General features: G+C 32.2%; 3 protein-coding genes, 2 long non-coding RNA genes and 1 pseudogene across 9 annotated transcripts; all 6 read right to left on the bottom strand.

Annotated features, from left to right (window-relative positions):
* Window positions 1–7,933: 7,933 nt before the first annotated feature.
* Window positions 7,934–12,477, bottom strand: LOC114181744 (MA3 domain-containing protein). 4 transcript variants are annotated; one of them, XR_014994389.1, is made up of 6 exons: window positions 12,207–12,477; window positions 11,514–11,599; window positions 10,942–11,350; window positions 10,503–10,597; window positions 8,303–10,359; window positions 7,935–8,199 (listed from the first exon to the last, which is right to left on the bottom strand). XR_014994389.1 is itself a non-coding variant. In XM_028068288.2 (5 exons), exons 3-5 carry the CDS (start codon window positions 11,180–11,182, stop codon window positions 8,527–8,529), a joined length of 2,169 nt encoding a protein of 722 aa, XP_027924089.1. In that variant the 5' UTR covers window positions 11,183–11,350; window positions 11,514–11,599; window positions 12,207–12,477; the 3' UTR covers window positions 7,934–8,526. The 4 variants fall into 4 exon arrangements, 3 of the variants coding, with proteins under 3 accessions (XP_027924089.1, XP_085528454.1, XP_085528455.1); XM_028068288.2 differs by having other exon boundaries at window positions 7,934–10,359; XM_085672328.1 differs by having other exon boundaries at window positions 7,934–10,359; window positions 11,563–11,599.
* A 3,557-nt stretch (window positions 12,478–16,034) lies between these two features.
* LOC114181248 (co-chaperone protein p23-1-like) lies at window positions 16,035–19,373 on the bottom strand. Its single transcript, XM_028067651.2, has 6 exons — window positions 19,206–19,373; window positions 17,291–17,477; window positions 17,040–17,202; window positions 16,919–16,956; window positions 16,758–16,815; window positions 16,035–16,383 (listed from the first exon to the last, which is right to left on the bottom strand). The coding sequence occupies exons 1-6, from the start codon at window positions 19,208–19,210 to the stop codon at window positions 16,268–16,270; spliced, it is 567 nt and encodes a 188-aa protein (XP_027923452.1). The 5' UTR covers window positions 19,211–19,373; the 3' UTR covers window positions 16,035–16,267.
* Window positions 19,374–25,576: 6,203 nt separating this feature from the next.
* On the bottom strand, window positions 25,577–29,394 carry LOC114182417 (uncharacterized). The gene is made up of 3 exons (XR_003604083.2): window positions 27,138–29,394; window positions 26,832–27,055; window positions 25,577–26,621 (listed from the first exon to the last, which is right to left on the bottom strand). It is a non-coding gene; the product is annotated as an uncharacterized LOC114182417 (long non-coding RNA).
* A 3,468-nt stretch (window positions 29,395–32,862) lies between these two features.
* LOC146887124 (uncharacterized) lies at window positions 32,863–35,825 on the bottom strand. Its single transcript, XR_014994456.1, has 2 exons — window positions 35,497–35,825; window positions 32,863–33,009 (listed from the first exon to the last, which is right to left on the bottom strand). It is a non-coding gene; the product is annotated as an uncharacterized LOC146887124 (long non-coding RNA).
* Window positions 35,826–38,856: 3,031 nt separating this feature from the next.
* LOC114182092 (Protein kinase superfamily protein) lies at window positions 38,857–62,063 on the bottom strand. 2 transcript variants are annotated; one of them, XM_028068849.2, is made up of 21 exons: window positions 61,513–62,056; window positions 60,978–61,022; window positions 60,165–60,203; window positions 59,227–59,397; window positions 58,945–59,097; window positions 58,635–58,670; window positions 56,475–56,518; window positions 55,529–55,619; window positions 55,089–55,130; window positions 54,866–54,974; window positions 54,581–54,695; window positions 54,445–54,494; window positions 54,249–54,327; window positions 50,097–50,147; window positions 49,878–50,019; window positions 49,657–49,701; window positions 48,961–49,062; window positions 48,830–48,871; window positions 44,150–44,320; window positions 39,655–39,774; window positions 38,857–39,226 (listed from the first exon to the last, which is right to left on the bottom strand). In XM_028068849.2, the coding sequence occupies exons 1-21, from the start codon at window positions 61,861–61,863 to the stop codon at window positions 39,122–39,124; spliced, it is 2,103 nt and encodes a 700-aa protein (XP_027924650.1). In that variant the 5' UTR covers window positions 61,864–62,056; the 3' UTR covers window positions 38,857–39,121. The 2 variants fall into 2 exon arrangements, with proteins under 2 accessions (XP_027924650.1, XP_085528296.1); XM_085672170.1 differs by lacking the exons at window positions 38,857–39,226; window positions 39,655–39,774 and adding an exon at window positions 45,282–45,371 and having other exon boundaries at window positions 44,226–44,322; window positions 61,513–62,063.
* A 5,082-nt stretch (window positions 62,064–67,145) lies between these two features.
* LOC114165272 (uncharacterized) overlaps window positions 67,146–72,089 on the bottom strand; it is a 5,353-nt pseudogene continuing 409 nt past the window's right edge.

Genomic DNA, 72,089 nt, shown 5'->3' with positions numbered 1-72,089 from the left:
AAAAAGATTTACCTCCAATTTCTGTGTTCCGTGCTCAATTCCTAGTATGTGGTTTATGTTATATTTCCTATGTAACAGACTAAATGCAGTGAATTGGAGAAAGAATTCGGTCAAAATAGAGAAAACATTATCAATTCTATATTTCGTCAAGCCCAAACATTTGGTAATGTCAAAGTAAATGTCTCAAGTGCATCCACTTCCCTCTATCTAAACACTGTATTATTATTATTATTTTATTGTTGTGATCTCGTATATTTCTTATAATTGAAACCATACACTCTTTCATAACTAATATATTTCACTATTAAGAGTTAGTAAATAAAAATATTGGAACTGGTTTTTAGTTGATTATAATGTAAAATCATAACGACTAGAGAACCAGAAATGAAAGGGATAGTGACAATAAAAAAAAAGGAAGGAAGTGAGATCGAGTGAAGTGAAGTATCAACCAAATCGAGTGAAGAAGACGGTAAGATTGAGTGAAGAAATGGTTTTTTTTTTTTTTTTATTTCAGGGTCGATTTTAATTCAAATTTGTAAAAAAGCTTCGTTCAATTTTTTTTTTTTTTAAAATACGGTCAAATTGTCAGGATGGAGGAGGACATTAAAGATGAATTCGTCCTCCACTCAACTGATTTCCATTTTTAAAAAAAAATTAAAATCATGCTGTCTAAGGCTGATTTTTATTATTGTGAAAAGTGATCGTCCTTCACTTTTCAGTTTGTCTTTTTAAATTTTTTTTATTAAAGTTGTACACATCTGTCTTTACAGTTACAGTGGGAACACTAGAATAAAAATATTCAGGAGTAAGATACCCATTGTCCCTGCTAGGATAGTAGCCTCCCTCATGCTGCAACTGTGCTCATACACTTTCACAAGTCCAAAATCCCCAAGCTTTACATTGAAATCGACATCAAGCATTATGTTGCAGCTCTTCACATCCTTGTGAATGATTTGCCTCTCACACTCTTCATGAAGATAGGTCACAGCAACTGCAACTCTCTGAGAACGATATTCTCCATTTGCCTTCACGAAAAAACAATGGAAGAATTGAAGTTCCTCTGCAGAACCTTATTGAGACTCGCAGAACCTTATTGGGATTTGCAGAAGTTGTCTTGTCTTAGGACGATTTTACTTTTCACATAAATAAAAATCAGTTTCCCACAACACGACTTTAATTTAAAAAAAAAAAAACAAAGGAAATCGGTTTGATGGACGACGACTTCATTTTTAATATCGTTTTCCATCATGACGACTTGACTTTATTTTAAAAAACAAAATCAACGAATCTATTTTTACAAATTTAAATTTAAATCGACTCCAAAATATAAAAAAACCGTGAAGAAACTAAATAATTTACGAAAAACTAAATAAAAAATATTACCTAAATTTTTTTCTTAATTATTAGAATGTTATTATCTGCAAAATTATATTTATAAGAAAATTTTGAATAAGTAATTCTAAACTTTTAATAATGTTGCTGGATTCGTAAGAAAAAAAATATACCACCCATATGTTAAATTGGTAAATAATTATAATATCTTTTTTACGGATAATTTTTATAAGAAAATTTATATATATTTCATACGGAAAAAATTTCTCTCATAAAATCTATAAATATTTCCTGCTAATAATATTTCATATGAAAAATTATATGAATTTCTTGCCATAAAAATTTCTAAGAAAAAAATGCATCATAAAACATGCAGGATATGAATATATTTCTAATTGTGTCCATTCTCACTTCTGTAAGGCCCCTTTTATTTTTGTCATCTTAATCATTAGGGCTGCCCTGCAGCAGTGGGCCTAAATGGCTGGCCCATGATATAAGAACCCCTCGTGTTGCCCTAATTTCCCATTTCATTCACTTTCAGAAAAGAACCAGTCGTCATCCCCTTGCTCTCACGTGACGCTCTGCTAGGGTTAGGGTTCTGCCGTCTCCGAGCTAGTTCGAGGTTGTTTCCTACTCCATGTAAGTGTTGTGGCAGGCCCATACTTGTTTCTTTTGCTCATTCCGTTCTTTTCCCAGTTAGGGTTCCTAGTGACCATATTGTGCTACTGTTCAGCCACCTTTTCAGCTCTTACGTTCGCTCTTTTAGTCGCTGTGCTCGTGTGTTCGGTATAAAGGGCGCGTCGGGTCTTTTGCTAGCCCATTCCCAGGTAAGGGAAGCTAGAACCCTCTTGTTGGCTTGGTCTGAGTTGCTGTTTTAGGTGGTTAATGACTTCTTTGTGGTTGCCTGTTAATATGGATGCATGATGCGATGGGATTATTGTTTATGGTATGTATTCATATCTGTTGCAGGGAAAACAGTGGCGGGCTCTGTTAAACTCGCCCAAGCGAGCTAGTCTCGCCTAAGCGAGATTAACAGAGGCTCGCCTAAGCATTTTCTCCACGAATGGTCGCCCAGGCGACCTGCTGTGGCTTTTGAGCGAGCAGGCAACTCGCCCAGGCGAGAGGGATCTCGCTTAAGCGAGATCCCGCGTTGCCCACACACTTGTTTTTGTGCTCTCGCCTAGGCGAGGGGGAGGCTCGCCTGAGCGAGCACGTCTCGCCTGAGCGAGACCCCTCAGCCTGAGCGAGGTGCTGGGCGAGACTGTGCTGTGTTGGAATGTCTATTGGTCCCTGAATGATCTGTTTTGGTTGAGTATGATTGTATGAGGAGTGATATGTATATATAATGGAACATGAAGTATATTTTTGACATGATTCATGAATTTGTGGATGAGGAGTTGGTATGAGACTTAGCATGCGAAATGAACGTGTGGTTTGAAATCTAAGGAACATGGTATTGACATGAGTTTTGCATGAGATTGTATTGAGAGGGTTGGTATAAAAAAAAAAAGAAAAAAGGGGCATGATAACGATATGAATTGGAAGACCTTGGTACGTGAATGGTTCATGATGAGATGAAATGTGTTGAGCCTGGAACATGAAAGGCGTTGACTTAAAGGTCGGTCTCATTAACATATAAATGCGTGGTGAATATCATTTTGGTTGTGCGGTAGTGTCCTGTATGTGTCAGTGCATAAGTCCTTGGGGTCTCTAGGTGAGACTTTCGGGGTTGCGCTTCAGTGGTCGGGACGTAATCCCATAGCCCCTGTTAGTGGGTGTCCATGGTGGTGTCCCATCTGTATAACTAAGTAAGGATTCAAGGTAAGGACTGCATCCTGACACTCTAAGGGGCCAGTTAGTCTCACTTAGAGCGGACTGACTCCTGTGGTGAGAGTAGCAGGAGGCCTGAAACTCATTAAGGGCTAACCTTGTGGTGAGGGAGATTTGATTCATCGTAACACTTGTAACATATGGCTCAGGATCGAGCAGCTCAGGGTCGAGCAGAGGTATCCACCACAAGTGCAAGCATCCGCTGAATCCGACTAAGTTATACGTATCCGGATGAGTCGAGTCGAGTCATAGTGTATTGATTGAAGAGTCTTAACATGCTTGGTTGTTATATGGGTATGAGATGATGAAATATAATTGACGGTGTGATGAATATGTTGTTTGGCTCTAGCTTACCCTGTTTGTTGTATGGTTGCCTTGTATGTGGTTCTTCTTTCTTGCGATGATCATCGACTTGGTTGATGGGAGCAGATGGGCGAGTTTCTCGTGGTCAGCAAGGGAATGGCGATTCAGCAGCTTAGCCATCTGGACTGGAGACATTTTATTCATGTTTTGCTTTAGGGCTACGGCCTCTGTATTACCTTATGAATTCTTACTCTACACTCTTTGTTAGATTGGTATCTGTTTTATGTCGGCACCGTGGTGCCAGGTTGTATGGGTTGCGTTAAGGGCCCCAAGTTTACGTTGCTATACTCTATACCGTGACGTTTTCTTTAATTTCGTTTAATAATTAAATGGGACGTTACAACTTCTACCCAATTACTACACATATTCCAAATCTTATTCCAAATCTTCTGTGATATATTACAAGTAAAAAATTAATGTGTATCGATTTCTTCATCCAATCCACAAAATACAAAAGATACACAACTTAATTCTACTTCTTTCCTTCTTATATTTGTCATAGTTGACCCCTTATTCATGACTAGATTAAAAATGTATTAGTTAAATAAAACATGTTATATTTTTTTATCTTCTCGATAACTAACAATATATTTAGACTAACGAATTTAATAAAGAGAGTCAAACTATGGTGTTTTAATATAGCTAAGAAAGTGAAAATGTTGGGTACTTATGGTAGATGTCAAATTTTAACATATGAAAATTAAGGCATTAAGCTAAGCCATTAATGTGAGATTAACAAGTTATAAAAGTGAAGTTAAAGGGCTGTAAGTTTAATATTTTATTTTAAATTTAATATGTTAGACAAAGAAACTTGATCTTTTATGAAATATTATATGTATGTGACAGATAGAGTAAAAGTGTTGTATACATTTTTATGATTGCAAGGGGTTTCTTGTACAACACGACTCTACATTTGGTTTCCCATTAAATTTAATGTAAAAATATAAACTAATAAACTTTCGATAACTTTTTACAAGTTTGGTTCCACCATGGTGATTTCATTATAAATCCATAATTAATTATTATGAAAACCAAAACAATATTAAACACTTTTTTGTGTTGACAAAACTTTTTATTCCAAACCTTTTTATTGCTTTTATATCAAAAATATTTAAACATAACGTAAATAAATTTGATCCAAAATCAAAATTTATTTAAAATGAGGTTCATCGACACGGTTCAGAAGTACATTTAGAGTAATATTAACATTTTCTTAGGAAAAAGGTTCTTTGATATCATTTGACAACCATTTAACAACTCTTACAAAGGTAAAATAGTCTTAACAAGAATTAACTTTATATTTCTAGAAAAAAGAGAGATTGAATAGTAACGAGGAATAATATCAAATAGTAATAAGAAAAAATGTGATGTCAAAATACCAGTGTTTTTTTTTTATATTCCTTTATTTAAGAAATATTAGGTCACATCTAGACTCAATCTATTTTTTCTTTATCAATTATAGATCTTTTGAGAGATGATTAATTGTGATAGACAATACAAATAAGATAAAAGTCTTATCTTTAGAGAATAGAAATCGGTGTAATCTCTAACCGAAAACCTTTAGATGTAATGAGTTTATTTCTCACTTTTATTTAATATAAGACTTAGACCAGTACATTCTTGCACTCAAATTTAAAAAAAATATTTGTTTTGCAGTAGTTCTAATTATTATTCCAATATACATGTGTCATCCTGAGATTTCTCCCCAATCTACTTCCTGCTAAAACCTCACATGTTTGTTTTCTTTTACTATTTCTACCATGTTCCAAACATTAAAAGTGCATATGTTTGTTAGATAAGCTCCGATGAATCAAGGGAAATAATTGAAAGAAATATGTGAAATGTGGTTGGTTGAAGACATATAGTACATGTAATAAAAAGTATGCAGAGAAAATTAAATAGTGAAAGCATGATATAAGAATGAAAGGGTCAAAGTCAAGAAGCTGAAAATCATTGAAGGCAGCTTCGTGTTCCTCTTATTGCCTATTTTCAATGAAAAAATGTGTTAAGGTTGTTAAAAGTGTGAACTGCAGCTTAGCGGATTTTTTTCCCAGTAACCATTACATTGCATAAGAGATTTAAAGCCCAGTAGCAATACCAAAAAAGGAAAAGTCCCCTGTACTCTCCTTCCAACAGTATACCAACAATATAGCTTGTCTTATGTGTTAATAATGGCAGTTGAGTGTAATGGGAAGCCCATAAGTCTAAAGGTATGCGTATACTCTCACTAAGCTTTCAAATGTACTCTAGTTTAATCCCTTTATTTAAGAAAAAAGTTAATTAACTTTTTCCTTTTATGATTATGCAGATTGCTTCTTATTGGTTGTATGTTTGTCCAGGTCTTCTATATATATATATATATATATATATATATATATATATATTTTATGTATATCAAAGTTAAAATATTGTGGCTTTTGGTTCCGATGGTTTTCTATATAGGTTTTGGATATGATGGTTTATTATGGCTTTTAAATTATTGTAATATATTAAGTTTTCGGTAATGCTGAAAGTGTGAGTTGTTGGGTTTGGTAGTGTAGAATTAATTTTAGTTTCTGGTGTTGGCAATGAAAATGCAGCTTCGACATTATAAGTAAAATTGTGTTGTGATGATTTTATATATATTTTACTGGGTGTAAATTATAAGGTATATAGAAGTTAAATTTATATATAGTTTGATAATTATGACTTGTTTTTGTATATTTTTGGTTTTTGTAACAAAAGTGCAGATTTTAGTTTTGTGGTTTTGATGTTAGGAATTTTGATTTTGTTAAGAATTGGAGAACCCCTTATTCTCATCTATGACTAGAAAGAAGGTCTTATGAATTGCTTTTGCAGTGTAGGATTGGGATTGAAGCGTGACATTATTGAATATAGCTATTGCGTGGGAATGTTGGAATCCAACACTTTAGAGGATGCCATGAAGTGATCCAAAGCAACTCTTACAATTGTTTAGTTTTAATTAGGCTTATTGCTCACCACTGTTTTTTTTTCTTTTCTTTTTCTTGTTATTTTCTTGAATTATTAGTGTTAGATGTTATTTTTACACACAACTATATGTTTGAAATCATTTTAGTGTCACAAATTTTGGCATCCATATTTATAATAACATTAAATCTCATGAGTTGATTGTTATTTAACATAATTAAATTTGTAGTATTTATAGTATAGTTTAAAAAATTATTTACAAGTTGATCAAAATATTATATATAAGTAGGTACAATTATGTAATAAAAGTGGTAATTATTTTATTTTTCTTATTCATTTAGTCACAAAATTATAATATTCCTAAATGTTTATAATTTTTGTTACTAATTTAGCTATTAAAAATTATTTTAATTAAAATAAAAAAATATCTATTAGCAACCAAAAACTAATGATTGTTGTATTATCACATCTGCGACCAAATTAGTGATTGATTTTTTTTAATTTAATAATTTTTTTCACGTTAGCCACTAGAAAAGAGAGTTGCAAAATTTTTATTTTGCGACTGAATTAGCCACCGAAATTTTAGTAGCTAAATTGGTCTCATGGAAGAAGGTGACCAAACCTTTTAGCGACTGAAATTTTAGTTGCTATTTAGCGACCGATTTGTAATTCGGTTGCTATTTGATTTGCCACCAAAGTTTTCGCAACTATATATTTTTGGTTGCTATTTTGGTCGCTAACGGTTTAGCGACCAATTTTATACCTTTTAGCGACCGAAATTGGTGGTCGCTAAAATGCATTTTTTTTATAATGAGTATCGGTGAATGCTGAAATGAAATACGATTGTTTTTCCTTGTTTGTTATTATAATCATTGATTAGTTATATATATAGCTTATAAGGTCATGGTAAATTAAGAGAAAGATAAACTAAAAGAATATAAAACTATAATAGAATGATATACTAAAATAATAGTATGTGGTGTATTGTTAATATTAAGGTAATAATATATTAACTATTATACCCTCACACTTAAGTTGGAGGTTTCCGGATCTCGATTCTGCAGTAAAAATCTCGAAACACATCAAATGGAAGTAAGCCTCCTGAATTTAATATTTTAAAATTTATATATTACCATGTAATGAATTAATCGGATTCATATATAATTTTTAATAATGATTATTAAAATAGATTATGATTTTATATAACTTCTTAGTATTAGTAAAACAAAACAATTGTGATCTTTATCCCTTTTCTTTTCCACAAAACCGAGAAAGAACCTTGGCAAATCCGTTGAAGACGTAGAATACGATGTACTTGAATGTGTCCCACCCTCTTAAAAATCATTATTGAGATTAAAGAAAAATAAAAATGGTCACCGCTACTGTACCCTGAAAATCAGTATACAATATCGTCATGCTAAGCATTACAAATGGCATGCATGAAGCATAAGCATAAAAATGAGAAAAATAAGGACATTGTTATGGATTCCATTACAGGTTCCCTTCCACAACAGAACAGAAAGAGAATTGAGAAAGAGCCATTTATGATTTCCACAATCTCAGGTTTAAAATATATAGTTTTCAGTTCACATAATTGACTTTCTAAATTAGTTTCTCTATATGCAGCTTTCTGCTTCAACATGTCTTTCTTCTTTCCCTTGTTGCAGTATGTCTCTAAATCTTCTATGATCCATTGTGGAATGGATTCATCTAAGTTGGTCTTAATAGAAAAATATACCAAAGAACCTGCCAAGGAGGCTGGTCATTAAATAACACTTAAAAAAAAAATTGATTACACAAAAATACTACTGTATTGAATTATTATAAACTATATTTGGCAATTCAATACCAGTTTGGATTTATATGTGTGCCTAATTTATTTAGAACTGAAAACTGTAGTGGGGTGAAACTTCAGCTCCTGTGAGAAGAAAACAAACAGAAACAGCATGTGTGGAGAAATTTTCAAATTCTAGTTGTGCATGCACAGTGTGCATCTGATATCTGCATGTGTATACATCTGATTCAAGTGCAGATTTAAAGAAAGTGATAAAGAAAAACTAATACTGATGATGATTAGTGAGTGCCATTCTCTGTTGCATGTTCCTGTTTGGTGAAACAAAATGAATTGTCCAACCATCCATTAGTCTTTGCTCTTTCAACATAGTATGCAAACTGGTTTTTAGCATCAGGAACATCTAAGGCCAAATCATCAAGAGATTCTGCAACCCTTCCAAAACCCTTGGCCATTTGATTCATGGTTATGAGTCCTGATTCAAAACACTCCTTGAGCAAACCCCACAACCTCTCATTCTTCTTTTCAATGGTTGTCACCAAAGCTTTCTTAACAACCTCATGGTGGAAGAATGGCATTCCTAGCTCTTTCATGCAGCGACATGCCTCCTTTATTTCCCCTCCAGACTCATACTCTTCCAACAGCTTCCCAATCATGTCTTTGACATCCTCAAAAGCCCATCCAGGCCTGCTACTTCCCCCACCACCCCAACACCTCAAGATTCTCTCCCCTGCAAGTCTAGCCTTTAGCAATGACTTTGTCATTTGAAGAACTCTGCTCCCAATTGAACCTGGCCCCAAACATTGTGCTCCAATCTCTTCAAGGTGTTGTGGAGCTAGCACTTCATCCACCACTGCTCTGGCTAGAAACATAGCAAGATCCTCAACAACAACAGGGTTGTCCAGAGCAGTGTCATCTGCTGACTCTATCAACATCACAAAACCACTCACAACATCATCAGCTGGGAAACACAGAGATGACAGCAACACAGAAGCCATTTCCTTCTCTCTATTTTTCCTATCCATTGCCAGAGTTATCAGTTTTTTAACGAAGATTGCATTGAGTGCAGCACAGTTCTTGCTGTTTTCTTGCTCAAGACAGCTATTTACCTCCAATATATCACCTGATAAGAAGTACTCTTGAATGATGGACTGAGTCTTTACCTTGAAACTTTTGGCAGCACTATCTTGTATTGCGTTCCTTTCTGGCTCTACTGAGAGTGATTTCAAAGATGACACACATAACCAACCCTCTGATGCTGCTTTGGAAATAAGCTTCTGCAGTATTCCTCGTGCGTTTGGTATGTCAAGTGATAAGTCATCAACTGTGTCAATTAACCGACTGAAGCCTTTGGACATTTGGCTTGTGTTGATGAAACCTTCTTCAGCTGCTTCCTTCAAGAGATCTAATAGTGGGGATTCTGCTTGACGTCTCTCCATTGCCATTATAAGGGCCCGTTTCACTATTTCGTGATGGAAGAAAGGAACTTTCAGATCTTTGATGCATCTGAAGGCTTCTTTCTTGTCACCACTTACAACATACTCCTTCAAAAAGTTGTTTATCTTAGCTTTAACATCATCCACTGTGGTGTTCTTACTACCTCTCCAGCATCTCTCTATGATTTCTGCATGAAGAGGTGCTGCTAGATAGCTTTTCTCAGTTTTTTTCAACACATCAACCCCTTTTGAATCTTTCGCTAAGTAGGCCATCTGTTTCTTCAAAAATGCAGGAGGAAGTATGTCATCAACCACGGCCCTAGCTATGAAAAGTGCTAGAACTTCAACTGCGTCTGGTATATCTACAATCAAGTCATCTGTTGATTCAACTAATTTGCTGAAGCCCTTGTAAACTTGTGAAGGATCAAATACGTCAGCATAAAGTGCAGAGAGCAGAATAGCAGCCATTTCTTTTTCTTTGTCATGCCTGTCCATGGACATAGAGACAAGTTTCTTGACAAAATAGTAGCCATACTCTGGTTTCCCCAATTCTTTAACTTCATTCATTGTTGCAACAACATCATCAGTGGCAAAATATTCCTCCACTATTACTGTAGCCTTTTTCTTGTAGCTATCAAGCTCTGTGTTCGGCTTCTTTTCATTTGAATGGTCATATTCCTACAAAACCATATATACTTTCATGGTTGTTGGTGTCACAAAGACAAACATTTTCAGAAAAACAAATAAACACAAGACCATAAATTTAATCCATTTAATACTAGTTATATAATACAAGTTACTGATAAGATTTTATCTCCAACCTCAGTGCTGTCATAGTTTGGATCATTAGGATCAATAACGCTTGAGTCATCTGTATCAAGCAATCCACCCCAGGTACCTTTTCCCCCAGAACCACCTGTGCAATCAGAGTAGCATAAGAAGGTTGCTTCTTTGAGTTTAAGGAATGCAAATCTGTTATCATATAAGGTTTTATTCGCCAAAAAACTCCAAAGCTAGATCATTCTAGTCTGGCCTCAGGAACCAAAAGGCAGATCAGATAATAACAATATGATTATTCCAATGTTCCATGAATAGTGTTCCAAGTATTTAGAAAAATAAGAAGTCCAATTATTACGAGAGTCTGAAGAATAAACAAGCCTATGAACATCACTAATCACATACATTTTATGGTAGCTACTTGGTGAAGAAGTCATCAGGCATTAAAAAGAGGAAAAACTTGAATATGCGTAAAGACTTCACCTTTCTTTGGACGTCCATCTTTTTGAGAATGTGATTGTTTATGAGTTCTTGGACTTAGAGTGCTGCACTTGCCTTGAACCTTTGGGGACCTCGGAGATTTTGGAGACCTAGCAGAGTCAGGGGACCTTGAAGATTTTGGAGCAAGTTGCAATGGAGAAACAGACAAAGGATCCGCACTTTCTGCTGCAGATCGATGAAGCTCACGATGCTCATTTGATACATAACCCTCAGAGAAATCCATTACACTTGAATCAAAACTTCCACTCTAAAATCACAGAAGTCATATATACTCAGAGCACATTGCCAACTTCTGAATAAATCAACCACTCCTGTCAATAATAAGTCACAAGTGCCTCCAATCTCTAATTTGCAACACAGTCTTTCTTCACTTCTTTACATACTTGTGCCACTGCACATGATCAACAACTTACATGCATAAATTAAATGCATATATACCTCAACTTTGATAATGCTCAAAGGATATTGCAGCAACTCAAATAACACAATGCAGCAGAATGGAAATATTATAGATAAACCAAATGATAACCTTCCTTGGACAAAATGCTGAATACCTAAACACATTGCAAGTGGAATGTAAACAACGGATTAAGAAGCATCAACCTCTGAAATAATCGTTGTCACTTCAAACTGGTATTGTCTGCAATCAGTAATTCTCAAAATCAGGTGTGTGAGTACAGAACTTACAAATTGATTTGGGAATTTCTTCTGTCACTTTGTTTAATGGTGTTGAAGGTTAGGAATATCTTAAGAGTCAGGCCAGAGAGGCTTTTCATGCATTCAGACAAAGTTCAGATTTATTACAAGCTTTGACACATCAATCGTTACAAAAAAAAAAAAAATAGTTCTCTACAATGCCAAGATAATATTTTATCACAGTAGATGTACATAGTTATAAAATTTCCAGAGAATTATGCCGGGTGTGTCTTACAATTTCTTTAATATGTGCCATTTGATTTGTTAGAGAAAGAAGAGTTTTCTAAGAAAGCACTTTTGTCCCATCTATGTCGAAATACAAGAGACCTTTTAACATCTAAGCACAGGAATCAGATTAGACATTTTTCATATTAGATTCACGAACATCCTCATTCATCAAACATAGACCCCCTCCAAATGAATTGTATTTAGACATCAATCCTAACTAAGTTGTCACTTCATATTTCAGCGATCATAAGAACATTTCAAAACAATCAATATTCAAAACGCTATTTTCAATCAAATTTTGGAGAAAAATTGTACGAGATTACCTTTTGTCATTGCTTGGAAAACAGCATTATCCATGGATTGCCGGAAACGGCTTTGAGATTGTGCAGCATTCGGATCAAAAGTATGTGTACGTTTATTATCTAGTTTTAACTTTGGAGTTGCAGTTAGTGACAGGTTTTTCTCTTTCCTTTTTGGTTTTTGGGTAGTAATGCAAAGAGAATAGACAGTGTTCAAAGGTGGTTGCAAAATTTTAGGTTTCCGTGTGGTCGGAAATCAACACGTTGTAACGTTCTGAACGCTACGGTTTCATAAACTTTGCCTATAGAAACGGGAGATGAAACCGCAAAGGAGACCAAGTAACAGAATATTATGTATAAAACAGAAATTATTATTAGATTAATTAATGAAATCTGTATTCGTTCTTTTTTTTTCAATGTCAAAAAAATGTTATTACATAATCTTTTTATTAGAAATAGTTAATGGAGTTTAAAAAATATTGACAAAATATAAATGAAAAAAAAAATAATAAAATGAAATATCTATAATCTATAACTATTAATAAGGGGATTCAATGTGTGCACATTTTACTATCCATTTTACTCTTATCAATATAAACTACTTATTAATCATTTTTATAACTATTTTTTTTTATAATTATTTTTTAAGAATATAATTTTTATAAATTTAATAAAATTTTCTATTTTAATAATAATTAGAAGAGTTAATTTTTATTTATTATCATAAAATAAAGGTGAAGACGCATGCGTTTCTATCGGTAATAATAAAAAAAATAACAAATAATGGTATAAATTAAAACAATAATCATAAAAATGTTATAAAATTGAATTAAGAGAATATTTAGATAAAATATATTAATAAAGAGTTAAATTGAAGAATAATTATAAACAGTAAAAAAGGTGAATTACCTTTGTAATTAGTTATAGATTGTAATTCACACAATTGGTAAAATAGGCAAGGAGTAATTCATGTTCAAATGAATGGTGGATCATTTTATTCAAGGATTGAATTTTAATACTCTTCCTACTTGTTAGCGGATAAATACATACGGTGATTTTAATATTGAAGGATCATTTATTGACTTAAATGTATTCGAATTTAAACATTTTCTTTTTCAAATTTGAAAGGAATTATTTTCGTCTCTTCTAATTTAAAATAATCCACTCTTCCTTCTTTTAAATCTTATTATTTTTTTATAAGAATTAGAGTCGGAGATAATCACTAGCAAATTTAACATACTAGGATAAAACTATGTTCGTCTCATGAACAAAAATTATATTTAAAGGTTTTATTTACAGGATAAAGGAAATAAAAATAGGTTTAATTAGTTGGATGCTATCCATTTTGTAGTAATGTGTCAATTTTTAGTCTCTATTTTTAAAACTGTTTCAATTGCGTCTCAACTTTTAGAAAGTGTGTCAATTAGGTCTCTATCAAACAAAATAATTCTAACGACGTTAACGGTCTCACATGTTAATTTGTGATTTTTTTAACTTTTTTATTATTTTTTTGAAAAAAAAAATTTTACCACATGTCAAGTTTCAGGTGTGACACATGACACTATTAGTACAACATAACAACATAACAAGACAATGTCAAATGTTAGTGTCACTGCTAGGTGTCACGTGTCATTGTCTTGATTTCAATTTAGTCCTTACATATGTTTTTTTCTTTCAATTTAGTTACTACATATATTTTTATTCAATTTAGTTCAATTTTTTATTCAAAATAAAGTAATATTATATCTCTTAAATTTGAGACCAAATTTATTACTTATATAAATATTATACTGATATATAAATTGTATGATTAAATTTTTCTTTAATTAAATAATAAATCAAATTTTATCCATTAATATATGATATATTAAAAAGGTAATTAATGTTTAGCTTTTGAAAAATATAATTAAATTTAATTAATTAAAGAAAAAATTAATCACAAAATTTAATTTGTATAACTACAAATATGTATGATATTAATAATTTTAAATTAATGTATTAAATAATAATTAGTAATTCAACAATTAAAATTAAATGGTGAATTAAATTTTATCAATTATTATGTTATATGTTAAAAAGACAATTAATGTTTGGCTTTTGAAAAACGTAATTAAACTTAACTAATTCAAGAAAAAATAAATCACAAAATTTAATTTGTATACTATAAATATATATGATATTAATAATTTTAAATTAATGTATTAATCAATAATTAGTAATTTAACAATTAATATTAAATGGTGAAATAAATTTTATCAACTAATATATTATATGTTAAGAAGGTAGTTAATGTTTAGCTTTTAGACATAAGTGAGTATCAAGACAATTCTCTTGATAGTGACATTGCTGGCCACATGTCAGTGCCATGTGTTATACAATGACTTGCACATGACAAAAAAAATATTTTTTTAAAAGAAATAAAAAATAAAAAAATCACAAATTGACACGTGACATGTTATTAAATTGTCTTTAAAAGGACCTAATTCACACACTTTTAAAAAGTTTGGACGAATCGAAACATTTTTAAAAGTGAAAACCAAATTAACACATACCCATGAAAATGATATCATCCGACTAATTAAATTATAAAAATAATTAATTTATAGAAGGCTTTTTTTGAAATTTGTAACAATGTGGTATGTGATTTTGGAAAAACTGACTCGTCTCCTAACCTTAGGTTCACATCTCTGATTTACTAGAGGCATTTTATATATTTCCTAAATTATCACAAATTTGTTTTTATATAAGTATTAACATGATCCTAAATGACTTATACTTCCAATGGTTAATTAATGAATGAAACTTTGTTCACAGAGACCAACCCTCGTTCAATTAACAACTAAACACTGTATAAGTCATACTAGTTAAGAAGCATAATAATATTTTGAACTATTTTTAATCCATCTTTCTAATTTTCTTTTGATTATCTATTTTGATCATTTTAATGATGTGATAATTTAAGATTGATTGGAATAATAGATTAAAAAGGAGTAAAAAAACGGATCAAATTATTATTATCCAATTACAAATATGTCGATACAAAACTAGAGAATACTTTAACATTTATTGTGGTGCATAAAAATGCTAGAAAAGGCAGGGAGAAGCCTCCGTATTTCCTTTCACACAAAAAAAAAAAAAATTCTCTTTTCTTTGATTACAAAGTAAATGAAGAGAAAATTTTAAAATTTTAAAAATTAAAAAGTTTATTTTTAGTTCCGAACCTTAAATACAAAATTAGAATAAATATAATCTTTTAAATCCAATTATTTCAATGTTCAAAATTGATATTTAAATTAAAATATTATAAATTGTAACTTAAAAGCTAACATAAAATATTATCCAACACATAAAATATAAGTTAAACCTTATTAGGTTGAAAGATTTATATCAAATTATTTCAAAAATTTGGAAATCAAAAGATAGAAACAAAAACAAATCTCAATTTCACATCTAATGTTTGACCCAAAATTAAATTATTCAGAGAATAAGAGAAAAAGGTTTTTGATCTAAATATCAATTTCTCCATATTATTTCCCTCTACTGTATCTATTCATTTTATGCAGTAATCTTTTGGAAAAACTGCTTGTGGAAGAAACTATAGCCATCCTGCTTGTTTTTCTTTTCACAAATACTTACGAACAAGCATTTTCAAACAGGGCCTTCAACTAGAACGAATTGAAAACATCTACAACAGTTGAATGAGCATCCCATGTTTTGAAACATCGATCAAAACTCGTAAATTTGCCCCCTTTTTTTTTTTTTTGCTAAAACGAAGGCTACATCTACGTTTGTTATTTGATCAGAAGAAGTTAGTTTCACTGAAAAGTAATGAGCTCATTGTCCACTGCACTCTAAGCGAAACATATACATAACATTTTCCATTCTCAAACAATATTATGTATGGTAACGCATATATGTCTAGCTTGTTAAAAACTCCTGGGTCAAAACGCTGAAAATAAGTTAACATGCCAGAACAGAACCATTAGTTAACCCTGCCAAGGTTTTCAGTAAGCAACCTTTCACGAATGCTTGCCTTGTCCTTTACATAGGAGAAGCCATGTTAGGGTTCACGAGTGTCAAATTGTTTAAGCTTTAGAATCAGGTGCATCCTTTGGATGGGCGCTTACAACATCCTTTGTGTCTGGTACCTTACTGGTAGATGCTTCTGCTGCATCCTCCTCTTCTGTGTCACTCTCATCATCTGTACAAAATGACCAAGAGAATAGTTAGCTTCAGCTAAAGCAAAATGATGGAAACTGTGTTACTTGGGTTTGGTTGCAGCTAGTTAGCTTCATCTATCACTTCATTTTTTTTTTTAATCCGCAATGTTAGTTTTTAGTATCTGTCAGGAGTTGAACCCACACAACCTTTCTCACCCTCCCTTTCAAACCCACCAAACCAGCCTCATATCTCCAAATTGTTAGTGAGGGGAATAGAACCCACAACTTTTCTCAACCCTTCCAATCTTACCATTAAGTCAACCTTATAGCTCCAATGTATCATCACTTCATGAAAAAGGAAAGAAAAAGCATGCTGTATCTCATAAATATCATGGACAAAACTATATATGTTTACCATCATCATCGCCTGCAGCATCAAAATCCAAGCCTTCACCCCCTCCCATGTTCAGCTTCTGCAGTGAAAATGAATTTAAGGTCACGACTCAGAGTCCATCTACCAAAAAGTATATGTATAAAACTATATTTTTATTTTTGAGTTTCGGATACAGTACTAACAGAAAAATCAATGTCTCCGAAGTCCATGTCAGATGCAGCTGAAAAGGAAAAACGGAAAATGAGACAAAACTAATGTAAAATGAAAGCTTAAAAATTCAGAGAAATTTTGAAAATAACTAACGTTGATTTTCTGGCTCCTCATCTTCATCTACCCATTTATCCCAATCAACTTTCAGGAATACTGGAGATTTCCCTCCCTGCTTCAACAATCTCTCCCACCACTTGTTCTCAGCCTTTTTTACCAAGTAGCAAATGTTTCTTGAACCCACACTAGCTTTGCTATTCTGAGAAGACATAGTAAAACATACCAGTTACAATGTAAATGGAAAAGGTTTTATTAACAAAAAAACAATCAGCTAGGGATGCTCTTACATTTACATCAATCGCATCAAACAGCTCAATGTCAACTTCATAAGGAATCTTCTCTGAACCAGCAGTTGCAGAAAAGTGAAATTTTCCTTCTGGCTCCAGTTTGAGCTTAACATCCTGGGCATCAGGCAACTCAACTGTTAAGTAGAGTACATCGGACCTCTGAGCCCATTTGACAGAAGGATGGCGGCTGTATGATAACCACAAATATCAGGAAGAAATTTAGAGTAACACCTTGGAGGAACATATAATTGTAGACTTGCCAAAAACTGTTTGGCCATGTGAGAAAAGATTAATAGAAGTGTTTTGGGATGGAAAATAGATTGATTGTGACCGTGTATAAATAAACGCTAATTTAAGTAGACAATGCAAAATAAGTTTTATTTCCATAATTGCAGACTAAAAATAGCTTCGGATCATTTGGATGAACACCTTGAGGAACACTTGAGCAAGAATGGAGTTTTGACAATTCACTAGTCATCAATAATCATGAAAACATCTAACACTTATTAAAATCTTTGTAAAGGCTTGGTCATTAATTTTAATTTCTAGCCTTCGAAGTAAACCCCAAATAACTTATTTGAGTTTAAAATTTTCTTTAAAGAACTCATCTAGACAGGATCAGCATGCTCCATAAGTGCTTGCTGAAATGGACAAGTCCAAGTAAATTGAAAATAAGTCCACGAATTGAAGCCTAAATGTAGTAATGAAAAACATACAAAAACATTAAGAAAAAGTGAGAAACCACAGTTTGGTTTTTGAAGATCAATAGCATTGACAGAACCATTTGGTTTACGACACCTAATGGAATGAGATTGCTAGACACCAAATTCAGAGATTTTCTTTTCTAATTCTTCATCAAAATGCAAATAACTAATCTAAAAGTATATAATTTTTCAGCAATGAAGTAGCAGGAAACTTAAAGATAACCCATCAAATCACTGCCCAACTACAAAAATAAAAAATAAAAGAAAAGTGAACAAGACATAGAAATTAAATGCTGACAGCTGGCCTACTTACATGCAATTTCTTGACTTCAATCAATCAAACTATAAAATCTTGGATAGAACAGATTTGATCCTAGATAAGATTCTAAAGCTAAAATGATTAATTTGCTGTCAAAAACGTTTAACCAGGCATCAATTTTTCTTTTTCTTCTTTCAATGCTCCTGAATGGAACAATAATTCATGCATTTACAATGAATGGAAAAAAATTGTTTTCTTGATCTAAAACAACACCAGACAGTTAAAATGGTACATCAATCTCATGAGAGATAACAATTCACATACATGGTTTGATGTCACAAAAAATCATTAAGCCACAGGTAAGTTCAAGAACAAAAGGTACACCTGAGACCAAATCTAATCTTGTCACCGGTGAAAAATGAACAGGGTACCACAATTAAGACATTTCCAAATTGAACAATAAAAACATGAAATCTTCAAACTAACTGTTTCCTCCATTTCTCGCTCCGCTAACAGCAAAAAAGAATCCCAACTTACAGTGATTTTCATCATATTACAATGAAACAAGCAAAATAAATAAAATACAGAGAAGCGGGCGTAATCTAAACCCTACCCGACCTGGAAATAAAATGAAAGTCGTCACTTCGTAGCAAACAATACGAACATCAACAGATATATAATGGTATTATCGGTTCAAAGAGAATTTAAAATGCCAAAAACCCTAATTAATTATTTTCTAAAAAAATAAACAGACCAAAAACAAAGAAGAACAGAACATGAAAAAGTAAATACAATTAAAAGAAATCCAAAACAACAAAGAACTAAGAAATTTACCCAAGTTAACAAATATTACTAATTAGCCGAAACAAAGAGAAAACACAGCATGCATGTGTTCTAAAATTTTGTGTTCAACCACAGAAGAAAATGAAAATGCATATTCTGAAAATCGCACCTCATCTTAGAATAGTTTTTCTCTCTGGAAAACTCTCGAGAGTAATCGGTTTGTTTTGTTTTCTCTGGTTAGGGAAGCGTTCCGACACCTACAGTAAGTGAAAGATTTGATTTTGTTTTGTCCCCTATTTAGATTTTCAGCGTGCACTCCTCCTAATTTCTAAAATAGTATTTTGCCCCTTGCACTTCTATGTATTCTTGTTTGTTTAAATTTAGTCTAATTTTTTTTATTAATTATTAAATTGGATTAGTTTTTATTAATTTACTTCACCGATAATATTATTGGATCGAGTTATTTTAACTCGACTATTATTCTAATAAATTTCATTTGTAATTGAATTAAATTCTATTAAATCTTAATTAACTCATGTTTATATAGATTGAGTAATAAAATTTAGTATATCCTTAAAAGTATTATTTAAGACACTTACACTTCTATTATAGAAAACTTTTATTATTTTTAATTTATTATGACTTAATTATTATTTAAATTAATTTTTATAAAAATTATAAATTTGTTTAAAATTTTAACTTTATTCAACAAAATCAAACTCAGTTAATAATAAATTATAATGAGTTAAATCTAACATAAAAAAACAAAAATCCAACGACACCCAGCTCAATTTAATATTTCTTTTAACGAATTTGATAATAAGGTTATTTAATACCTAAACATTATCACTAAAATCACCTTTAAAAGTTTATATGGTGTGACAAATTGACAAATTTAGTTTAATAAATTGATGCAAATAACACCTAACAAATATTTTTTATGAAATTCAAGTAAAACTTCTAAAACTTAAGAAAATAAGTTAAAAAAAATTAATTGAGTTAATTTTGTGCTCCCAACTACTCGGATTTGATGATGAATGTGTTGAATAATTCATATTGTGGTTAATATTGTGTTAAATTGTAATTTTTGGGTTTAGACTCTAGCATGTGATACTTAATCTTCATATTTCATGAACTAAACTTGTTTTTAATTGTTTTCAAAACATTTAAATCTATTGAAATGGATTCTAATTAACATGTTGAAATGTTAGTAGCTATGTTACAAACTTAAACATTTGAATTGATTAAGAATTTAAAATTGTAGAACTTCTATTAAGAATTAAATTCGCTGTATTTAACCAATTTTAATGTGAATCAATCAGTTAAAATAATATATATATATATATATATATATATATATATATATATATATATTAAGTTATTTCATTCAATTTAATTAAAAAATAAACCAGGTGAAATTTTTTTAACAACTCATTTTAAAACATATTTTAACCACTTGTTTAACAAAATTTGCTTCTATCTTGTCTTTAAATAGAAAGCTTGAAATAATATTTAGAAGAGTAAATTTTAAACATTTTTTTTAAACATTGAAATCCTATTTCATTAATTGAAAATCTTTCTTAGAGTTATCCTAATATTTTATAAACAAGATCAAATTCAAGTATTGCATTATTTTTGTTGTGAATCACCTAACACTGCTTTTAAAGGAAGATGATATTTGCAACTCATTGTCCATGTGATTTTGTTCTAATTTTGTATTTATATTTTGTAATTTATCTCTTGATTAAAATTGTCAAGATGATTTTTTGTTATTAAACTTCTTAATTTGGAATTGTTACAAGATTTCTTGTTTAAAATATTATATATTTTTTAAAATTTATTATTTCACAAAATTTTATTATTTATTTCAATTTAAAATTCATAAAATAATTTTAGTATATTATATTTAATGTACATTATAACCATATTAAATATATTTTTTCACGATAAAATATTAAAATTATTTGATTTTATCTTTTAAATGATAATTTTTTATTGAATTAAATATGTTTGCACGTAAATTTAGAATTTCTTCTTAATATTTATTGTTCTCAAACTTTAAAAATAATCAACATGATTATTTAACACAATGAAGTTAAATATCTTTTTAGTATTAAACGGTTTCCTAATTGAAACGTAAATAATTCAAACACTAAACGAGATGTCGTCTGACACATAAAAAAACTTAATTCAATTTATTAGGAAAATTATATTTATTGTTTTTAAAATTTGAGACTAAATTATCAAAAGTTAAAATAAATTTAAATTTTAAATCAAAATTTAGAAATTAAAAACATATTTAAATTTTTTCATTGTAAGCTTTAAATTTATATAATTAAATTTTTAAATGCAAATTTAAAGTACGGATACATTAATCTTTTTTTTTCCTTTAACCTTTTCCATTCTTTTTTCTTTCACTTTTACTTTTCTTCTCTCACCTCTCTTTCCCTCACCCTTCACAATCACACACTGAACCACCCTTTCCCTTGGCTCACGCTTCACAATCTTTGCAAAAGGTGAAGAATTCGTAAGTAGTGGTATTTCAAACCACCATTTGATTTAATCCTTTATATTCTTCTTTCGTTTTACCATATATTCTTTATATCTTCACATCACTTTATTTTAAAATGGAACAAATGAAACTGAATTGAGTGATGATGCTTTGACGTAATTTATGATGTCATAGGTAACAATTTTAAATTACGTGACACTGCTAATTCATATTCAAATCGCATATAGTTGTCGGTAGATGAAGAAATGAGGAGTCACAACTCATTACACTTATCATGTCAATTAGATATAATATTAATTTATACTATTTAAGTAAGTACAAACGTACTAATTAATTATCAACTAAATAGTGTTATATTATTTAAAATTATTACATATTTAGGTTAAATCTCACTAAAAAAATGTGTTTTAATAATTATTTAATTTCGTCGTTAAACGGTTAAAAATCGGTCACAAATCATTTAGTGATCGAAATAGAAACTAAATAATAGTATTGGCAAAAATTCTAGTTGCTAATCAATTAATAACTGAATTGAAATTTAGTCGCGAAATAACCACCGATAGCTAAAAGGATTAGTCGTATTTTACTCTTGGAGACCAATTTAGTCACCAAAAATTTCGTAACTAATTCGGTGGCTATCATAAAAAATTAGCGACCCCTTTTTTTGGTTGCTAACAAGAAAAAAAACATAATTTAAAAATACTTTGGTTGCTAATTCGATCACAAATGTAATAAAATAGTGACCATTAATTTTTTGGTCACTAATAATGAATGGTTTTATTTTTAATTAAATTACCTCTTGGTCGCTAAATCAGTGGCAAAAATTAGAAACATTTAGCTACAAATATGTTTCGATAGCTAAATCAATGGCAAAAAAGATCAGCAACAATATCTTTTGTGACTACATTTATATAGATAATTTTACCTGCTTATACAAAATATTTAGACATTTAATTATGCTAAACAAGAATCAAGTCAAATATATAATGTATTAAAGACTAATATAAAAATTAAAAATATATCTATTACATGATCCAATATAAATGCAAAATGGATATAGCTCTAAGCAAATATGAAGTCATTATACAATTAAAATTATTACCTCTATTGCAAGTTCACAACTCCTAAATGTTGTCTCTAGTTCTATAAAGTGATAGGATACAAGTTAGAGAATCCAAAATATATTAATTAATATTATATATCAATTAAACTTTAGAATATGATACAAACTAGCCCATAACTACAAGGGTACTACTGCCTTCAACAATACACTCCACACTAGACACAAGTTTATATCAAATGAATCCAAAGAAAAGAATCTACTTATCAAATGAAATCCCACAATTTATTGACATGCCAAGATCAATGTCATCCTCTAATCTTACTGCCTTATTGATATTAAAACTCTTTTCCACAATGAAATACATCCAATCATGATAAAATCTTTCACATCAAAAGATATTGAATAGAAACTCCAGATAAAGAATGATAATCTACTCACACTCAATCATGATATTAATCAATGTCTGAGAGGAAAAAGCATGAACCAACCAATTATTACATTTATGTGACCACTTTGCTTTGAATAAACAGATAAACTCTTCTATTTAAACAAATACACATTCCTTGATTTCCAAAACCCGATTTTAAACATTTGAACCCATTTTCCCCGTTAGAACAATTTTCCTTGTCAATATTTTATAAACTGCTAAATTACCAATCAATTTCCCTTGTCAATATTTTAAACCCATAATATGAATACGTGGTGGAATTGTGAGCCTAAAACAAAATAAAAGAAAATAAGATCATAATACTCACACTTAATCACAAACCTCAATCTCATTTAATTCCAAATAGAGTAATTAATTCCCAAAATCATAAAATACGTGTATAGGTTATACAATTTTCAATAAAAGCAAGTCAAATGCACTAATTCACGATGAAGCAACGAAAATATAACCTAACAAACCAAAACCCTAAGTTACTTACCATACAAGATTCGAGTAGTAACATAAGACAACACAGTAATTTGAATCTGATGTTTAAATTTAAATGTGTAGTAGGACAAACCATAACCAAGTAGATGGGAAAGATGAAGAACAATAAACAACCTATAATGGTAGAATGAGAGATATGAGCAATAAACTTACCAAAGATAAGCCCAACGGCGGTGAAAAGGTGAAACCGATGAGAAAGAGGAAGACAAAGTGTGATAAAGATCGAAGTGAGGAGGAATCCAACAATGAGGAAGAAGATGAAGAATACAATGTGGTGTGGTGAGGAGGAAGACGACGATGTAGCATGGTATGATGAGGAAGAAGTTGGTCGTGAGAAAGAAGACGAGGAGGAGTTAGTATCTAGAGATTGAGGTGTGAGGTCAAGACTTTCGAAGGAGAGTATTATTATTTTTTTCATTCTACCCATAATGTAATAAGGGATGGAAGTATTTTTTGATTCTAAATTATTTAGTCCAAAAAAGAGAGGAAATCAAATTTTTTTTGGATAATTAAAACATTATAAATTTCATGGAAATAAATAGTTATTTGTTAAAAATTTGAAATACTATAATAATATATTATTTTTAAATTTTGAAATATATTAAAATTTAAATATAATAATGTTAGATGTTAAATTGTTAATAATTTTGATTTAGAATATACATCTAATTAAATATGGTTACTACAAATATAGTTATAATTATATTATAAGGTTATAAAAACTAACAAATTTATGATAGTTGATATAATATTTATTTCTAACAAGAAATCAAAATATTAGTTTCTAATTTTATTCTTTCTACTAACCAAAATTGTGTCATTAGAATAAATTAATAGTAACTAAGAAAATAGTTTCTAATTATGTCTTATTTAAATAGTAAAAAAAATTAATTTCCCAAAATGAAAACGTAAATAATTGGTTAAATCATTCCAGAGGTCCCCATATTTGTAGCGAATTCTCAAGTAGGTCCCCCAATTTTTATTTGACTCAATTGGGTCCCCAATTTTGAAAAACAACAACAATTAAGCCATAACCGTTAAAGTTGCATAAACAACATTTCAGATGATGAAGTGGACAAGTAAAACAGATACGTGTCAGTGGTATTAAAAATTAGTTGTAGCCTACGTGTCAAATGTGAAATAAATTCATTGAAACCCTAAATGGATTCATCTTCTCCTCAACATCTTCTCCACTGAACTCATCTTCTTCCTTGGAGTTATCTTCTTTGAACTGGTGCATTTCTTTCTTCATCCTCAAATGTCGCTTTGCCATTCTTGTTCCTCTTGCACTTGTAATGGTTGGGGGAAGAAGAACCCTAGTTTATCTTCACGTGGTGCTGGAGGATCGAGGAGTTTGGGTTCACAACCCCTTTGCTACTGTGGAGAGAAATCAATTTTAAGAACTGCGAAAATAGCAAAGAACAAGGGGAAACAATTTTGGGGTTGTTCAAAATATAAGGTGAGAGAGGTTGAAGGTATGTTTTTTGTGTTTTTAAATGGTATATAGGATATTTGTTTTTGTAATTTTGTCGCAGATTGGAAATGAAGATGGTGGATGCAATTACTTTAAATGGTGTATTGAAGATGCCATTGAAGAGATTGGTAACAATGAGAATTGCGAAGGAAGGGGTGAAATTTTGGTGAAGACTGAAGAAAGTGATGGTGATAGGAAAACGATTACTAACTTGGAGAAATCAGTTGTCATATTTGAGAAATGGATGAAGGTGTTGATTGGGATGGTTATCTTTGTTTGTGTGGTTAATGTAATTGTGCTATTAATGTTGATAAAGAATGCATGATTAGTTGTTGCAGTGTCCCTTAGTTGTTATAATTGGGTCCCTTAGTGGTTATAATTAGGTCCCTAATTTAGAATGCTAATTTCCATGTACTATATTTATATTTAAGTATCAATGAATTTGGAAGTTATTTCCATTTACTGTTTTAAGTGTACCTCATATGCTAATTTTAAATTTGATTCTACATACAATTAATGAAAAGCATGAGACTTGTAACTCATAATAGATTCCATATCAAGAGATCCTGAATTCACGCAAAGTACATCAAAAAAGTGGTTCAACCACCAAGTAGTAATATTAAAATACATAACAAAAGTGGTGGTCCAACCACTCATTAGCAATATTAAAGGATGTCTTCATGCAACTAAAGAAATTAAAAAAGTTCCAAAGTGACCTTAAAGGTTCACAGCTGTTACAAAACAAGATCACAAAAAAAAAAAACACATGCAGCTTCATGACATTCGACCCCTTCTAGCATTTAGTTTCACTCTGGCATTTAATGCACCTCGTGATGGCTGGTGGGATGGTTGAGTTGGAGTTGGCTGTTGGGATGGTTGAGATGGAGGTGGCTAGTGGGATGGTTATGGTGGAGGTGGTTGGTGGGTTGGTTGAGGTGGCTGGTGGGATGGTTGAGTTGGAGTTGGTTGCTGGGATGGTTGAGGTGGAGGTGGTTGTTGGGATGGTTTAGTTTGAGTTGGCTACTGGGATAGTTGGGGTGGATGTGGGTGCTGAGATGGTTGAGTTTGCTGTTTAGATGCATCAATGGGTGTTGTTTGTTGGGATCCTTCAGTTGGACGTTGCTGTTGGGCTTCCCTTAATTGAGCCATATGAATTTCAATTGCTTTCGGACAAGCCCTTCTATTGTGCCCAATTTGCTTACAAATACAACAAGTTTTATGTAAACCACCTTTTCTCAGTCTTGTTTCATCTCTTCTGATCTCCCATTGCTCTAATCTTCTTTTTTCTTCGGTTTGCCTGGTAAAATTCTCTTCGAGGGGGGTAAGACATCAGGGTATGGAGTTGTCTCCCATAAACTCTGACCATTGATGGGAAATATTATGGAAGTGTATATCTCTTCATAAATGGACTTCTTAAAGACTGTTGGGATGAAGTCTTCTCCATTGAGGTTTAGAAACTTCATTGCAGATAGTGAATGGCAGCAGGGAATACCACTTATACTCCATTTCCTGCATGTGCACGATTGTTCGTCTATATTGACAACAATCTTCTCCCCTAATTACGAGATGTGCCTAACTTCAAATAATTTCTCTGCTGACCAACTGCAATGACACATAGAACACCAATAATTAAACAACTTTCATTTTTTCAAGTTAAACAAAATTCAATCCTTACATAGGAATCCAATACTTTGTTAATTCTGACTCCTTTTTAAATCTGCTCATAATTCTAGGACAAATAGATATACAATCCCATTTGGTTGGATATAAAATCAATGACCATTGAAAACAATGCAATGAAAATTGTATTACCTGGGTGGGATTGCAATCAGATGCTTAAATGCATCTTCATTCACATCTTTTATATTCCTCATCTCCCTTTCCCATGCTTGTGGGTGTGTGGCTGCAGCTGCTCTCCACATAAGACGTCTCAGACTTTTGGCTGGAAATTTCTTTCTGAAATTGGCATACAAGTGCCTTACATAGAAATGTTGATCAACTCCAGGCAGAAGTTCTTGTATGGATGGTAGCAGCCCCTGACAATATCATAAATAAAACAATAGGTTAAAATTTTTCATATCAAATAAATGTGGGAAAAAAGCTTGAAGTTGAATGTACCTTTTGCTGATCATATATAAATGTATAGGATGTACACACTACAGGTCCACCAAGGTCCTCAATAAGCAGCTCTAAAAATCAGGACCAGGAATCCTTATTCTCAACCTCCACTACTACATATGCAATAGGCAGCATTTGGTCATTAGCATCTCGACCAATGGCTGTTAACAACTCTCCTCCGTATTTCCCTTTCAAGAAAACCCCATCCAATCCAATTATAGGTCTGCATGAAATGAAATTGTCTTTGCATGCTTTCAAACATGCGTAAAACCTCTTGAATATTGGCTCCCCTTCATTCTCCTCAACATTAACTTTCACTGTTGATCCTGGATTTCTTGCTAGAAGTTCATGCGTGTAATCATATATCCTTTTGTATTGTTCTTTAAAGGACCCTTCAACATTTTGTGCTGCAATCGCTTTGGCCCTATAAGCCATACACCTTGAGATATTAACATTCCATTTTCTACTATTTTTTTCACGAATTTCAATTCCTTTTACTCTTGGATTTCCCTAACTGTTTTTTCCAGTTTCTTACTCATCTTCTGCCCTTCTATTTAAACCAAATCGCGATTCAGATATGGAAAACCTCTAGAGCAATTCGATTCCAGCACCTTCTGCCCCTTCTATTCTCTTCGGTTCGCTTCGCTTCTCTTCGTGCAAGAACCCTAGGTCGATGCTTTCCCCCAAATCTATTTCAAAATACTAAGTCCTCTAGTATTCTCGACCTTTTCTATTATTCATTTTTCAAATATAATTTTTAAAACTTAATTATTAATTAATTCTGATTGAGCCACGTCAGTAAAAAACAACACCTCAGCATGTCCAATCACTGTTCATTTAATAGTCATTGACGACCGTTAACGGTTATGGCTGAATTGTTGTTGTTTTTCAAAATTAGGGACCCAATTGAGTCAAATGAAAATTGGGGGACCTACTTGAGAATTCGCTACAAATATGGGGACCTCTGGAATGATTTATCCTAAACAATGTTTTAGCTACAAAAACTATTTAGTGACTAATTATCATATTAAATATATTTTATAAAATAATACTTATTTTGGTCGCTAAATTTGTGCTAAAATATTACGTATTAAATAATCTTTTAGCGACCAAAAAATTTTGGTGGCTAATTACTATATTAAATATATTTTAGAAAATAAAATTTATTTTAGTTGCTAAATCGACTGCTAAAATATTACATATTAAATAATATTTTAGTGACTGAAAATATTCGGTGACTAATTACTATATTAAATATATTTTACAAAATAAAACATATTTTGGTCTCTAAATTGGTGACTAAAATATTACATATTAAATAATGTTTATGACTGGAAATATTCGGTGACTGATTACCACATTAAATATATTTTACACAATAAAATTTATTTTGGTCGCTAAATCGGTGGCTAAAACATAATATTTAGAGACTAAACATTTTCAGTCGCTATAGCAATAAATATTACTGTATATTCATTAAGTCACTAAATCGGTGGTTAATTTGTGACTAAATTATTCGGTGGCTAATATCGGTAGCTAAATTGCATTTTTCTAGTAGTGCCTACTTGGAATAATTTCAGGAATAAAAAATTAAAAATAACTCCGAAACAATGTACGATTTGAGAGAAACAATACAGACACTGGGGATATGATTGGACCTACAACCACAAGACTCCATCTCATTCTTATCAGACATATGAATTCATATTCCACATTTGATTATCAGTTATGGACATCAAAACATTGGTACAATTATAAATATTCCTTTCACAAGGATATTAACCATTTATCAGCCAAAAAAAAGAGATATATGCTCTCTACATAACCTTGACAATGTCAAGCAAATATAGGATAGTCCCAAGTTTGACCCATAAAATATCCTAGCCTAGGGTGATATTCTGAATTATCTAGATATTCACCTACTCTGTAAAACTTTCTTAGACCCTAACATAGTCTCTGCCTTTCATCTCGTAGAGTACCAAACTGCGACTTTCCAAATACAAACGCTCTAATAGCATTTTAATCTCAACTCATTGAAACCAGACTTAAGATTTTTTTTCTTAACTAACATATTCTTGGACATTTTCAAGGATAATAAAATGTGATGATTATCAAATTATATCATTTTCTTACCAATAATACGTACATAATCCAAACAAACATAAAGAGTATACAATAATAATAAAACATATAGATAACTTTTTTTGTCCAAATTCACAAAAATAAAATAATATTTTCTTTTAAAATAATGATGTTTTAAAATAATACAATATAAAATAAAATAAGAATCGAAGTAAGAAAATTAAATAAATAATTATATCTGAATTAGAATATTGTAAAGAAATATAATAACAAAAATATAAATGAATATAAAGGATCTTTGCATAATTGAAAATATATGAAATGAAATGAATACACTTGACTAGTATGTAATTGGAGATAAATTAAATAAAATAATAAATAAAATTAGTGTATAATTAGAGAAAAATTAAATAAAATAAATAAACATGATCAATTCGTAAATGGAGATAAATTAAATAAGATAAATTTAAAAGAAATATAATTAAGACCGATGTATAACTACTGGAGATCAAATAAAATAAAATAAAATAAATAAACATGTACGTAATTGAAGGTAAATTTTAAATAAATATGGTCGGCACATAACTAAAAATAAATTACATAATACAAATATAAATAGATAGTGTAATAATTGAAAATTAGTTAAATAGAAGTAAATAAAATAATATATAATTCAAAATAAGTAAGAATTTAATATAACACACCTGAGCTTATTAAGATTAATAAAGAAAGAGTTTAACCTCAACTCCAATACCTTTTGGGTTGAAGGAACACACTGCAATATTTCTTGAAGACTAAAATCTCTTTGAATCATTTGCTCCAAACTCTCTCTCTTTCTCTATTTCTCTTTCCTTCTCTCTTTCTCACTTAACTCACATTTCCCTCACTCCTTCCTTTCATTCATGTATTTATAAGCTATGGGTAGGGATGACAATGAATCAGATCGGACACGCATAGTACATACCCGCAACTCGACCCGTAACAAAAAAACCACTCACTACCCACATGGGTAATAAGTACCCACGCAGGTACCCATTTATAAAATACTCGCGAGTCTTTTAAAACTTGCAAGTACCTGTAGATACCCACAAATATTTAAAAAAATATATTTTATAAATTTTTAAAATTAAATTTAAATAAAATTGCAAAAAATGTAATATTAAATATAATTTTAATATAATAAAATATAATTTTAATTAAATTTAACTCAATAAAACATATTTTTATTTTTATTTTTGTGTGTGTAACGAGTACCTACGGGTACAGATAGTATGATATCCCGCACCCGATCTGTTTATAAACAGGTATTAAAATACTTGTTCCCCACAGGTAACAAATACATATAGGTACCAACTATTCGTCACGGATTTTATCCTCGGATACCAGCACAAGTATTTTGGTCATCCCTAGGCATGTGTCATAATCCACGAAGTCCAAGTCAAAGTGATTATGACTTACATTTAATAAAAAGATAAGTCTTATCTCTTTGTCATCTTAGCTCTTTCTTTTCTTTTTTTTTCAAGTAACTTATTTTTCTTCTTTCTTTTGCATCTTCCTTTCTCATTCATACATATTTAAAAGTGGGTACCAAACTGACACATCTAAATGAAAGTGGGTATCATCCGACTAATTAATCCTACATATTACGAGGCCACACTTTTCCAAAGTAATTTATGTACATTAAATGTAAAATATTCCTTCTTATCTCCTTTTTCTTTCTCTCTTTCCTTCTCTCTTTCTCTTGTAACTAACATTTTCTTCACTCCTCCCTTTCATTCATGTATTAATAAGCCATGAACATATGTGATAATCCACCAAGTCCAAGTCAAAGTCATTGTGACTCATATTTAATAAAGAGATAAGTCTTTTCTCTTCTTCATCTTATCTCTTTTTTTTTTTTTTCACGTAACTTACTTTCTCTTCATTCTTTTGCACATTCCTATCAACTTCATACATCCATATGCATTTAATTCAAAATATTTCTTCTTATCTCTTTACTTAAGTAACTTAATTTTTCTATTGGTTTCTTTTATACTTCATTAATTTATAGGCCAAATTACAATGCATTTTGAATTCTAAGTCATAATTACTTTTGTTAATGAAGAGATAGTTAATGTAGCTTATCTTTTTCTTTTTCTTTTCTTGTTTTTAATATTCATATACATCTAGATAAAATTACTGAAACATTAATAAAAACGTAAGATTTTATAACTCTTATCTTTAAAGTAATTAAAGTGAATCATACAATTTATTTTAACACGTGACATTTTCAAATATCATTAATATCAATTTAAGGAAAGGAACAAAATTAATTCTATCCAAAATAAATTAAAACTCAATTGATTAAAATAAAATTATGAAGATAAAAGTGAATAATAAACATAATTATAAAATTCAAATTACTAATTTTTCTATTGGAAATATGGGCATGCATACGTTATGTTAAAAGTGATATGATAAATAATATTAGTTTATTTAAAAATAAAAGAAAAAATGTGCTAAAATTTTCTATATATAGCATTGCTTTATTTAAAAGTTATGGGGATAGAAAAAATAAATAATAATAAGATAGATGAAATAAAACACTACTAAAAAAACTTATATTTCCTGCCAATTTTGTTTTGAATTTTTTTTGTAGGAAATACTTATAAATTTTGTTATGAAAAAAAGATTTGTAGGAAATTGCTACCAATTTTTTTACAAAATATTTTGTATAAAACACTTTTTACAACAAATTTTGTAAGAAATACTTGCGAATTTTATAATTTTGTAAGAAATAATTACCCACGAAAGAATTATCTGTCAATTAAAATTTTTAGAAAAAATAGCAGGAAAAAGTCTTTTCTTGCAATTTTTTTAATAAATTTGCAAGAAAATTCTCATGTAATATGAGAATTTGTAGTAGTGAAATAAACAGAAATACATGGAGAGAATTATTTATAGTTTTAAGTATTATTAAAACTACTTTAATTCACTTTAAAGTATCAGCAGCTGTGAAATGATACCTTCCGTCTGCAATGAATCTGCACCCTAATTTCCACACTGAACCACTTCAGGACAAAGTTAACTACTTTCGTCACCTTTGATGAAACAAAGTTATATAAGGAGCCAATTTAGACTGCTTTACCAACCTTTGATTAAAAAAAAAAAAACAAAAGAAAAGTGTGAATGTTTACTTTAGCAGAGAGGAAGAAAAAAAGTGAAAGGAAAGAAAATAGTGTTAGTACGTAAAAATAACTCCCTTGAAAATAAGTTTCCTAGTTTCTTAGCATTTCTATTGCTGAAATTTAAATGATGGCACAACAAGCAATACCATCCTTGTCTTCCTCCGCACATAAATGGGTTGATGATGTATTATTCCTCACTTTTAGGTGATTAGAAAATAAGTTTAAATGGATCTTATTTTTCTAAAACCATTTTATTTATTTGAGTAGTCTTTAGGTGGAAGGATCAAATTGTTGATGTGGGTTTGAGTTTCAAATCAACATAAAGGAAAAATTTATCAAGGACTTACGTTCAAGTTAATGAGAGATATTTGAGTGAGTATACGAGTAAAAGTGATTATGAGATGATAGTACTCCCTGTGATAACATTTATTTATAGACATGTAGGCTTGTTAATACACGGAGTATAATAACAAATATGATAAATGAATTTTGTTAATTATAAGTAAGTTTTGTTTATATCACATAAGCATTATCATATATCTCATAAAATATATATAAAAGATAACTAAAATATCACATAGATCTCACACTTGATTCCTTTGCTTCTTGAGTCCTTTTAGCGTCTGCCAAATAATAATAATATTGTAAATATGGGTCGAGTAGGAACATAAGCCCCTCAAACTTGAAAGTTAATAACTTTTGTAGGTGAACCAAGTTATTAAATAAATGAGTTTATATGTTGTTTTTAGTTCACTATATCGTCGCACTTTTGGACGCTTAACTTATACTCAAATTTTCCCAAGTTGCTCATGCTTTTGAACTTATATAGTCACATTTTTAGGATGCTTAATTTATACTCAGATTTTTCTGATTAAGTCCATGATCGAACACTTATCAGGTACTTGGAGTGTTTTCCAAATAAGTTCATGGTCAACCACTTGTAAGGTACTTGGGGTATTTTTCAAGTAAGTCCATGATCGAACACTCGTAAGGTACTTGGAGTATTTTCCAAGTAAGTCCATGGTAGAACACTTATAAGGTATTTGGAGTGTTTTTCAAGTAAGTCCATGGTTAAACACTCTTATGGTACTTGGAGTGTTTTCTAAGTAAGTCTATGGTCGGACACTCGTAAGGCTCTTAAAGTGTTTTCTAAGTAAGTCCATGATTGGACACTCGTACTCGAATTTACTAAGTTACATCGAGCTTCTTCTAAACTAGGCTTGCTTTTCAGAATACTCTAGTGTTATAATGTGGTGTTCCTTTTTGCTTTTGAGGTTGTTTTCATGACACATGTCTCTTCTTGTCTTTCTTGTACAAGAAACTCAACTATGTATCTTGTTTTTGAGTTTTTTTTTTCATCACATGTACCTCTTCTCATACTTATTGTATAAGATTCATCTCAACTATGTATCTTGCTTTTAAGGTATTTTTCATGAAGCTCGGTCAACATGTAGTTGACTTGTGTCAAGCTCAAGCACCTTTCATTATTCTTTATCATGAAAAAGGATGGTTGTCCCCATATTCTTCATGCTTTTGGACATAATGATTAGATAGATAATCGACAATTATACCCTGTACGTCCAAATTGGATGATTACCATTGATAACTACTTAATGTAGGATGTTTCATCAAATCATCGTCTGAAAAACAGTTTGCTTATGTGTCTGACATTATCATACTTCCTCATTTGAATTCTTAGTGTGGACTTTTGGTGCTCAAGTTGAGTTTTTTTAGTTATGATCGAGGATCTAGATCGATCACATCCAGGTCTTCTCTGTGTAATGTTGCGATCTCCACTCAAAAACATTGCTCATCGTCTTTAATTGATGCAGAGAGTTGCAAATCCTCTTATGAAGTAGTATATTACAAGGAGTTAAAGTGATTTCGAAAATATCTTTGAAACATATTGATTTTACCACTCAAATTGATTTTTTTTTTCATATTTACATTCTAACGAAAGATTTTCGCTTAAGTGAAAAAAGAACACATATCCATACATTGCTTTTTTCTATTGAATTGTAATTTTGTTTAAGTGAAACATGTGGTATAAATATGACTAGGAATATGTATGAATATGTTGTCATACGACTGAGATGATATATAAATTGTTGTTTGATTTGAATATTAAATATTGACACTTACGATGTAATAAAAATATTATATCGTAACTTCACTAATTTAAATCACATATGTACAATAACATTCGTAGATGTGCAACTTGGATTACATTGAACTTACCCTAATCATTTATATTAGATTCAATTGTAAATATAAGTTAAACATTGAATAAGGTCTTAATTTCTAGTAAAACATAATTAATATTGGGTTCCAAAAAGATATTAGTTAATATTTCGTGTGTTAAATATTTTTGATGAACATATCCATATTTTATATTCATATATAGTTTGTGTATGTTTCCACAATATGTAAATATTTGTATTTATGTATCACTTATGCATATTTAAGTTGTATTATTTTTTGTACAAGTCCTGTATTGATTACCTTAAATGTTTTATTTTGTTTTGTGAAGATGTTACTACTCTAATAATGAAACTCCTTATATAAACATTAAATAAATTTATCCAGAAAAAATTAATTGAACCATTGAACCACAGATTAAAATTAATTTATACCTATATTAACATTTTTTTTTCTAAAAACACTTAAAAAAAATAATCGTCTCTACAAACTTTAAATTGTCATATATAATAAAAGTAAGAATTAAATAGATTTGTATAATAAAAAAAAAGTTATATCTTGGAATTAAATAGATTTGCCTTATATATAGCATGTCCACACAGGAGTAGTATTTTTGATCCCGTGGTTCACAAAGTTTAATCTCAATTTTTCACAATTTTTAGATAACAGATTTCGGAGTTAAACACATCACATCCAAAATTGCGAAACACCTCTCTTATAAAGAATCCGTAAATTTCAGACCAAAATCGAGAAAACAAGTAAGCAAACACACAAACACAAAGGGTGTATTTCAGAGTTAAATCAATTCTTCAATGCAGAAGTAATAATTATTCTTATTCAGAATCAATTATAATCAATCTTACGGAACCAAATACACACAAAATCAGATAATAATCTTAAAATGAATTTACCTGCAGAGCGAAGCAGAGAAAGAAGCCACTGTACTTGTCTTCTCCGAATAACGTTGGACGGAAGCAGCCATTGAAAGATGGAGACTGAATACCCGCGTTCTCACAATATTGATAGATGGGATTGGTGGGATAGGTAAAACAACAATTAACTATAAAGGAACTGAGATTTTACAGCGGTTGTTGCTTTACCCGACCCTCCAATTCCATAAAATCCAACACAGAGAACTGAGTTTACGCGTAGATCTCATCACGTACGTCTTCAGCATCTTATCGGAACAGAGAAGATTGCGTAAGGAAATTGGAAAGTATCGCATTTTAAATGGAGTCAATAAGTGGGGCTCATAACTGGTTTGGGCTTTTAACGTTATTCCTTTTATTTTACTTCTAGGATCGGACAATAAACCCGTAAAAGAAAAAGGAAATGTAATTATATTAGCATATATGAGTTTATAGTCCTAAAGAAGATTAGTCCAATAAATTGAGCTTTTTAGATATTGGAACCATCCAGTAAAAAAATGCATAATTTGAAAATAAGCTTAACAGTTTTGGTTCTATATTTGTAACAATAATTCAATTTTTTTCTCTATTTATTTTTTATTCATTGTAATTCTTATAATTTTTAAAATATCCAAAATATCTTCCATTAGATGAGTGTTAGTGTCGTTCCTCCCATTTCACTTCTACCATTGAACAATAAATGTCTACAAAGAATGGGTGATTATATTAACAAGTGTGAGTTAATCATCCTCTAAAAATTAACTCTAAAAGTTAACTGATCTAACAAATTGACTCTTTTTAAAAAGTATATGAATATAAAAAAAATATAGGAAAACATTAAATTATTGTTAGAAATATAAAGACAAAATATAATATTAAATCTTTGAAGATATATTCTAAATCATATAATTTACGATGTATTTTTTTTAATTATGCAATCTGAATTATATTTTTGAATTCCATAGTCTAAGTATTTCTATGTTAAGTAATTCAAAAATATTTATAAATTACATAATTCAAAAGTACATTTTAAAATTATTAATTTAAAATATATTTTTGAATTATATAATTCATAAACATATTTAAAATTTATTGTATATATTACATTTTCATACGTTTAATCTATAAACATATTATATATTATACAATCCAAAAATTTAATTCATAAACATATTTAAAATCTACAGTCTATATTACATTTTCATATTATGCGTTTAATCTATAAATATATTATATATTATACAATCCGAAAATATATTTGTGGATTGCATATTTCAAAATACATTTTCATATTTATAAATGCATTTGAGATCGTAAAATCTATTATTATACGTTTAAATTCTATGAATTACATAATGTAAGAATAGTTCCCACTCATTGACAATTTTCCACATCTATAGATGAGCAGGAAAAATGTATGATAGTTTGAAAAGAAATTTCTTCGTAACTTGTAGTCGCACCTGAAAATGAGGGTTAATTTAAGATACTATCATAAAGAAATAACAACAACCAATAAAATAAGATATTTTCTAATATCACTTTTATTAGGACAACATCTCAGCAAAGATAACATATATTAACCATTTATCTTATTTTAAGATCTAATAATCTAAGTGTATGTTTGAAATTCTGTTACAGAAGGTTAGTTTCGTTGAATGGAATGCAAATGTAAAAACAAATATTCTTTTCCGGTTTAAGCATTTTTGCATTCCATTAAATATAAATGTTAATTACCAAACAAATGGGTTTAACTTTCAAGATATTTTGATCCAAGTTTCAACTCTTAATTTGCAGAACAAACACACCCTAAGTATTCGTCCAAAATTTTCTTAATGAAAATAAAGTTTAATCAAATTCTACTTATTTTTTAATTTAATTGATTAAGTTTGAGCTGAATTTTTGGACAGTGGTAAACTATATCAGTAAAAGAAAAACTATATACAATTGAAAATTTTAAATTAATAAAGGATTGGAGAATAATATAACAAAGTGAAACTCAAAAGAATAAAGTAAAATAATAACTTTTCCATTAAAAGGTAGTATTGTAAATAGGAAACCAAAGATTTTGAAGAACTTGGAACTTTGTATGACCACGTGGTCGTATGCACTATGCCAATCTCATAAAAAAGAAATACAGTCCATTTCTTTCTGCACCTCCTGAAATATAATATTTTAATTTTTAAGTTGCACATTCGAAAATACAAAATAGAAAATATATTTCGGTTGTATAATCCAAAATACAATTACATTTTGAATTATACAATATAATTTTTATATTCCGGATTATATTTTTCAAAATATAAAATATTGTATTTCAGAATATTCAAAAATACACAATAAAAAAAAATCAATTCTAGATTGTACATTTTGAAACCAAATTTACATTCCAAATTACATATTTGAGGTGCATGAAGGAATTTATGGCAAGAAGAAGCTGCCACAGTCTTAGGCATGCCCATGCAAAATACCTGCGTGACAACATGGCCATTTCTTTCTACAGTCTATAGCTTTTTTATGTGCACTTATGGGATGGTTACAAGACCAAACTGTCTCTTGCCGTTGCCACTCCCTTATCATTGTTCTCCGTGTGTTGTGTTGTTAATACCACCACTCTTATCTGTGTTGTGTCGTAGATTGATTCGAAGAAAATGTTTTGAATTATACAATTCAAAAAACATTTTTGCATACAAAAAGCTTCTAGGTTGAGTAACAGAGGTGCAGCAGTGTTGGTACAGTGCCAAAAATAACAGCAGTAGCAGCGGTGGCATGGCGTAGTGAGAGGGTATTTTAATCATTTTCTCTTAATATGGAGGTGCAGTTAGTAGTGATGGAGGTGCAGGAAGAAAAATCCAGAGAAGTAGGGCCAAGTATTTTCTTCTCCTCAATGGATGATGGTGGCCTATAAGTGAGCTTCAATGGATAGGGTTGGACAACAAGAGGAACTCATGGCATCGATATTTAATGAAGGGAGAAATAGTTGATGAGAAACCTAGATCTCACCTAACAAAGTTCAGATATGGTAAAGAATAATGATATTTTAATCTACTTTTTGATTCACTTTTAACTCACAATTCTTATCACCTTTAGATCATTACATCACATCACTACAAAAAATTAAAATAGATGATCTAAGGATAATGAGAGTGGTGAATTAAAAGTGAGTCAAAAAATGTGGGTTAAAATATTATTTTCAAAATAAAACTTGGACCGATAAAGAGAAGTAACGATATGTGACGGCTTACACCTTGTTTGGTTGAGAAAATGAGAAAAGAAGAAAAGAGAAATAACTTTAAAAAATTACAAAACCAATTATGCAAGCAAAACAAAATACCTTTTCCAAAGACAACATGAAGAGCATCAAGAGAATTCAAATATAGAGATTTATTGCCTCAAAAACACTTTGATTATTCAAGAAAACAACTCGAGCCATATGAAGATATTCAAGAAAGAGATGATGGTGTTTGAAATGACTAATCTCAGTTTAATAAGTATTTATTTGTGAACAGAAGAAGAATGCCAAGGAGATTGTGACCTCGTCATGAAGAGCCCTATTTACTTTTTCAATGCTCTCCGGTCTTGATTAAAAGAACACAAAGATTTTAGGTTGGCCTGCTTCTGTGAATCCACGTTACAAAAACACCCTCCTGACAGTTCTTGCAGCAGCACGGGATATTAACTGTCTAACCAAGTTGGCTGGCAATTGAAGCAATTGCTGCTGGGATTCTGGTGGGAGCTGGTAACGACATAGACAGTCATGCTTCGGCAGTTATATATGTATATTGAAGAAAGGGACACTGAGCTTAAGATTAAATAGAAGTAATTATAATATAAATAATCTAATGATTATATTTTAAAGATTTTAAAAAAGTAGAAATTGATTCATGTTTGCTCACAATAAAAGATTTTGAGAAGTTGTGAAATTACTTTTGATTATAACCAGATTTATGTTTCTTTTCTGTTTCCCGTTGTTTTGAATAACTCCAACACAAAAAACTAGAAAAAAAAAAGTGAATTTTTTTTTAAACGAAGTGATTTTGATGAAAAAGAAACTAAAACAAATGGGTCAAGGAGAAAAATTGCTTGAGCTGTGACTTGCTCCAGCTAATGAAGAAATGGGAAGTGGCTACAATTCTTAAATAAAATGGTAATGGTTCGATTTACCTCAAGAATGATAGAAAGAACAGGAAGAACGTCTTGAACCGATTCAACTTGATTTAAAACTGAAGAAAGCTCCTCCATATACAGTATTTGATTCTTGTCATGACTCGCCTGTCTGCTTCCCTACATGTCATTCAAAAACAGTACAAAAGATATTTACAAGATAAAAAACAGCACAGTAAAATGATTATCCATTTATTATTCCATGTTTAATATATTTATTGCTGAAAGATTGACTTAAATAGTCATGTATAACAATACAAGTAAAAACCAAAACAGATCCTCATATTGCAATTTACAAACCAACAAGAAAACATCAATTCTGAAAATATGTTCGGCATTAAGAGGGACGAAACAGGGCATTACTATCCTTGGTATAGGGTAATAAGTTTGCCTTTACGACTTCCCGAGTGCATGTAAAATGAAAATAGAAAAGCATCATGTCTCTTTGAAGATAGCTTAACACATAGGTCTACGGAAACCATTATCATGAGGATAACCATGCCCATTAAACAGTATACTACCCAGAATTTGGCTACCGATAGAACACTTGAAGAGGGACTGATACAGCAGGAAAAAGATAGTGAAGAAGACTGTGTTAGTGGAAGGCCCAAAATATGGAAGGTTTACTGTCTTACACTTGGTTTGCTCATTTTCACATATTCAATAATATAGTTTCCATACACTATCATTTTCTGTTCTGTTTTGAATTGATTTTGCTGTCATAGACCTGTCATTGGTCCGACCTCCCGGATCTCTGCGAGGAGAACTAGCGGAGTTACCCTTTTTTCCATGCCCCCGAATCATTGGTAGAGTTTTGTTAGTCCATGTTGGAGGAATTGTCCAGATTGCATACTGCACGTAGTGAAGGGCAGGTTTCAAGTCTCCAGAAATGGAAGCGTCACCGAAGGATAGGATGACAACGAAGAAGGTAGAATTGCCTTTATTCGATGGAACTGACCCAGTGGGATGGCTTACACGCGTAGAGATATATTTCGAGGTTCAAGGGTCGAAGGAGGAAATGAAGGTGCAATTGGCTAAGTTGAGCATGGAGGGGGGCACTATCCATTGGTTCAATCTCCTCCACGACTCTCGTGAGGGGTTGACCTGGACGAAGTTAAACGGGAGCTAATTGGGAGATACGAAGGTGGTTGAAGTGACAATCCCTATGGGGAGCTTAAGGACTTGAATTAAACAGGAAGTATAAAGGAATACCTGTCGGAGTTTGAATTCATTTCGTCCTAGGTATCACGTCTGTCAGAGGAACAATATTTGGGATATTTCATCAGTGGTCTTTGACCGGAGACTCAAAGACGTGTTCGCACTTTCAATCCTATCAACCGCTTAGAGGCTATGCAGATTGCGAGGAACGTGGAAATGGAGTTATATGGAGAACAGAGTGGCAGAGGAGTCAGAGGACGCATGGGAAGAGGAAATCGGGAATGGGGTTCGAATAGCCTGGATAGGATTGGTACCGGATCGGGTTATAGCCCAAATAAGATGGGTGTAGGAGTGGGTCCAAGTGTTAGAGCCCAATCCAAAGGGTTCTCAAACGAAAGTGTGGCCTAAGGGGGGTCAAGCTAAATACCCAATTCTTATGGTGGAAGAGCTACTAGATGAGTTGCATGGGGCTGCTTGCTTTTCAAAATTAGACTTGAAGTCTAGGTATCACCAAATTAGAATGAGGGAGGAAGATGTGCACAAGACAACTTTTCGCACTCATGAGGGCCATTACGAGTACTTGGTAATGCCCTTCGAGTTAACTAATGCCCCAGCCACTTTTCAATCAATAATGAATCAAGTTTTCAAGCCCTATCTAAGGAAGTTTGTCTTAGTATTCTTTGACGATATTCTAGTGTACAGTCGGAGGTGACAAGACCACTTAGAAAATTTATCTCTAGTGTTGCAACTACTACAGTAGCAAGCTTTTGTGGTGAATCAAAATAAGTGTGTTTGGAAGTAGACAAGTGGAATATTTAGGCCATGTTATCTCAGAACAGGGAGGGGTGATTGACCTTGAAAAAATTCGAAGTGTAGTAGAATGGCCTATTCCTCGCAATGTGAAGGGAGTGAGGGGTTTTTTGGGTTAACGGGATATTATCGAAAATTTATTGTGGGGTATGGAAGGATTGCCAAGCCTTTGACAGAACTAACTAAGAAGGATGGGTTTAAATGGGACTCAGCGGCATTAACAGCATTTGAAGAATTAAAAAAGGTCATGACTCAAGCTCCTGTTTTAGTTCTCCCAGACTTTACTCAACCATTCGAGATTGAATGTGATGCTTAAAGAGCAGGAATCGGTGCGGTATTGATGCAAAACCAAAAGAAAAGTGTTATATTTTAGATTCAGGGATCATAAATATTTTTAAGGCGAGAAAACTTGACCTAAAAATGGTTGGATTCATTAATGGTCCACAACTTGTATGAAACAGCTCCCACCTTGGCCAGAATAGAAAATGGTCCATAATAACGAGCTGCCAACTTTGGATTAATGCGTCGTGCCACCGTTTGTTGCCTATGTGGTCGCAATTTTACAATTACCCATTCTCCTACCTCAAACACCAACTATTTGCATTTCCTATCTGCATACTTCTTCATCTGCTGTTGAGCACGCTGTAAATGATATTTCAATTGTCGCAGAGCTTCATCACAATCAACTAATGTTGCTGCCACAGACTCTACATTTGTTTCTCCTTTTGTAAAGCGAACCAACGGAGGAGGTGCTCTCCCATATACCACTTCAAAGGGTGTTTTTCCCGTAGTCACATGGAAACTGGTATTGTACCATAATTCAGCCCATGGTATCCAATCCACCCAATATTTAGGTTGTTCCAAAACAAAACACTGCAAGTAAGTCTAAACATCTATTCACCACTTCTGTTTGATTGTCCGTCTCGGGATGATAAGATGAGCTCATCTTTAGCACAATGCCTTGTATACAAAACAACCCTTGCCAAAGTAAGCTCATAAACAAGGGGTCTTGATCACTTACAATTGAATTGGGTATTCCATGGAGCTTCACAATTTCCTTAGCAAATATTTCTACCACTTGTCTTGTCCTATATGGATGCTTGAGAGGTATAAAGTGCCCATACTTTTGACAATCGGTCTACTACCACAAACACAACATCAAATCCCTTCGATAATCCCTTCGATTTGGGCAACCTCGTTATAAAGTCAAGCGAAATATCCCCCTAAACTCAATCAGGAATGGGTAATGGTTGTAAGAGCCCAACTGGAGATGTTGCTGCATACCTTTGCCTTTGACATATATCACATTGCTTAACAAATTCTTGCACCCTTTTTTTCATGCCAACCCAATATAGATTCCCAACAACCCGCTTATATGTTCGCAGAAAACCCGAATGTCCCCCTGTAGGGGATGCATGAAATTCTTCTAAGATGTGTGGAATCAAGGGAGACGATGCTGACAAAACTAATCGTCCCTTATGCAACAATATGCCCTGCTGCTAGCTGAACCCATGCTTAGGATTAACATCTTGTTGAATGTTTTCCACCACTCTTTTAAGGAACGGATCTGATTGTTGCTCCACTTGTACTTGCTATCCTTGCAACCATCTTGGAAAAGAAATAATATTTCTTAATTTACTATCTTCAAATACCCTTGACAAAGCATCAACAGCTTTATTATCGGGGCCCGGTTTATAAACCACTTCGAACTGATATCTCAACAATTTAGCTATCCAATTTTGTTGTTTTGCTGTAGTTAATAATAATTATAAAACCATATTACTAACTACTCTTTGTTGCATGTGAAATCATTGTCCAATGGCGGAAACCACATTGGTCAAGAAGTGGCACTTGAACTATTATGCTCTTAGGTAGAAAAGTTATGTCCCAACTATTAATTATAAGTTTATGGCTTACTAGGAAACACTCAATCCAATACTCAACTTTAATATTGTAGCACTTGTTTTTCAATAATGAGGCCATTGGACCTATAGCTACATGAACCTGTTATTTATTTTAGGAAATATAAAGAGCTAATTCTAAGGAAACAAATCCCTGTAGTTGTACGATTGTTTTTAAATACATAATCCTAATTTTAATAGCAAGATATACACCTATAATAAATAATAAAATTATAATAAGGATAAAATGAAAAACTTCCTAAAATCCATAATGAACAAGGACAATAAGTCTACTATTCATTGTCTTTAAAAGGCAGTCAGTAGTAAAAGAACAGCATTTTTATAAGATTTTAGTTTGAAATAGATTTTGGAATAGAAGCAAAAGATGGCTTGGTTATTGTATTTTTTTTTTACACACTTTTTGTTTATGATAATTAGTTTCTAGATTTGATATGATATAATGTGGTATGAAGCCCAAAGGGTTTTGACATGAGAAATACTGAGGTCCTTGCTTCCTAGGTTTAAAACTTCAGGTAAAATGTCAAGTGGCCCTCTAACCTAAATGCACACGATTATTAAATCCATTCCATAGATATAATTCTCTTCAAATAAAATAAAAATCTTACTGTATTGAACTCTTCTTTTCTTCTAGCTCCCAATAGCAATAGCATAAGGCGTTGGAAGGTTCTCAAGTTGGTTACATCTTCATCAGTCAATACAGGGGAATAAAAGAAACCACTGAAGGGAACTCTGGCAGCAGCTGTCTCCAAGGTTGCTAGCCCAAGTGCATCTAAACCCTGAATATGCGTTTAAAAGCAAATTAGAAAACTTGCAGTAAGGGTGAAAAACAGAAATAATGAATAAAGAATCTAATGATGTCAAAAAGAGTAAACCAATCACCTGCATGTCTTTTTACCTAAAATGCATGAAAACAAAAATTCAAGATTTTGCTAACTTGAAAAATGGATAAAAACATGATCAGATGGTATTAAACCATTATTATTGTTTCTTTCCAAGAATCTAGACAACATACGGATAAACTGATAGTAAAGCAACAAAATACAATGAAGTACTTTAATTTTCTTAGGTCCTTCATTTCAAACTAAACATCAAATTTTTCTTCCAATATTTATTTCTCATGTTCATTATCTCATTCATGCTATATCATCAACAAATACCAAGAGTAGAGTAAGTTTGCCTTCTGGGGAATGTTTGATGAATGAGGTATGGTCACCTTGGCTTTGTTGATAGCCCATGAATGTTATAACTTAAGTGAGTCTACCAAACCAAGCACGGGGTGAGTGCTTGAGTCATACAAGGTCTATTGCCTTACCAATGTAGTAGGGAAATAGACAAGAACACAATTACAGCTGAGGTATTTCGAGAGGTCTCACTCTCCACAACCTTTTCCCACCAAAAACTAGGATATTCACACACCTAAAACAGACTATTTATAATGTCTGTTACAGTTATAAAACATAATTGTCCTAGCTGCCTTTTTTATTTCTTCTACTATACACAATGCCAAACCTACCAGATTCTAACAGTCTCCATCTTTGCCACTATAGAACAAATATCTCCTTATAATCAACATCATAAGCCTAAGTATATCCTTTAGAAACTGACCTTGCTTTGTAGCATCCTAATGTGCCATCACATTTATACTTTACATTATAAATCCATTTGAATCCTATTGCATTTTTATCTAGTGGTCTGTCAATAATTTCTCATGTATGACTCTTTTCAAGGGACTCATCTCTTCATTCATGGCTTGAACCCAATTCTCATTCTTCAATGCTTCTTGAATTGAAGTAAGGACTCTAATTGCAATGAGAGGAAAGTTTGGTGCTGCATAGAAAGATTTTTAGTTGTCACAAAATGAGAAATAGGATACTTTCTACAAGGAGTTCCTCTTCTCCAACTCAATGGGCAATTCATCAAGACCATGTTCACAATTAATATTCCAAGAATTTTCCAAAGGTCAGAGTGTCAAAAGTAGCAACACTTACCCTTGGCTCAAACAATTGGATTTGTTCTTGGATTGGGTTAGGTTGTTTTTGTCTCCTTTAATATTGTACACAAAGAGAACTCTCAGGACGACTAATTTTTGGAATTGACCTTGGCTTGGGAACGTAAATGCTCTTGTTAGGAACAACTTTAGAAATAATAAATTTTGGGAGCTAACCCTGACTAGGAAACATATATAACCTTGCTAGGAGTAGCTTCAAAGACATCCATAGGAGATGTGCCAAGAGAAGTATCATGAGTACCAAGAGTAAGTATGAGGCGGTTCCTATATGAAAGGGACAAAAGATGACTCTAGAGAGTCAAAAGACTCAACTTCGAATCTCCCTTTAAAGCTAAGGATGCATGGAAAAATATTTAGTTTCATCATAAGTGACATCCATGGAGGTAAAACACTTCCGATTTGGAGGATGGTAAAATGATATCCCTTTTTATTTGACGCATAACTAATGAATAAACATTTAATAGTTCTAGGTTCTAACCTTCCATTAAACCGACTATGAATATAGACAAACAAAACACATACAAACACCCAACTATAAAGATTAGAGAGAATGGTACAAACGGAAACAAAGAAGATATGAACTCGATGGGACTCAAACCATCTAGGACTTGATGGGGTAACTGTTAATAAGATATGTAACAGTGAGAATAGTCTCATCCCAATAAGATTTAGGGAAATACATTTGAAAAAAAAAAGTGTTTGTCACCTCAAGAAGATGCCTATTTTTTGTTTTAGCAATGTCATTTTGTTGCGATGTAAGGAGTTTTGGATTTTGAGTTAATACTAACAGGATCATTAGTGTCCTGTGAGAAGGGAAACATTATCCCTTGAGAGTGTTTATATTGGAGGTGTGTTGAAGAACAAATAAAAGAGGGGTTTCAGTCTTATCTGGTGTTGTGTGTGTTGTTTGTGAGTGTTTAGTTCTGCAGTTCGGTTTCTTTAATCAAAGTAACCTATCAACATCATTCTCGGTAAGGAATTTAGACATATCATAACTTACATATTTCCACCAATTATCACAACACATGTTTAATTCACTTTCAAAATTGTGTTAGAATTTGACCAGGTAAAAAAAACTTCAAATTTTTCTTTCATTAGGAAAATCCATGTAACATAGGCACACCATCAATAAAAGTGACAAACCATTTAGCACCATACATAAGAGTTTGATGTAGTCCCCCAAATGTTATAATGAACTAAATAAAAAAGGATGAATACTCTGCATATTACTAGTAGATATGTGGCCTGATAGTGCTTTGCAAATTGACTTACATCACATTTAAATGACTAAATAGACTCTTTGGAAAATAAGGAAGGAAACATAGACTTTAGAACAAAAAAGGATGGATGTTCTAGATGACGGTGAAGAAAACAAATTTCAGAAGACTCAAAAGTAGTGCAAGATTGGAAACAAGGGGTACCCGTTTGACTACTAATACTATCCTTAATCCCTAAGTTGTTAAAGCAATACAACCATCCGTGTTCCTTAACAATTCCAACCGTCCTCCCCATGGTAGGATTCAAAAAACACATTGAGAGGGAAAGAAAGTTATTGAACAATAAAGGGCATGGGAAGTTTTTTAATGGAAATAAGATTATTATGAAGATTTGGAATATAAAAGGCATCTTTAAGAATGAAGAATGGCAAAAGAGAAACATTTCCATGTCCAATTATTGGGATGAGTCCCATTGGCAACAATAATGAGATTACCATCAACGAGAAACATATAATGTTAAAAGAGAAACTGTTAGGAAACTAAATGTCTATGGAAGAAGGAAGAGAACAAATAGTTAGTTAGGGGTAGTTGTTTGGTCAGACAGTTGAGGTTGAGGTGTGATAGTCGTTCTTGGTGGGAGGCTAGAGTGGGTCTGTGGCTGTGTAAAGGGTGGGTTTTTTGGAATTCGAGAATTAGGAACAGGATCCTTAGAGTCCTGTGGAAAGGGAAGCATTATCCCTTGCCAGTGTATGTTCACGAACTGTTTCTATAGCCAATAAAAGAAGTATTTCAGTCTTTTTTCCTGGTGTATGTGTTCTCGGTGAGTGTTTCGTGCGGCAGATTGGTTTCTTTAATCAATGAAACCTAACAGAAACATATAATGTTAAAAGAGATGAATAAGGTGTCATATGCTCTACCGCACCAAAGTCTAAAACCCTAGAATCCTTACATAAATTATTAGAAACATTAAAATAGGAATTGGAGTTCTTACTAGTCATGGTTAGAGAGCAACTACCAAAAGGCAGCTTATTGATAGACTCCATGAGAGCTTTTAGATGTTCAATTTCAACACATAATGCATGTATTCCTTCTTCAATTAGAGAGGATGAAGTAGTCTTAATTTTGAAGTTAGAATATCTGTTGCTTAATGCAGTTGTTATGATAAAATAAATAACAGGGCCCGTCCTAAATGAAACAGAACAGTAAGATAAAAAGCTCCGATGATAGTAGTGGTGACAGTAGCAGTTGCAAGAGTGGCAGTGAGGCAGCTGCGACATCTCCAACAAAAGCTCTGGTGACAGCCCATACAAAAGCTATGGCAACGGCTCCGAAAAAATTTTTGGCAGCAGCAACTCTGGTGATGGTCCGACAACAGTGCAGCTCTAGCAGATGGCAGCTGATGGTGGGAAGTAGTGGCAGAACCACAAGTTGGGTACACTTCATACAACTCCAATAATTAAAGGAAATGGGTGTATTTCAGGCAACCCTAATAATATCCGTAGACGGTAAAGAAAAAATGAAAATGCAGGAATCCCAAGATCAGAAGCTTTGATACCAACTTGAAAGAAAAAATTATTCTTAATCAATTGATCGATTCGAAATAATACATCAGCCTCTCTATATATATATATATAGAATTCTAATCCTAAAATAATGATTACAAAGAGACCTCTAGAACCTTCTAACAACTTCTATCAACTTCTAGTAGTACACTTAATGTCCTACTAACAACACCTTACAATAACAACAAAGTTTTATCCTTCTAGGTGAGATCACCTATTTGGCATGGTTAAAAACCAAAGCCTCATACAAATACTACAATAGAAAATCAACACACAATTGTCACGGGTGAGCTCAGTGACACCGTCATGTTATACAATATGTCGTATATCTTTAAATAATAACGAAATGCAGGAGTTGGCAATCAAATAGGAAAATGCTAACAGTAATGATTAAATACCCTATAAAATAATTAATCAATAAATTTTTGGACTCCAACAATGTTGTTTCATATACCTCACTGCTATTTAGTGCTAATAAAAAACTAGGAAGGGACTTACTTTAGCAAATTCTTGAACAATTATTTCCCTCACAAATTCACCCTGCAAAGATTTTCACAAGATCTAATTTAGAGGGGAAAAGTTAGAGGTGGCAAATAATATAACGTTAATCCATAATGAATAATAAGCACCTTTTCTGCCAGCGTAAAAGAAAGAATTTCCTTCATAACCACTCTCGAATCAGTGCCTGCAGCTTGTTTTACTATGACCTTTTCTGTTTTGGCACGGAGAGACTGTCATGAAACTCTATCAGGATGTTTTGAACAAATAAAATTCATCAAGAAACGAGATTTACTAAGAAGGAATATCTTGCCAAAAATGCACAGGGTGCCTTGAAGCATTCAGTGATACTAATATCTCCGTAATATAGCTTGATTTAACTCAGTAGGATGATTCTAAAATTGGACCAAACATTCCCACAGTACATTGTTAATTAAATGCCTGAACCAACATTATATAATATTAAATTGGAAATAAATGACAAAGTTGATAAGAAAGTTTCAACATATACTCTTTTTAATTCTTAAATACTAAGCAACAACTAACAACTAGCACGACACCTGAGAAGATTTAACGAAAAATCTAATGATAACAATCAAGTACCTTGTTTAAACAGACCAGTGAATGGATGAAAATCCAGCTCCAAGATCACAAATTAAACGTATAATTTATATATTTTTTAAATAGGCTCATTTTGGTTAATCAATGACCCATATAGTTTTTAAACAGGTTTATTAGACTGACTCTAGACGTTACTAATAATAAAAGTATGCCTTCATACCAAAAATAGTAATAAAAAAGTAAAGAAATTTAAAAGATAATTTTACCTCTATCAGCAAAGACTCTAGACGGTCTATTCTAAAAACTCCATCCTGGAAAAATGATAATAATCAAAATTATGTGAAAAATGTTTAGAAAATATTCCAACACTAATTACGGCAAGTAGAAGAGAGATATGTCAATGGGAATCAAAATCAAAAGTATTGATCATCAAGATGTCAGGTGAGGTACCACAGAGAAATCTTGGACTTCACTCTTTTATGCTTACCTTGTAAAGAAGATTCTCCAAAGAAGATTTAAGCTGAGGAGAGCCATCAGTAAGTACTTTTCGGGCTATCCAAGGGTAAGTACTACCCAAAACTTTGTACTCAGGGTTAAAGCTGATTGCAATTCCTTCCAGTACAGCAAGGCTAAAGACATAAAATATTGTTCAGAATTTTGAACGGACATTATTGGTTGGGTTGTAGTAACCTGTGGAAAGAACTACCTCCTAATGACAAGCGAGAAGTATGAAGGTATTCTAAATTTGAATTTATACCTGGAAGAAAAAAGAAAAAAGAAAAGACAGTTTGTCAAAGTCAAATATAGACTAGACAACCAACATCGGGAAGACAAAAAAGCAGCAAGGAGCAAAATTTACACTATTTAATATACAGAGAATGTATAAGTAGTATAGGGAAAGGAGAAGTTATTGCGGCATGAGGTGACAGCTGTAACGGTTATAATTGCCAATTATAATTTATAACCACCGCACTGAAAGGACAATGTTGTAAGTAGGATACTAAATGCATTATTAGAAGTTGGTAGAATATTAAATGTATTACTATAAGCTAATAGAAGATTCTAGAGATCTCCTTGTAATTATTACTTTAGGATTAGAGTTCTCTATATATAGTGTACTATTTCAAATGAACCAATTGAATAAAAATCTTCTTTCTTTTATATTAATTCTTTCTAGTTGGTATCAGAACTCCCGATCTTGGGAGCCTTGCTTCCACATGTCTTCTTTCCTGTCTTAGTTATGGTTTCTTTTAGGGTTGCCTAAGTGCACCATTTCCTTTAAATATTGGGATTGCCTGAAGTGCACCCAACTTGTGGTTTTATCCACCCTACTGTCCACCGGAGTTATTGTCAGACCTTCGCCGAATCTTCATTGGACCTTCGCCCAAGTTGTTGCCAAACCCTCGTCGGATTTGTTGTCGCTGTCATCGTCGTTGCCACATCTGGAATTCTTTTGTCTTATTGTTCTTGTTTAATTAAGAGGGGGCTTAGGAATCATATTATTTACTTAAGCATGGTAGTTCCACTAAACAATGTTGAGCTTCTAACTTCAGAGATACATGCTCCATCATGTGTTGAAATTGAACATTTGAAATCTCTTGTGCAGTCTATCGGTAAGTCACCTTTTGGTACTAGCTCTCTAGCTATGACTGGTAAGCATGGTATTCAAAATTGAGATCCTACTCAAGATGGGAAAGGAGAACATAAATCGTAAATCGGAAGATCGTAACAAAGATCGCAAGATCCTACAAAATTCATTGTCACTCAAACTTCATAACTAAACTTCATAATATATGAAATAAAAGAGTACATCATTAAGTGCAAACACAATATCCTAGCTATATAGGAGTAACAAAATAATAATTCATCTAAACCAAATAATCTTGTGAGTTAAATTCATAATCTTCAGATAGACCTTCAACTCCATCATTTCCATCTCCTTCACCATTCAAATCAGCCATATCTAAGTCTTGACTATGTAAAGTTTCATCCTCCTCAACTTCAAATGGAATCAAGTTTTCATCCAAATCCAATACTTCATTCTGCTCATGCTCATCTTCCATAATTCACTCTTCATCAGATAAACAATCATCAATGCTAATCTGAGCTGATTTTCTTGTTTGTTTCTTCTTTGCTAATTTTGAATTGGCCATAACAAAACCAACATCATTCATTGTGCTTTGCATTAGCATATTTCTTTTCTTTGTATGGACCTAAACAAATGCAAAGACAAATATGATACGCAAGCAAGCACTAGACTAGTAATTTATTATAGAGATATATCCTAACATTAATTTACCATCTCAAAGGAACTCCAATTGCGTTGACATCCAGAAGAGCTACATGTCAAACTCAATACATAAATGACAAATTTTTGGAGTTTGGGATACTCATCGCCATAAGACTCCTACCAATCTGCTAGAGTCTTTAAATTAATTGACCTAGTAGCCAAGGGACAACCAAAACATTTTGCTGATTTTTTGAAGTCATCAATTTGAACATCAATCAGAGTTTGTTCATCCTCATCCTCTACCATCTTAGTTATACATTCCATCAAACCTCATTTCACTTCCAAATCTGCTTTAAACTCAAGACAATAATGCATTTGAGGGTTAAGAAAACAATTTGCAGCATGCAAGGGCCTATGGAGTTGTTTGTCCCACCTTTCATCAATGATGTTCCACAAAGGCAAATAACTAACCAAAATACATTACATTGAGTTGGTTTTTTGTTTTCCACTAACAAACAAATATAGATAGTTAGATGACTAATACCTTTTTTTGACAACATTTAAAGCCTTTTGAATCTTCTCCTTTCTTCGGTCCATTGCTTCATAAATGAATCCCATGGCTGGCTTTTGATCCGAATCAACCAATTGAAGCACTTCAATTAAAGGCAATGCACCTTTCAAACAAGTTATTATATTCTTCCAAAATTCCTTAACTAAAACAACATCTTCAACATTTGCTCCAGTGGCAAAGATGAATACAGTTATAATCATTCTCTTATTGGCTGCTTACTTTGGTTGGGAATTACAACAATTTCATGTGAAAAATGCTTTCTTGCATGGACAATTAGAGGAAGAAGTCTATATGAAAATTCCCCCATGTTTTAGGCCTATTGAAGAAGGGAATAAAGTATGTAGGTTGAAGAAAGCCTTGTATGGACTCAAGCAGTCACCTCGTGCTCGGTTTGGTCAACTCATTCATGTTATGATCCCTATGCGATATCGATAGAACCTTGTTCATCAAGCATTCCTCAGAAGGTATACTCTTAATTAAGGAAGATGATATGATTGTTACAGAAGATAGCAAGAAAAACTTACTGCTCAATTTAAAATGAAAGATCTAGAAAAGTTAAAGTACTTCCTCGGGATAGAAGTAGCTTACTCAAAGAAAGGCATCTTTATCCCCCAAAAAAAGTATGTTCTTGATCTCCTCAAAGAAACAAGTCTCAAAGAAACAAGTATGATTGATTGCAAGACCATTAGAGTTCCTATAGAACAAAACCATAAAATTGGGAGTGATGGAGGCAGTTCTTACGTGAATAAAGGCTAATATCAAAGAGTTGTTGGGAAGCTCATTCAGTTAGCTCACACTAGACCGGATATAGCATATGTTGTGAGCGTTGTCAGTCAATTCATGCATGAACCAAAGGAGAGACATTTACAAGTTGTAAACAAAATCCTTCAATATTTGAAGACTAAGTCCAGGAAGGGGATTATTGTTCAAGAGAAATTAAAAATTAAAAAATGCAAGTGTATAGTGATGCAGATTATACAGGGCCTGTCACAGATAGGAAATCTACCACATGATATTGCACGTTCTTGGGTGGAAATTTGGTAAGTTGGAGAAGAAACAAAAAAAAAATGTTGTTGCAAGGTCTAGTGCAGAGACTCAATTCCGAGCTATGACACAAGGGATGTGTGAATTGTTATGACTGAAAATTATTCTAAATGATCTTAAAGTGGCATGTGAAGAACCTATGATCCTTGATTGTGATAAGCCAGCTATTAGCATTGTTCAGAATCCAGTTCAGTATGAAAGCACCAAACACAAAGATAGACTGACACTTTATTAAAGAGAAACTGGATAGTGGTCTTATCCCTACTTCCTATGTCCCATTTGGGCTTCAACTAGCAGATTTGTTTACAAAAGGTCTTCCTACTGAATCATTTCATGATCTCACATGCAAGCTGGGAATGATAGATATCCATTCACTAGTTTGAGGGAGAGTGTTGTAAGTAGGATATTAAATGCATTACTAGAAGTTGGTAGAATATTAAATGTATTACTAGAAGCTAATATAAGATTCGAGAGATCTCCTTGTAATTATTACTTTAGGATTAGAGTTCTCTATATATAGAGACTAATGTCCTGTTTCAAATGAACCAATTGAATCAAAATCTTCTTTCTTTTATATTAATTCTTTCTAGTGACACCTTTCAAATGAACCAATTGAATCAAAATCTTCTTTCTTTTATATTAATTCTTTCTAGTGACACCTAACAGCTAAAAGTATAGATCGAAACAATAAAATTAGAGAGTTTATTATCTCTTATGTTCTCCTACAGTCATAAATTATGGTTTTCTGAATTCAAAATATTTATTTATATTTATAATTTAGTACATTGCATCAGTATAGCCTGTTGGATTTGAGTTAAAAAGTTGTTTAAACCATAGTTTGCAATTTGAAATAAGTATTGGCCATAAATATCCCTTATATAGACAACTTTACAATCTAGATTATATTTGTTAGAATATTGAAATCAGCAATATACAGACCTTTCATATGAATATGAATATGGTAGATTCAACAATTATATATCTAATGCATCAACCATTAACAAAGAGCTTACATGGTGGTTCCTAAGTTTCCTAAAAGGTCTCCAAAGCTGATATTACGAACTCCTTTGGCAACAGCATTTTGGAAGACCCCTATCAAGAACAAATGCAAGTGATAAAATTAACAATTATAATCTCTACAAAATTGGAACATTGCCTACAGCATAGTCACAACTATCTAAAATTCAACTAAACACAACAAAGAAAAACCTGTCAAAGCCTTTGTAACAGCTTCTTTGTCTGCAGTTGGTGGAAGAAGCCTGATAAAATTTACAAGCATTGATATCTTACTTCCATAAGAATAGTCACTTTAATAACTTCAAGGGAACATAAATAATATAAATACCCAAGAGTGACAAAGTCCTTAGCCAGTGCATCAAAATCACGGTTTACAAGATGTAAACAAGCTTCCATGAATCCATCGCGTAATTCTTGTGTGAATTCACCTGTCATACCAAAATCTAGTGCAGAAGAAGAGAAAGAATGCACCATTAAATCAAAAGAAATGATTAATTGATTCCAAGAGTTTGGCTTATTTCTATCATTAAATCTTTGAAACAAGACAAATTTGTTTAATCATAACCCAAAAAGCCAAAGGACTTGAAATATTAAATACTTAATCTTCAATTACCCAAATAAGCTAATTTGCCATCATATGTTCGAAGAAGATTTCCAGGGTGTGGATCTGCATGATAGAACCCATACTCAAGAAGTTGATTGAATGAGCAATAAACTCCTACCTAATCATCAATAGGAAATATAAAACATGATTAGCATGGTGATGCAAAATCTAAGAATTTTACAGGTTAGAAAATATAGAATAATGTGCATTTGATACTAGTTTCATAAATGACCTCAATCAGGTAAAGATCCTTCACTTCAGACAACTTTTCCCCCTGCAATACATAGACTATAGTAAGATAATAAATCAGCCAAGGTCTAAAATACTTCAGTGGGCAACAAAAGAGAATATGTAAAGACAAAATCGCCCCACGTGCCTTAACTTCTTTTCAAGGGAGAGACACTTGAGGCATATATCCAAGAACTAAATGTCAAAACTTTAAATGCACATCACATCATTTAGGAAGGTGTTGACAATATAACCATTTCTCTAGGTACGTATCAAGTGTTCATGCCTAAATCACCACAAAAGGATATTTAAGATATTTCCTAATGGCAAAGTTGCTCATCTCATTCACAGAGATAGGTAATAAAATTAACTATGTATCTTATTATACAAATACTGAACTATTCTAGCCAAGATACAGCAAACAGACAACAAATCATAAAATACCTCAATCCACTCCATAACTAGGACCTTGCGAGTTGTGTATTCCATATACATTAAAGGAACCACCACATCTTCTATGGAACCATATAAATTCCTGTTCACACATAACAGATAAGCAATCAATAACCATTAGTAATGGCTAAATAAAATAAAAAATAAAAAAGGAGGTACATCAAATTTGCATCCCTAGGAAAGACTTCCATTGTGAAAAACTAAGTCTCGTGCTGACTAGAAATAGTGCTAAGTTAGTGTATATAAGTGGGGGTAACCCTAATCCTATGAACTAGCTTTTAGGGTTGAATTATCCACATTTTAAGATGGCATCAGATCTATTATTGGCTTACTTATTATATTATTATGCACCAAACCCAACAGTGTTGAGTGTAAGGGAGTATATTAAGAAAAACATAAGTTTCACATTGACTATAGATAATGCCAACACAATGCATATAAGTGGACGCATCACTTATCCTATGAGCTAGCTTTTAAGGGTTCAGGTAGGCCCAAACCCACACTCTAAGAGCTTATGTAGTCATGCTAAAACCAAACTCCTGCAATGCTTTTGTTCATTTTATCTTCCAAAACCAGAAATATATATCAAGAGAATAAAATAGAAAAAACAAAAAAGAGTTTCAACTTTTGACACCAAATTTGAGTTGAATATGCTCTATAATTATGATAAGAACCAGACCTTAATCACATGCTTTCAGACCATACATTAAAATACAATTCAGGAAATACAGTCAGAGTCAGAGTGAAGAGAAAATTAAGAGATAGGATACAAGAGAGCGAGCTTTTGTAGCAATCATTCTGAAACATTGCTGAGTTAGCAAAGTAATTGTAACAGAATGGGAATTACACTGAAAAAGTAAAATCAACTATTATCTCTAATAACACAAACTGAGACCACAAGTAATCTTTTTCAAAAGTCTCATTCACATGCACTTACCTGAACTTGATACCATTGCTTGCTTCGTTATTGTAGTCCATCTCCTGCATTCAAGGTGATTTACCTGTATTCAATTTGAATTTCTAAGAGTTTTATTTTTGAAACATTATATATGAAAATAATAGGTTCATATCATTTTTCCTTACAAAATATTGATCAATATTAGAAATATCAAAGATATTATCTAAAGAATATTTTAAAGTAATTAGATGATCTCTTAGGATTTATTTTTCTTTTATATTTTTATTTTGTTTCCTAATTCAATTAGGATCTTTAAAATTATATGAATATCTTATTACAACTAGATTTATTAGAATATGTTGTAAATAGAGGATTATTATTAGGATAAAAATATCATCAATATCTTCGTAGTGATTAAAAGAAAACATCTTTAGAGTTTTCCTATTTATTTTAGCATATTTTTATTTCCTTGTTTTAAAGGGTTTAATTGTTACATATAAAGGTGATGAGAATGTAATTAGTGTGATTGTAATCAATAAAATAATTCTTTATTTTCTTCCATAGCAAGGGCGGAAAAGTTTTTTGAGATCTAGGGAATTGCAACAAAGGAAAAGTTACATCTAGCTTTCATTAGCATGGAAGAAAGGGTCAGTCGTTGGTTCAGGTTTTGGAAACAGAAGACCAAGAACCCCTCTCGCGAAGAATTAATCACATCCCTGAATAGAAGGTTTGTTGTGTCACAAATTCCTCACGTGTAAGAGGAGTAGTTGTTGGGTTATTTCTTTGCAGAGTGGGATTCGAAATCAGATTAGGCCACACAATCCCAAGCACCTGATTAGAGCTATGGAGATTGCTAGGGATGTGCAGGACTCTATGAAAGAATCAAAATCAGGGGGAGGCCGCATTTTCCGAAATAACAATTTTAGTTTTCGGTATCAAGGAGGAACAGGGACAGTTATGCACACAGAAACTTTCAAAGGAGCTGGAAATTCACAATAGTCTACCAGCAACGTCAGCACAACAAGGAAAGAAGGGGGAGGAGCATCTTTTGGTTCCAAGATCGGAAGCAATTCGGTGGCTATGAGGAATAAAGGAGTTCCTAACCTGCCCTACCCAGAATACATCAAGAGAAGGGAAGAAGGGAGGTGTTTCCATTGTGGAGGGGGGGGCCCACAATCTAGGCCACAGGTGCCTAGAGAAGAATGTGTGAATTATAATCATGGCAGAAGATGAACAGGTAGGAGCAGATGTATCCCAACCAAAGTGCTGGATAGAAGGACCCTACAGGAGAAGGGTGAACCCGTGCAGCAAGTCTTAGTTCAGTGGCATGAAGGTGGATCGGAGGCAGCAACTTGGGAGGATGTGAAAACTATGAAGGGTCAATTCCCAAATTTCAACCTTGAGGACAAGGTTGTTCCAGCAGTGGCGCGTAATGATAGGATAATAAATGTATATGTTAGGAGGAAACCTATAAAAGAAATAGGTTATTAGGGGAGTTGGTGAGTTAGGGAAAGGTTTTGCAGTGGAAGCCTTTATATAGTTGGACGGGTCTGTTGTGAAGAGAGTTTTTGGATGTTCGTTAGGAGTTTGGACAGGATCTTTTCTATCCTGTGTGAGGGGAAGCTGAGTCCCTGGATAATATTTTGTGTAATCAATTGAATACAATCAATAACATGAGGTATTTTTAGTGTATTCTCCAGCCCCATTACGTTTCTTTGGTTTCTTCTACTAAGAAACCTTATAGAAACAATGTTGACTTGGATTTTAAATTCAATTACAATCACGACTTAGAGATAAAAGCTTCATATATATTAAGGGCCATTTGGTTTGAGAAAATGTTTTATATTTTTATCTTCTATTTTCAATTTTAGTTACAAAAATCACTCAGTTTTCAGGTTCCTTTCTGTTTCAACAAGTTTGTATAAGAAATAGTGAAAACAATTTCATATTATTGTGTAATATACTGATAGAGACCTAAGAAGAGAATAATAGAGGCTTGGTAAGGCTAAAGAAGAAAGGACTTCCTAGATTAAGGAAGCATGATTAGCAACGAAACATACTTCCTTGATCTAGAAAGTCCTTTCCTCTTTACACTTTCCAGCCCTCATTCATATTCTTCTTTAGTTCTCTATCAAATGCAATCACACATACTCTATCTAGAACATCATTATGGTGAAAATACAAGAAAACAGTGCATACCCGGAAAAGACTTGATGCCCACTCATCAACAACTGCCTGCATAAATAGGAATCCATGCTTAATAAACCAATGCAATATAGAACTTCAAAATATAACATACACATGCAGATAGATACAAGATTGAAGGATACAATACAGGCAATATGTACTATGCCTCACCCCCCCCCCAAAACTGAGTTCACAGAAAAATAAATAACTCCATATCAACTGATCTTGAAGTTACGAGGCATCAGTATAACCATTTTGGTGTTAATACAATCAAAATTCTTACATTCCATAAATTAAACTTAGTCATATACTACAACTTCACCTGAAGATCTGTATTAAATTTGCCAGCTCTCCGAACCAATCCAGCCATAAAACGCAGGATTAATATGTCAAGGGAAATTGCTGCTTGAACTCCAGGTCTTTGGACTTTAACAGCAACAACCTGCCCTGTTTTGCGAAGTCTAGCTTGATAAACCTATGCTTCAGAGACAGATATTCCAAGTTTAAGAGAACAAAATCTAAAATTAAGAAATGCATACACATTCTCTCAAAATATCTGCAATCGTTAGAAAAAATAATTGCCAAAATGGGCAACTAAATGAACCTGCCCAAGGGATGCCGCAGCTACAGGCTCAGGTGAAATCTCAGAGAAAAGTTCTACCAAAGATAAACCAAGTTCTTGTTCTATCATACTAAATGCAACTTCAGAGGAAAATGGACTTATTCGATCTTGTAGCAATGAGAGTTCATCTAGGTATGATGGTGGTATCAAATCCTACAAGGAAAACTTCTTTCAAATTGCATGTCTTAATTATAGTGACTGTATATTAAAGTGCGTGATATTAACAGAAAATGAGCATAAAATTACATTTCAACATAATTCCCACCATATGTACAAACTAGAAACTGCATATTTAAATACTAAATCTTAATTTGTAAACAAATTTGGAATACAATATTCAAATAATTGACAGAATATAACACCTGTTCAATTCACAAACCTGTAAATCAACCACATCTAACACAAGATCAGATCATCATATGCAATATTTTTAGGTATTTGTGTTTACGATCTTGATTCAAGATGGAGAAGGTTTGAACTACAAAAACTTAGAAAAACAGCATTCTAAATGTTTCATTAACTTTCGCTTAATTCTATTTTATTTTCACATTCCCCTTATGTGTGTCCTAAAGGAACTGAAATATACCCAATGAAAGAAGACAAAAAACATCCTTAATGATGTTACATTGCATGTAGTCTTCATCAGTGATAAAAATTAATATGAATCTTGACTGCTGCTTATGCTGTGTATAGTTTTAATAGTTTTAAACAGCATAATAAGGATGGAAGTGTAAAGCTTTATCGCCAACAAGTAAAACACAGTTTTCATTAAATTCCTTCACCTATAGTCTTCTTTTAGGTGGCAATTGAAATATAATAACAGGAAAGAGTTAGAAGAAGGATCACAGAGATAAGAAAAAATAAAAAGAACATGGGCATAAGTTTTAATGTGCCAGATAAAAAAAAAAAAAAAAACTTACAGCACGAGATGATATAGCCTGGGCAATTTTGATATATGCCTGCAAGAAAGTAATATAAAATAGCAATTAAGACATAAGATATTTTGGCTTATGGTCATGCTGATTTATCAAAAACCAACACAAAACTAAATTAGTATTCATCTTATGCATCAATATAGTATTCATCCATTGTGTCATTAGTAATATTCAAGACTCACTTTAGTCTTTAAAGTCTATATTCCCCCTATACCAACCTAGAATAGGGAAAATAGTCCATACCGAAGAGGATGGAGTAGGAGATGAAGGGAACTTATGTAGATTCCCTGGCATTTTAAAAGGACACACAACAGATAGCTCTAGGATAAAAAAAAAGTTCAACTATATCAGATTTAAGTAAACACAGTTCAAATGACAATATCAGAAAGACCTCCTAGTTTAGAGGAACAATATCTAGGAATTGAAAGATTTGATTCATTCAGTCCGACTATTGAACAAGTTACAAGAGAAAAAAATAAGATTCCGAAGAAAGATAAAGATAAAAGTTGGGACAGTGAGGGGAAAAAGGGATGTGGGAAATTATGGTAAGGAACAATTTGTTGACCCAAAAAGCTGAGGATAAAAAATCCTTGACAAAAATCATAAAACAGACAGGAAACAAATTCACAACTGCTGTCACAAAATTTATCAATCTGGAAGAATGAATAGGTCAGTAGCACCAATGACCCTTGCCATTACGCTATTACTCGATCCAAAAATGCCAAAGATCAAAGAAAAAAATGGCAAGTTAAAGAAAAAAAGTTCAACCCCACTAAAAAAATAACCAGCATTACATACCGGTCCAAGCTCTACCAATATTTTCCTTAGCTCTGCAGCTCTAACCTGCAAAACAAAAGAACAAATAAATAAATAAAAGTATTCTTTCCAATACAAATCACAAATAAAATATCTCAAGAATCTTCAGTTAGGCCTTATTTGAATATACTTCTTTGTAAACACTTACAAGAAAAAAAAATAAGAAGATACAACGAAATAAATTTTTACCATAAACTTTATAAAAGCTCTACTATAACTTATTACGAGAGAAGTTCAATTCATTTTAAGTTTTTATCTCTATACCTGCAAATGAAAAAGTTTCTCCAGACATAGTCTTATAACATAGGTTTCAAAAAATACCTCCACTACAACAACGATAAAAAATGCTCAATTCCAGCAACACAAACCAGTTCATACAAAGTCCTACTTCATAACTATAACAACACACCATTTCCAGTAAAATTGTATAAAATTCATTACTCCAATTAAAAAGAAAAACGAAACCACCACCTCCGAACTTGAATTCACAAGCACAATAAAAAGAGCGTTACGAAACCTGAAACATTGACTCGGAGCGGTCCAAGAGGGTGTCGATGTAACGCAGACCAAACCACTTCCCGAACGCGAGCCCGGTCTGGACCAACCTGCGAGCCACAAGCAGAGGCTTCCGCCCATAAACGGCCGCGATTTTTGGAATCCGGTACTCCGCCAGCGAATCCGCCTCTGTCGTGCTCAGCTCGAACAGGTACCCCGACTTCGCTGTGAACTCGTCGCCGCCGGAGGCCGCGGCAGCGCACTGAACGGCGCGACGGGGAGCGAATTGCCTCCGACGAGGACGAAACCGGAGCGAACGATTAGAAATGAGAGAGGGAAAGGGAGAAAGAGAAAGCACGGGATAGAGTAGCATGTTTTCTCTCGTTGGATTGTTTGTTTGTATTCACAGTTTCAGAGTTCGAGCCGTTTGGTATGGTGGTTGGAGTGGAGACTGAAGAATTCTGCATGCAAATTTGGTTTGATGTTCGGTAGTGTCAATGTGTTATGGTGTTGATATGTGCGGTTTTGGGATTTTGGTGACCTCAAGTTTCTTTTCTTTTTCTACTTAAAGTCTCTCTTGTTCTTGTGGTCCTTGTGTTCTCTTGGTATTTATCGTGTTTATCATCCATACAAATCGAAGTATCATACAATTTCATCATTTTTCTGTGAAAAGAAAAATAGTGTGATATGATATCCAAATCGTTTGATCAGCTGTTTTATTTTTTTATTTTTTCACTTTTTTTTACTGATGAAGAATTCAAAATTCGATTTACATTTATTATTTGATTAAGTTTTAAATTCTTATAAATTTAAATATTTTTAATTAAAGTTTTATTAAAAAACTTTGATACATTGAATATATGAAATTTTTATATTTTTTAATTAAATGTTTACTATTTGATTTTGTCATGAATGGATGATATAGTCATTATTTCTATTATAGTTACATACATATCATGGAATACAAAAAATAATCAAAAATTTTAATCTTTTATATTGAATTTTTTATTAAATTTTTTTTTTATATAAAGTATTTAAAATTTTTTTAAAGATTTTATTAAAAAATAGAAAAAAAAATCATATGAACCATATCAAACCTATGATAAAATTACATGAGAGATATAGAAAAAAAAAACTATTATTAAAAAAATTCCATATTTCCTTCGGGAAAATCATTTCATGCTTTGAATTGGAAAGAGACATATTCTTCGGTATATTAAAAAATTTATCATTAGTTAATCCTCACACGTTCCAAAAAAAAAGACCTTTAATTTTTAAAAGCTTTTACTTTTGAGAATTTAGTTTAAACTTTCATTTGCTCACCTGAGGCTTTCTTGTATCTTGAATCGACTCATCATCCTCTTTAGTATTAGAATCTTCATCCTCTCATAAAACATATTAGCCCATTTAGAAGCTATTTCCAATTTCGCTACAAAACAAACCTCCTTAGACGTCAAAAGATTAGGAACTATCGTTAAACTACTATGAATGGGATCCAATTGTTGTAAACCCTCCAAACTATTGACATTGGGAGTGACATCTAGGCACCAGCCAAAGAATCATATTTCCCTGGCATAAATATCCGATTAACAACCACTAGTGAATATATTAGTGCAAATTGGGTTTTGATTCATGTGACACAAAATCAACTACTAGTATTATGTTTTTCTTTGGGTGGAGGTGCAATATCATGAAAATTTTCTAAACAACTATTGTTTCATGATCTACCATGGAAGCTAAGATTATTTGCTTTAGATATTGTTATTATTGAAGCATAATTCTTAAAACTTTTCTATATGGTTTAATATTATTAAATAGGTTTAATTACTCAGATGATACCCACTTTGGTACAGGTGTGTCAATCTGGTACCCGCTCTTAAAAAAGTGTCAATTGCATCCCAACTTTTAAAAAAGTGCTTCAATTAGGTCCCTTTCAGACGGAGTTGACTAATGTTGTTAGTCAACGTGCCACGTGTCAGTCTGTGTGTTTTTTTTTTATAATTTTTTTAAATTTTTTTAAATTTTTTAAATTTTTTAAATTTTTAAATTTTTTTAAATTTTTTAAATTTTTTGAAAAACAAATAATAAAAAAAATGCCATGTGTCAGGTCCCTGTGTGTGACACGTGGCACTATCAGTGTCACGTGGCATTGCAATGTCACGTGTCAGTGTCACTATCATATGTCATTGTGTTGATTTCGATTTAGTCCCTATATATGTCTTTTTGTTTCAATTTAGTACCTACTTATGTGTATTAAATTCAATTTTGTCCCAATTTTTTTAATAAGTAAAATATTTTTGTAATCCATTTTTTATAAGATTAAAACTAATTAAGTATAAATATTTTTACAAAATTAAGTACTAATATTTATATTGTTTCTCTCAATTTCAGACCAAATTTATCATTTGTATAAATGTTTTACTAATATTTTTTATTAAAAATGACTTTTTAACATATTACTTTATTAATTACTTTTTTATTAAGTATTTTGTTAATTTTTTTTTCAAAATAGAACATTATTGTCTCTTACTAATTTTAAACCAAAATTTCTATTTGTGTGAATGTTATACTAATTGTTTGTATTAAAAATGACTTAATAAAATGACTTTTACTACTACATTTTAATATGAATGTTAAATGCTTAATTTTTGTAAAAATTTTATACTTAATTACTTTTAATTTTATAAAAAATTGATTTTAATTATTAAAAAAAATTAGGTCAAGATTGAATCGGATACACATAAGTAGGTACTAAATTGAAACAAAAAGACATATATGAGGACTAAATTGAAATCAACACAATGACATCTGATAGTGACATTGATACGTGACATAGCAATGCCACGTGTCACATAATGCCACGTGTCACATACAGGGACCTGACACGTGGCATTTTATTTTATTTTTCAAAAAACTAGCATCACACCCGTGCATACGCACGAGATTTTTTTTCTGTTTTGCGAAATATTTTAGTATATATTTTAGTCAGTAATTAATGCTTTGTCAGATATATTTTAATATATATTTTAATCAGTAATTATTTCATGGTCAGATATTTTCAGGTGTAGTTTTATATTTTGCGATACTTTGATATTATTGAAAAAGCCATAGGTTTCGTTTTTCAGTTTGAGGTTCTCCATTAGAGTTTTTCCGTTCTTTGGTCGGCTGGTTCTTTTGTGGTTGAAGATGTCGTCTTCCTGCAGATACAACTTCAAGAACTTGTTCCAGAACTCGATCTGCTTGCTAACTCCGGGTGACGTAAGTAATTAGTGACTTTTGCAATTCATATGCGTTATGAATATTGGTTATATATATGTTTTTCAGTACCTTTTGTTGCTTTGGTGAATTCTTTCGTTGTCTTTTTAATGGTTCTGATAATGTCATTGATGCTTAGTTTGGTTAATTTTTCTGACATGCATGTTGTATATGGCTGTGTTGTTGCACGTATGGGCATTACAGGGCTTTGGGGATTTTGAAGAAGGTTTTATAGTTGAATGGGGTAAGAAGTTGGTTATTGGAACGAACTATTTCACCGATCCAATGGGAAATGTTATGAACTTAGAGTTCGAGGACGATTTGATTAGTAAGGGGATATTTCGAGTTCCATATGATTTTGAAGATTTCTACGAATTGGATGATTTGCATTATATATGTACCTTGTTCTGTGGTGATCGATATTTCCGAATCAGAATTTTCGACACAAACTGGATTGAGATCGAATACCCTGGTTTAGGTAATAGTTACATTGCGGAGGAAAATTTAGTGTGGTCCAGGTTCTTGTCTTCATTTCGGGTGAAGTTATGTCCCACAGAGGTTAACTTTTCAACCTTATTAAATTCTTTTGTCTTGTAGTATATCTTTATTCCAATGTAATATTTTCTGTTTTTCGGAATGCAGTCTATGATTTGCTTGGATGAATATTTTCATTTATTCTGGGAGAAGAAATTAATATATGGTGAAAAGATGCAGTTCATAGATCCCTGTTATAAAACTTTTAAGTTTAAGTTTGATGTGAAAACAAATGGTACAACAGTTTTTCGTGGTGGTATTGGAAAGATGTTTAAGTACTACAATTTGAAAGATGAAGTGTACTTGCATCTGAATTATGTTTCGAAGAATGTTTTCTTGTATAGGTTGTTTTCGTTAGAAGGAATGGAGATTGATTATAACATAAATGGTGCGTCCTGTTCTGGTAGTGGCAATGTTGGTTCAGATGTTGCTGACCCTGGTGCAGATTATTCGTTGGTTAAGTGTTTGACTGATTATGATGTTGGTGCATCGTCGCTGGTACTGTTATGTATATCTTTAATGGCAGTATTGTTTTTGAGTATTCATTTTATTGTTCAGTTAATTTGTTAACATTTTGAATTGTTGTTTTCAGTATCTTAATGCTTCGTTTGTTGCATCTGCATTGTCGAGGTCTAAGAAGGAGTATATTCTATCAAATGGCAATGAAAACAGCTGGGAATGTTCAATTAGATGGGCTACAAGATCAAAATCTGAATGTTATCTGGGTTCCGGATGGAAGAGATTTGTCAATGAAAATAACTTATGCGTTGGAGACTCTATCAAGGTGGAAGTTCAGAAAGATGACGACAGAACAATAATAATTACTAAAATATAGGGTGTTTTTTGACTTTAGATTGGTAACGCTAAATATAAAGTTATGTGATAACATTTTGGTGCAAGTGTGGCGCAAGTACTTTTAATTATGTTTGCATTTTTGGTTTGGTATGTATGGATATCTTTATTTTGGTGCATGAAGTAATTGGTTTCTTTCAATTTAGAATTTTTGATCTATAGTAATGGATCATAATTTCGTTTGTGATACTTAATGGTTGGATTTTTGTTTCTCAAATGTTGTATGAAAAGTATTGGTTTTTTAAAAATGAAATAGTAAAATTTTTTTATTAAATAATGAGGCGTTACGATAATTGATTACAATGTTACAATCATGAATAGATGAATAGATAGATGAATCGATTGATTATAACAACAAACATAATGTATTTTGACAAATGAATGTGCAATGATTTACTTAGATTAAATATCAATATTAGTTGAATATAACATTTTATAATCTCATAATGTATTTCGATTGTGGCTTTCGTAAATGACCATTTTTAAGAGCAATGTGTTTGATGCAGGATATGGTTCGAATATCCAAGTGTACCGTATTTTGGCATGCGTATTATAGTTTTAATACGGGTATTCAAATAGTGGTGGTGTATATAGAAATTAATTAGGTGTTAATAGGGTCAAATTAGTAATTTTGATTGTTGCGTTGTTGGTTGGTGTTGTTTTAAATGATGGAGAATCGTTTTTGGGTATCATTGTTTTATATCATTTAAGAGATGAAGATGGGGAGAACGAAGAGGGGAAAACAAGTGTAGTGTAAGCAGCAAGAACAGGTGATTTTTCGTTTTGATTTCGTTCGACATTTTCATTCTTAATAATTAACGATATGTATTTTTTTTGTTTTAAAAAATGTAAGACCAATAATGTTTTATAAAAATTGTGTATTTTTTTAATTTTTTTATATTTGTTGTTATGTAATATATATGACTATTGTAGATCGTGAATAGATATAGAGAGGTGCATATACTATATAATGTTCAGACATAATACAATGATAAAGATATAGGTTGCTTCCTGTTATACATTCTGGAAGACTTCCTTGAAAACAACATTTGTTGTATGAGACAAAGGTCTTTTTTCATTATCATGGATTAATATCTTTAATCCTGATTTACTATGAACCCTAAAAACTGCAACATATAACTGACCATGGCTAAATACTAGTGTGGGTAGGTATAATCCTACCGAACCTAATGATTGTCCCTGAGATTTGTTTATTGTCATGGCGTAGGATAACATGATTGGAAATTGCCTTCTAATTAGCTTGAATGGCCATGGGGACTGGGATGGGGACATAGACATTCTGGGTATATATACTTCCTTTCCATTGTTGTTCGCTGTAATAGGCTTTGCACCAATGACATGATTTGTCAGTCTTGTAATAATTAATCTGGTTCCGTTGCACAAACCCTCTGACTGATCCAAATTTCTCAATAACATTATGGGTGATCCAATTTTGAGTTTGATGTTATGACTTGGCAATCCTGAAATAGTCAATGAGTTTAGAAATTCTGGTGTAATGATATCCATGTCATCATTTGTGAAATTATCAGATTTATCAATTGAATCTGCACTAAGATATTCTTTCGGTTCCCCTGCAAAACAGTATTAGTGTTATTTTTGTTGTTGTTGCATGTATTATAGTATATAATGCAGTTGGTGAATAAGAAATGCTTTACCTGGGATCAATGACAAAATGTAGTCATTGATTTCATCGACAGTCTCGATTCTACTGGCCAATATTGCTCTGCTCTTTAGATAGTTTTTATCACTGTAATTTTGAATTAGTTCTGGATAAGTGGAATCCACAATTGCTTGAAGAGGATCACTGAATTCTGTTATCAGAAATTGATGTGGTATTTCGATTTCAACCATTCCATCATTTGGTTCACACAACTTTCCATCTCCAAGTTTAATAATCCAATCAGAGAATTCTTCAATTTCTGTTGCTGTAGATATTTGGAGTCCTGATTGCATAAGTCTCATGTTCTTGGACAATGTTAATACCTGACAGTGATTCCATAGGTATGACGCATTAATTGTAGCATTGACTATATCTGATCGACTTCCTCTAGGAATGACAGGTAGAATCTGTCTAAAGTCACATCCAAATACAACTACTTTTCCTCCAAAAACTGAATTACATGTTAGATCATCTTTCATAATGTCTTTTAATGTTCTATCTAGGGCTTCAAAACAAAATTTGTGTGCCATTGGTGCTTCATCCCATATTATAAGATGAGCTACTCTTAATAGGTGGGCAGCATCAGAACCTTGTTCAATGTTACAGATGGAATTTTCAAGTATAGGAATCAGAATTCTAAATTTAGAATGTGTTGTTCGTTCACCGGGTAACAAAAGTGATGCTATTCCGCTTGATGCCACTGTGAGGACGATTTTTTCCTTTGATCGCAGTGCTGATGATAATGTTGACCACATAAAAGTTTTTCCTGTGCCCCCATATCCATACAAGAAAAACATTCCACCATTGTTCTTCATAACGGCCTCATTTACCTTTTCAAATATGTTCTTTTGTTCACCTGCAACATGAAATAAGTTAATGCTGGATATAATTATTGTAACACAGGTTATTGTAATTATTTCGTTCACCATCTACTATAAAATTATATTTGAACTACTCACCTGTCATTGAATTGTAGTTTCTTTGAAATAGATTATGTTGTTCAGCCACGTTATAATCTAGTTCAGAGTATATCAATCTATTACCACAATTAGTTGTTGCAAAAACATCAGGATAAGGCATTGAAGGAAACTATTTCAAACTTCTCCTATTTTTCAGAAGAAGGTCTTCAATTTCAGATAAAGTTAAATTTTTCAAGGTGTCATTGCTAAGTTGCAATTCTGCATAAATAATATGACAATTACTAAGATGTATTTTGGTGATCAATGAAAAAATAAGTTTGGGTAGTATTTTAAATATACCTGGATTTGCAGCTGTTATTCTTTCTCTGTGTAGTATTCCATCAGACAACCAATGCCACGTCTTTTCCCATACTTGATCCGGTCTATTAAGACTATCACAAACTAACATAGTTACAAATAGTTTCCTTAGGAAGTGACCAGATCCCCAATCTTTGGCTTCTGTTATAGCTTCTATGTATTCATTATCATCTGCTAAGAATCCAGACGCTTGGCAGGCATCTCTAAAAGTTGGATACACTATGTTGTTGACTGTCCTAATGTCTTCGTAACATGATGGCCCTTTGATTACTGTAAGCATTCTCCTAAGATAGAAAAGTTCACCTGCTGTTGGTGGCACCCAAATCAGTCTTCTAATTGTGTTGCCATTTTTCCTTGGTTTCCAGCATCTATCCTTTTTGACATATACAAACTTTGAAACAAAAAGTGGGTATGTTAAAGTCTTTGCATCTTCATGCGTTTTATTGCATTCCATCCAGCTTGTAAACATAGATTCTGCAACTGTAGGTTTTCCTAGTATATCGCCAATATAGTCGTCATCCTTGAAGTAGACTGATTGCTCACCAGGAAGATGAAAAAATAGCATTTCTATAGCTGGATTTCTTTCGTGAATAGAAAATGAAAATATTCTCCAACATGCTTCACTGGGAGATATATGTCTACAATCAACATACTGCTTGATTTCATCTACAGCTTGATGTGAAGCTGAAGATTGGTTGTTGTTATCCACTATAGCTGCTGTAATTCTGTCATAACCCTTGTTAATGTATTTGAATAAGTACTTTATGGAGGTACTTCTATTACACCATTCAACATTGATATGAGCTTCATACTTAAGCAACAACTTGGAGTTGTATGGAACTACTGAACGGTTGTCTAAGCAAATGTCATTCTTGACAATACATATTGAATTATTGCGTCTGCGGTAGTGTGGGAATCCATCTTCAGAAATAGCAATTGTCTTTTGAAACATCTTTGGATAAAACCTATAGCACTTTCCATTTTTCATGCAAGGTAGAGATTTGTTTGCTAATCCACATGGCCCATGAATCATATGATCTTTCACGCATTCATATAGTTTTGGTTCTTGTTTAGGACATGGTATTTCAGCTGAAATAACCCTATCAATATCTTGCGTAGTTGGATATTTGCAACTGGAATGCAAGAAGAGAAGTAAATGTGCATGTGGCAGACCACGTTTTTAGAATTCAATAGTGTACATATCTGCATTGAAAACATATAAAGTTATAACATGTAATTAGAATTATTAATATATAACAACTTTGTAGTTTTAGTGTAATCCTCACATGCAATAACCTTTCCAAGTAAATGGTTTTTGGTTAAGTCTATAAGAAGTTGATCGAACTTAATTCGGAATACCCTTGAGATCAAGTCTGGCCTATTAGATGGTGTCAAATTTAGGTTACACAGTATCCTGCGAATCTCAGGCCATTTGGGATTGCATGTGAAAGTTAGAAACAGATCTGGAAAACCAACATAACTACAAATGGCCATTCCATCAAAATATAATTGATTCATAAATCTTGTGCCTCCAACGAAAGTGGATGGTGGAACAACTCTTTTGCCCTTGGTTGATCCTTCTTCAAGCATATTTGAACTTGTTTGACAACTATTATTGTACTTATCCACTCTAAGCTTTGATTGGTTATTCCTAATAAAGGACAACCGTTCAGATTCTATCATAGTATAACCGTCAACCACGAATTGTTGAAACAATCTCTTTGATCTAAGTACTGTTTGGGCTTCATTTTGTCTTGTCTGAATTCTGAAACAAAACCATTCTCTGATTGTTAGGCGGTTCCTCTTTGAATTGTTCCCAGTACTGATATCACGATGCCTAACATCATGTCTATATCCATCTTCACCATATGGAAATAGTAAAGGATATTGAAATCCTAGGTAACTGGTGTGCAACTCATTAATTCTTTGCAGCCTTCCACTTCTGTTTTCCATTATAATATCCCTTGGAGAAGCAGTGTCAACGTCACCAACAATTAAGGCTGCTACTTCTGAAACATTAGGAGTATTGTATATCCTTCCATCCTTAGTTCTATCAGCAATAAGTCTTAGTTTCAGATTCGTAAATTCTTTCTCCCGATAGCGATCTCTTGCCATTCTAAAAGATTTTGCATGAACATTGTGTTCATCTAACATGTCCGTTAGCTTCTTTACAATTTCGATATCAACCTCGTTGTCATTCCTAAAACAAAATAATAATTTGAAATTGCCTTAAGTTGTATAACTTTTCGATTGAAGTATATTGGTTAAGTACAATTACCTTAATGATTGCATTCTGTTGTGAATTTCATTTTCAGTGTCGTAGATGTAGAGTTGGGCAAATCTTGGTACTTCTCCAACAGGTGGTAAAAGACTTCCAATTCTATGACAAGCTTGGCCTTGTATTCGTAAATTAGGAGGACCATGTCCGTTGTTGTAACTGTTATCAATTTTGGCTCCAGGTGATGTAAATGCAAACATCATATTATATGTTCTGATATGCTGTTGAAAATTTCTAGACTCTATTGAATTGGATTCAAATAGCAGTTTTTGCATTACAATTGGGGGATCATTCAAAAGGAGCAACTGAATTTTTCCATTACCACAACACAATTGAAACTTTGGATTAGCAGAGTGTGCATGTTTGTCTATTCTTTCTTGGTACCACATTTGTGCTTTAAAATGTCTACATATGAAAACTGGATCACCTATATCTGCATAAAGAGTGAAATAATACGAAAGTCATCAGTAATTTAATTTAATCATGGAATGTAATAACACAGTCATATAGGATTAGATATCATATCTCTTTGGTGAACTACTGGGATACTCAGTTGCCATAACAGTAGCAATAATTTCATCTGCATTCATACACCAAATTTGATGATTGAAGTTGCAGATATTATTCCAAACATATATAATGATTAATTAAGTTAACCAAATAGTTGAGTTTTATTTGTTATAATATGACAATGATACCTTCAGTAACATCATCAGATAATG

The sequence above is a fragment of the Vigna unguiculata genome, chromosome 4, assembly GCF_037176805.1.
Source record: "Vigna unguiculata cultivar grain cowpea cultivar isolate G323 ecotype 2 chromosome 4, ASM3717680v1, whole genome shotgun sequence".
Classification (NCBI taxonomy): Eukaryota; Viridiplantae; Streptophyta; class Magnoliopsida; order Fabales; family Fabaceae; genus Vigna; species Vigna unguiculata.
This window is presented reverse-complemented; position numbering and strand designations above follow the sequence as displayed.

What these genes read in the sequence shown, in the direction of transcription:
- LOC114181744 (XM_028068288.2), bottom strand. Translation starts at nt 11,182, where the DNA reads ATGGATTTCTCTGAGGGTTATGTATCAAATGAGCATCGTGAGCTTCAT. An exon ending in AGATGGACGTCCAAAGAAAG is followed by an intron (nt 10,598 to 10,941) that starts GTGAAGTCTTTA and finishes CTGATTGCACAG; the next exon opens with GTGGTTCTGGGGGAAAAGGT. An exon ending in CAAACTATGACAGCACTGAG is followed by an intron (nt 10,360 to 10,502) that starts GTTGGAGATAAA and finishes ATGGTTTTGTAG; the next exon opens with GAATATGACCATTCAAATGA.
- LOC114181248 (XM_028067651.2), bottom strand. An exon ending in TGAGGAGCCAGAAAATCAAC is followed by an intron (nt 16,957 to 17,039) that starts GTTAGTTATTTT and finishes TTTCCTTTTCAG; the next exon opens with CTGCATCTGACATGGACTTC. An exon ending in TCGGAGACATTGATTTTTCT is followed by an intron (nt 16,816 to 16,918) that starts GTTAGTACTGTA and finishes TTTTCACTGCAG; the next exon opens with AAGCTGAACATGGGAGGGGG.
- LOC114182092 (XM_028068849.2), bottom strand. Translation starts at nt 61,863, where the DNA reads ATGCTACTCTATCCCGTGCTTTCTCTTTCTCCCTTTCCCTCTCTCATT. An exon ending in TGTTACAAAGGCTTTGACAG is followed by an intron (nt 54,328 to 54,444) that starts GTTTTTCTTTGT and finishes TGTTCTTGATAG; the next exon opens with GGGTCTTCCAAAATGCTGTT. An exon ending in TAGAGTCTTTGCTGATAGAG is followed by an intron (nt 49,063 to 49,656) that starts GTAAAATTATCT and finishes GTTTCATGACAG; the next exon opens with TCTCTCCGTGCCAAAACAGA.